This window comes from Corvus cornix, chromosome 3, assembly GCF_000738735.6.
Source record: "Corvus cornix cornix isolate S_Up_H32 chromosome 3, ASM73873v5, whole genome shotgun sequence".
NCBI classification, from domain to species: Eukaryota; Metazoa; Chordata; class Aves; order Passeriformes; family Corvidae; genus Corvus; species Corvus cornix.
The window spans coordinates 42726192-42787139 of record NC_047056.1 but is presented as its reverse complement, the minus strand read 5'-3'; the positions used below and the strand labels follow the sequence as shown (position 1 = coordinate 42787139).

The 60948-nt window shown below is 46.7% G+C and overlaps 3 protein-coding genes and 1 long non-coding RNA gene across 5 annotated transcripts; 2 read left to right on the top strand and 2 right to left on the bottom strand.

Moving 5' to 3' along the window:
• Positions 1-3927: 3927 nt before the first annotated feature.
• On the bottom strand, positions 3928-9333 carry SPRTN (SprT-like N-terminal domain). The gene is made up of 5 exons (XM_039568976.1): positions 8964-9333; positions 7637-7736; positions 6733-6861; positions 5711-5978; positions 3928-5407 (listed from the first exon to the last, which is right to left on the bottom strand). The coding sequence occupies exons 1-5, from the start codon at positions 9230-9232 to the stop codon at positions 4686-4688; spliced, it is 1488 nt and encodes a 495-aa protein (XP_039424910.1). The 5' UTR covers positions 9233-9333; the 3' UTR covers positions 3928-4685.
• A 151-nt stretch (positions 9334-9484) lies between these two features.
• EXOC8 (exocyst complex component 8) lies at positions 9485-15337 on the top strand. Its single transcript, XM_020583994.2, has 2 exons — positions 9485-11052; positions 11705-15337. Exons 1-2 carry the CDS (start codon positions 9529-9531, stop codon positions 12311-12313), a joined length of 2133 nt encoding a protein of 710 aa, XP_020439583.2. The 5' UTR covers positions 9485-9528; the 3' UTR covers positions 12314-15337.
• Positions 15338-28667: 13330 nt separating this feature from the next.
• Positions 28668-30573, bottom strand: LOC109143549. Of its 2 annotated transcripts, XR_002043796.3 has the most exons (3): positions 29939-30573; positions 29407-29486; positions 28668-28815 (listed from the first exon to the last, which is right to left on the bottom strand). It is a non-coding gene; the product is annotated as an uncharacterized LOC109143549 (long non-coding RNA). The 2 variants fall into 2 exon arrangements; XR_005604014.1 differs by lacking the exon at positions 29939-30573 and having other exon boundaries at positions 29407-29723.
• Positions 30574-39187: 8614 nt separating this feature from the next.
• RHOU (ras homolog family member U) lies at positions 39188-45548 on the top strand. The gene is made up of 3 exons (XM_019281178.2): positions 39188-39527; positions 40310-40368; positions 43391-45548. Exons 1-3 carry the CDS (start codon positions 39203-39205, stop codon positions 43844-43846), a joined length of 840 nt encoding a protein of 279 aa, XP_019136723.2. The 5' UTR covers positions 39188-39202; the 3' UTR covers positions 43847-45548.
• Positions 45549-60948: the final 15400 nt, after the last annotated feature.

Here is a 60948-nt window from a genome sequence, read left to right as displayed (position 1 = left end):
TGTCAGTGGGAAGACAAAGGCAGGGGAGCAAAGCAGTGGGGAGAAAGTGGGGTAAGAGCAGAGAGGCCCTATGGCCATTCCTGCCATTGTAAATTGCTTGACGAAGCCACGAGAAGAATCAAAGCCCCCAACTAAACCATATTCCTATAGCTCATATCCTGTACCAGGCCTTCACTGAGCTCAAGCCCACATCTTGCCCCAGACTTTTTATGCCACTAGTGACAGATCTCTGAAGAGAAGGTACTTGCAGTAAACACAAAAACTATGATCCAGAGATTGACACCAGTTAAAATAATCTCTGCTTTTAAATTAAGCAATGGTGAAGCCAAATACTTGACTTGTTGGGTTTTGCCCCTTCAAACATTCTTTGTTATGCACCTTAGGAAATGTCACGTCTAAGACATGCTAAGGCAAAAAAACTGTTGAAATTATGTGAATGATGGGGGATGGATGGAACAGAGACAGGGTGAGCTATTCAGGCCCAGCTGCTGCACCTGCTTAGAAATTTAATCTAGTCTTAAAGCAGCCTGGCCTGGCAGAAGCTAAAAGGAAACAGAATAATTAAGGCCACGGCCACATCCCATTTTAAGTTTTCACACCTGTGGTACACTACCCTTCACTGGGCCTGTTACACCCCTCTGGCTCCCTGGCTTAGCTGAGGCACAGGAGTTTTGTATTTTATAACCCCTCTGACTTCCTAAAACTCTGTCCTGCATCTCTTGTAGAGCTCTGTTGATGCCAAATGGTGACAGAAAATTAACTTTGTCACTGCAATGGATGCAAGCAGTGCAGTATCTGTAACCCACAAAAGGGTGCTTTGGGGTTACTCCTGAGCCTTGAACTAGAAGAAGGAGCTACTCTCTCATCTTCCAAGTGTTTCTCACAGCAAAGTTAAAGAATCACTCACAGAATCTAGTTAGTTGTAAATTTACTTCTCATCCCCAGCTAGTTGCAGATTTCCCCCCCACCACCACCACTGCTCCTCCTCCTTTAACTTGTTTGTGGTCCAGCCAGGGTTGCTGCTCGTCCACGTTCAGCCTGGAGTGCAGTGTAGGTGAAATACGAGCCTGCCAATGCTGCACCCTTTGTTCTCTCCCCGCACAGGTTAGAGAGGAAGAAGTAAGAACTCCTTACGTGCAAGGAGTGCCACCTAACGGCATGGTGAGGAGTCCCAGAGCTCCACACAGCCTGCGGTCTTGGCTTTTTTTTTCGCTACACACGAGTATATGAAATCACACACGCGTGTTTTCACACACAGTGAAATGCAAGCCTCTTTCATGGCCTGTCTGCCCACAAACGACACTTCAAGGATAATTTTATGCAGAGTCTTTATATTCCTATTTTAAAAAATAGTTTCTTTAAGCCCAAGACCTCAAGACAGCTGTAGTAATGCAGATGCAAGTAAGAATTTGGGTATTCAGTTTGGAGTGTAGAATTGCTGAATGCTGGCTATCTGTTAAGGAGCAGCTGCTGGAGACCAGCGGTTTCAGGGCTGCCTTCACCATGTCAGGCAGCAACAATCATGCTTGTAGGGGGATGTAGGTCAGGTGTAACCTCATGAGGACCCCTGCTCCAACTTCTTAGTGGCCTTTCAATTTAAGGTGACAAAAGGCACAGACATGGTGCTCTAGGATGACCAGACCCAGCAGTGGTGGAGCAAACTGCTGTGGTGGCAGTTTCTTAACATTCTCCAGCCAGAGTAGTCTGCATCATCCCACCATCACCTTGAATTGCTCCAACCATTTAGAAGAGATGTCCATCTGGCTTTTTCCTCAGAAACTTCCTGTTGATTCCTTCTGGTTGTTACCCTTCAGTAAAGTGTATCTTGCTTTACTTGAAGAGATGCTGTGTGCATGGAAAATGCAAGAGAATTGAGGGGCACCAGAAGAACACATGAGGAAGAAAGCCCTCACAAGCCATTTAGTCTACTGCACGTCCTCCTGCTGCACCAAGGGAAGTTGGAAGTTTGAATAGCTACTTTGCACCTCCGGAATTCACTCCTTGTCCAGTCATGACTAAGCCCTCTCTAGCCTTTGGTTTGGTACTAGATTATTACCCGGTGCCCTTCATTGCACTGGTCCAGAGGCAGGTAGCACAGCCTGTTCCAAATGAACAATATTTCTCTCGTGGTTCTCTTGGAAAATGCTCCTAGAAAGGGGGCTCAGGTAACAGGTTCCTGATGCCACACTCTGAGCAGCAGGGCCTGCCCTGCCTGAGGGGGCTGCTTCCACCCAGACATAAATAGCCTCCACATCAGCTTATGCCCAGGCATCAGGGTTGAACTTGCTGTGAGAATACACTTCTCCCATGTGACCCAGATATGCCAGGTGAAAACAAAGAGTCGTTGGACTACTGGAGATGCTGAAGGAGAGATGAATGCACATTATTGCTTTTAAAATACCTTATAAAGCAGACTATTTCTATTGCATCTCTTCTTGCAATATATGAATGTATTTTAGTAGTCCTGAGAAAAATTCTTCCCACTGCTTCATCAGAACTCAAGTATTATGAAAACTTCCTAGATAACATTTCCATAACATAAAAAATACTTGCTAACATTCAACCTTAAAGATTTCTAGCCTGATGACCAGTTTCAAGGCATCTGAAGAGCAGTCTCCTATTATAATAATGAAAGAGCCAAGTAACCCCACTTACGTAGTTTTAATCATTCAGAGTCTGAATCATTCAGAGCAATTCTAGTAGGTCACCAGAAAATGAGATGGCTTTTTCCTTTAGTTTGCAGAACCTTCTGTTGACAAAATGCACGCACACGCTCGACCCTCTTTCATAGCTGCTTTGCCTCAGAAATCGAGTCTATTAACTTGTTTCTCAGATTTCCATTCAGGCAACTGACGCTGCACTTCAATGAAGCGTGTTTGTTCAAGGCTCACTGACAGCTTGTGTTGTTCCAGGCAGTATTTAAACTCACTCAAGGACATGGACAACTGATAGAGAAGATGAAATTTCTCACCTTTGACCCAAATTGAGCAGCGTATTTTATACTGGCAGTCATTGTTATCCTTGTGGGTAGGACACTGTATTCAAGCACAACATTTTACAGAAACAGCATTCACAGTAACATACCCAGAATGAAGGTGGCCGTGACCCATTAATAACAGGCTGCAATAAGTAGCAACTGCAAAGCCTTCCTCTCTGGATAAAAGAGATCCTGGTATTAGAATACTTCCTTGTAAAAACACATATGACAGAGGTGCTCTTTTTCCATAGCTAATCCAGAATTGCTCAATTGTTTGGACAAAGATCTATTTTAGGACATGTGTATGTGAGGGACAGACTTGCCTACAGCTTAAGTTCCCTGTCCCTCCACAGGCTACACCAAATTCCTCATTTGTTTTCTGTTTGGCCTTCAGATGAACAGTTTAGAAGTAAAAGAAGACATTAGGAAAAAAATCCCCACATTTAACAATACCCACAGTCCTTCTCCTTTACTCCCATCTGTCACAGTAGGAAAGACAAATGAGGAAACTGCAGAGAACAATTGTAAAGGAAATACCTCTCACAAGTGCTTCATGATGTGAGAGATCCTTTGTGGCGCAATTCTCATCCTCATCTTAAAAACATAAGATAATACAAATATTTCTTGGTAGTCCTGCCCTTGAAAATGTCAAGTATCACTGGAAACACTGATAGATGTTGCAGCTTTAAGAAGGAAGTATGGAAAATTAACATGGGAAAGCAAGTTTTACTATCAGTATTTGTAAAATTTTTCACAGAAGTGCAACAATAATGAAACTGTTTTAAAAACAGGATGGTGAAAGCAGAAGTTGATGCAATCTGTATTCACCAGCACCCGTTTTACAGGGAAATTTAAGAAGGAAAAGTGTTAATACAGAAAGGCTCTAATAAACAAGACTGTTATTAAATATACAGGTAAAACCACTGGTAAGTAACACAGAATGGCCAGGCTTAGTGGAAATTTAAACTTCAGTAACAATTTATTTAAAGTATGCAAGAACAAAGTAATTTACATTAATCTTCTGTAGTGTCAATATTTTAAAACATATGAAGCATTTAAAAGGAGTTAAGAGAGCAGCAGTAATACAGTACACATGTACGAACCAGGCTGATACAGCCATTTGAAACTACGCTAACAAGACATAAAACGATTTTGTTTAAAAACTATTTATATAAAACAATTTTTGTATTTAAGCAAACATATTTACAATCAGTTTTACTGATTGTAAGGAATCAAACCGTTTAATGTTTAACCCGTTAAATACCTTAGCGCAGCAGGAGAACATTTCAGGAAGCTCATATAGAAAACACATGTGCCTGGCACTCAAAACTTTTCATGGCACAGTGGCTTTAGTACTCAACTGACTGGCCTGCTAACCACCAAGCTGGCTGGCTTCCAGAAGTAAATTGAAGACTGTCAGGTAATGTCACTTTAATCCTAATTTGTCCTGTATAGCACTGGAAGTTTAAATGGGAAATCATGAAAGCTTTTATGACATGTCCAGGAGCAGTCTTTACCAGTATTTCTAGCAGCATTCCACACAATTTTTACTTACTAGTGTGGGGATATGGAGGTCAGCTACATTTTAAATTCCATTTCAGAACAAGCACACAGGAGTGTAACCACAGCTAAGCAAACCCTGAGAAAATTACCTTTCAAGCAACGTTTCCAACCCGGATTCATCTTTTTGAGACAGCTTTCTGCTGTTTTATGCAAGACAAGAATCAAGATGTTCATTTATTTTAGATTCCAAAACTTCAGTCTCGCAGACAGGACAACTGACTTTTCTATCCTGCCTCACAGGATTGCTAGGACTTGCAGAGGACTGTGTAAATTCAGCTCTGTTTTTTGTAGTTGTAGTGACATCAGTACCCCCCTTTTTGATGAAATACTTTTCAAAGGCAGTTTTGTCTTCCTTTTTTGGCCATCGCTGCAGGGTACTAACACATTCTAAGCTTTTTTTCTCAGATGCATCCTGAACTGTTGGGGTCTGCTCCAAACAAATTTGTTTTGGTGACCAGTTAGAAGATGGCATAGCCCTCTTGTCAACTGGTGAGCCTTGGCCTGATGTTCCTTCAGTAACACAAGCCATCCTAGCAGGCAATCCACAGTTGTTCTCGTCATCTTCTGTACAGGCAGCAGAGGGTTTTGGAAATTCACGCTTTACAGCTAAGTTGGTCTTTTCACTGGCACCATTGGTACGAAGCGGAAAGATGCCACTACGGGGTAATTTTTCCCATTTTATCTCATTTTTAGGGATTGGTATTGTCCTCACTGCTGAATGATGCAGTGAGCCGTGTGCTTCACTGTTTCCAATGGAGCTGCTGGTATTTGTGTTTTTTTCTGAAAGGACACCGTCTCCTCCTCCAAGCCGATATCCTGTTCCACTAAAAGGCATCAGGTCTTGCATACCATGCATTTGTGTCTTGCCTGCAAAATCAGATTAAAAAATAAGTTAATGACGTTTTCATTAAAAAACCATGGCTCAGTATTTGAGGTGCTTCACACAAAAAAATCTGCTGTTTGAAAATAGTGCATAAAACAGAACTTTTTGTAGACAATTCAGTTGAGGGATTTGTGCCTAGAAGTGCACAAACAAACAGGCCCTGTTCTTTGGCTGTGTAACAGTAACATGTAAACCAAGCTTACGTAGTGTTCCGTCCATATTTGTTCAAGAAAACATTTGGACAAAAATCAGTCTGGCAAAGAAAAAAAAAAAAAAACATAAAATACCTTTGTTAGTTGATTTGAAGTGTGGAAGTTTTGTTGTCTGAGTTTTCTGCTTGGACTTCTCTGAGAATTTCTCTGGCTCCTTCACTTTGGTGAACGTGCCCCCACATGTCCTTTGATGTTCATCCCACCAGAAGTCATGTGGATTGGGTGCTCTGTTCATTGAGCGCTTCACATACCCAAAGTAAGGCGCTCTGTTCTGGCAGGGGCCATTGCATCGCCACCAGTGCTGGCGGTACACATCAATCTCATCATAAAAATCGTGATAGATCTAATTTAAAAAAAAAAAACCACAAAAAACAAACAGTCATTCAGGAAGTTACAAATTTGATATCACTAGCTCTATAGTATTTTTTTAAAAAAATCTATTTCCATTCAATTCTTTCCACTACTGCTGTGATTTTTATATTAGCAGTTAAAAGAGCTGGACCTGAATAAAATTTGGTCAACATTTAGCTACCATTAAAACAAAGCTTTAAAAAGATAGGATACATAGGACTATGTCCTCATTATTTTGTTTAAACTGCAATAAAATAACTTTGGAAATCTATCTACAATTTCACCTAGAAGATGAATTGTTTAGAATGCACTGCAAACAATACCAGTATTGTATTCTCCTTTCAGCTGTTACCTTAACTGATCTTATTAGACACATTATTTTTAAATATTGACATAAGTATCATTACCCTCTATTGACATAAATCTTGACTGCTCTTCACATGGAGCTCTTCTGTCCCTGCTACCATTAAGCTGTTTCTAGTTTACCACAAAAGCTTAAAGAAAAGTTCTTACAGAGAATATAGCTGAAAATTATATGACTAACAACTCACCACGTCTTCCTCAACCTGTTCTCACCACAGTCCCCAACAAAGTAACTATGGAACTGGCACACACTTGGATGCAAATTTGTGTTGGTACCAACTGTGGAGTGTCTAACAAGAAGATCACTCATACCACACTGGGCAACTAAAGCACCAGATCAGGAAGAAAGCTCTGTTAAATCAGGAGACGAGGATTATTCTTACTGTGACATTGGCTCCAGTCAAGAGATTAATGCGACGCATGTGCTTGCAGAACTCCGGTCCATGAGACTCACGATCTTTGTAGTTATGAGTAACAAAGAGCAGGGCATGGATCATTTCGTGCAACAGTGTCTGAAATGATGCAACCATTAGATATTTACTGAAAAGCATTGCGTTTTCAATTTCAAAATTAAGCTGCAGCTATTTTAGTCCTCTACATTGATTATGGTACTGATCTTATCTTTGATTATTCGTATATTCAGTGAATAAAAACATAATGCTTAGATCTATCAAACCAAATTAGCACTATTCCCACACCACCAAAACATGCTGGAGAATATCACTTCAATAAGCAGCATTCCAAAAAGAAGAAATAATCTTCAAACTTAAGTCACATCTTTAAAGAGCTCATCCCCTACACTCAAAAAAAGAGCCACTTTTGAACAAGTTGAAACTCTACAGCATTTCTGTCCTTAGGCAAACCTGAATGTTCAGCCAGCTGATAGCAGCAGCTCTGGCAGAGGCCCACGAAGCAACACAAAGTCATGTTAAGTTATATCCTACAGCCTTATTTTCTGTCGTTGGCCCTTTCAAAACTACAGTCCATATTCGAATATTAAAGGATAATTTAGGAGTTAAAAACTTGGGCTGTTTTTTTTCTCTTTATAAAGTCAATAAAACAAACAAGTGACTTTAGCCTCCTACTTTGAGTTGCCCACTTAGAAACATAAAACTAAAGATTACCATGATACTGCAACACAAGCCACACTAGCATAACAGTATTTTATGATCCATAAGTTACTGCACATAAGAATCCCACTACAAAATCCAGAATGTTTGTATGGAGCAGCGGAGGGGGCAGGCACAATGCACTTTACGTGTAGATTCATAAGCCATGTTCAAATACCTCCACAAGATCCTTCCTTGGCCTTAACTTTAGAAGCGGCTCACTGAGACGAATGGAACACAACCCACTTCTTTCATGATATGAACAGATACCAGCAGAGCTGAAAGAAAAAGCAGAAAGAAAATGTGAAAATCTGTTCTTTCTGTAGCACATGAAGAAAATGGAGAATTTAGGCTAAAATACCACCCCCTGTAAACACATGCTAGGTCACTCAGAACAAGGAAAAAAAAATCACTTTGAGTAGTTACTTGAAAAACTCAGCACCATTAAGCTGAGAAGAAAAAAATCCACAAGTTCCTTAGAGTAGAAAAGCCTGTTTTGAAGGCAGAAGAATGTTTCCTTTAGAACTCGTGATGGAGTGAAATAACACTATACGGATGCTGGCGAGTCACGGCAGCAAACACTGACTTAATTGCTGATTGCTTCAATTTCACTTCCCACCCTCCCTCAACTTTAGACTCATACCAAACCTTCATATACCTTCACTTCTGTGTGCTAATCCAGCAAACACCACTATTTTTGTGTGTTACTGAGTTAGTCCTCTACCAGTGCAATATTCAACTATTTCCAAATGTCTAAAGAATACTGCAACAGCAGAGGATAAGAGGGGGGCAGGACTCCAGCCGCCAGCAACTGCATCTGCTGCGGAACTGCAGACTGCACTTCTAAGATTCCTGGTTTTGTTTAACCTCAGATTTCTTCTATATTCCCCTTCCTAGTCTGTTCTAGGTTTTTGTAATATACTATTATTGGTTCTTAATTGCCTTTCGGACGTGCGGTAGAACTATCATGAAGACTGAGTACGTGTACAACTATCATGAACACGAGTACGTGAGGTTTCCACACGCACCGTCTAAGACCAAGTAATTTCTTCCATCTTAACATCCCTCCGGGGAAAGCCATAGGTGGCTGCCAGGGACGACAGATGCAAAGCAAAGGAGACAAGGACAGCGACCACCTCATGTCCCGCCCTACGGGATATGCCAGAGATGCGGGACATTCAAGCGGCCGGGAAGAGAAGCCTTGGCACCAGCACGGCGCTAGCGGGGCACAGCGAGGAGCAGCACAGAGTGACAAGTGCGGCAGCTCTTCCCCGCCTCCCCGACACTCGCAGCCACACGCCAAGGCGGGCTGCGGCTCCATGGGTGCCAGCCCTTTCCCACCGCCCCGACACCGCGCACGCTGCCGGGGCCCCGAATCACAGGGACCAGCCTCCCCGCCGCCTCCCCGCCCCTGGCGACCACCCCCGCACACCCCCCGGCCCCCGGGACAGGGCAACCCCGGAAGCCGGGCCGGCGCTCCGCCCCATACCCCGCCGGTGCCGCACCTGGTCATGCGGGGGCTCCAGGACACAGTGACCGCCTCCAGCTTCCCCCAGAAGAGCGTCTGGTTGAAGTGCACGAACAGGGCGTGCACGTCGGGGCTGGGGTCCAGCAGCTCCCACGCCTCATCCACAACCGACAGCGGGCGGAGGGACGAGCGGTGCGGCGAGAGATCAGGGCATTTTGCTGCTGCTACTGCCGCCGCCGCTGCCTTGTCCTGCTCTTCCCACTCCTTCTGCAACTTGAGCGCCAACAAGAAATCCTCGTCCTCCATCCCGAGCTCAGCTCCCGTCGGGCGGCAGTGCCGCAGCCGGCATCCGCTGGCGCCGCGGCGCACGCGCAGCAGCAGTGCCCGGGCTGCGGCCGCGTCCTTCCGGAATGCGCGCGCCGGCAGAGTCCCCTCCGCCCCTTCCCTTTCCTTCCCTTCCCTTTCCTTCCCTCCGCTCCCGCCCCGCCCGCCGCGTCCCCGCGCGTCACTGCGGGCAGCCGCTCCCGCCGACCGAGCCGCGGGGCGCAGGCGCGGCGTTCTCGGCGGCGGCGGGGCGGATACCGGGCGGCGGCGGCGCGGCCATGGCGCTGTCGCTGGGCGAAGGCGGCGGCGGAAGCCGGCTGCGGCGGCAGCTGGAATCGGGCGGCTTCGCGGCGGGGGAGTACGTGAAGCAGCTGTCGCAGCAGTCGGACGGGGACCGGGACCTGCAGGAGCACCGGCAGCGCATCCAGGCGCTAAGCGAGGAGACCGCGCAGAGCCTGAAGCGCAACGTCTACCAAAACTACCGGCAGTTCATCGAGACGGCGCGGGAGATCAGCTACCTGGAGAGCGAGATGTACCAGCTCAGCCACATCCTCACCGAGCAGAAGGGCATCATGGAGGCCGTCACCCAGGCCCTGCTCCTCCAGGCCGACCGCGACGACCCCGCGCTGGGCGCCCGCCGCGCCGCCGCCGCCGACCCCTTCCTGCCTCTGTCGGCCAAGGATGCGGCGGCCAACGAGGAGGGGCGGCAGCGTACTCTCACCACCCTCCTGGAGAAGGTGGAGGGCTGCCGCGACCTCCTGCCCGAGAGCCCTGGCAAGTACCTGGTCTACAACGGCGACCTGGTGGAGTACGATGCCGACCACATGGCGCAGATCCAGCGGGTTCATGCCTTCCTCATGAACGACTGCCTGCTCGTGGCCACCGCCCTGCCCAACCGCCGCGGGGCCTACCGCTACGATGCCCTGTATCCCCTCGACGGGCTGGCTGTGGTCAACGTCAAGGACAACCCGCCCATGAAGGACATGTTCAAGCTGCTCATGTTCCCCGAGAGCCGCATCTTCCAGGCTGAGAACGCCAAGATCAAGAAGGAGTGGCTGGAGGTGCTGGAGGAGACCAAGCGCAACCGTGCCCTCAGCGAGAAGCGGCGCCTGGAGCAGGAGGCCCTGCCCCGGCCCGCCCCAACGCCCCCCGAATCCACCAACCCCTTCGACGAGGATGAGGACGAGGAGGAGGAGGATGAGCCCTCCGCTGAGGACGAGGTTGTTGACCTCTCACTTGAGTGGATCCAGGAGCTGCCTGAGGACCTGGACGTCTGCATTGCTCAGCGGGACTTCGAGGGGGCGGTGGACCTCTTGGATAAACTCAACGAGTACCTGGCGGACAAGCCTGTGAGCCAGCCCGTGAAGGAACTGCGGGCCAAGGTGGACGAGCGGGTCCGGCAGCTTACAGATGTTCTGGTGTTCGAGCTGTCCCCAGACCGCTCGCTGCGAGGAGGGCCGCGGGCCACCCGCCGAGCCGTGTCTCAGCTCATTCGCCTGGGCCAGTCCACCAAGGCGTGCGAGCTGTTCCTGAAGAACCGGGCAGCCGCGGTGCAGACGGCCATCCGGCAGCTGCGCATCGAGGGCGCCACGCTGCTCTACATCCACAAGCTCTGCCATGTCTTCTTCACCAGCCTCCTGGAGACGGCCAGGGAGTTTGAGACGGACTTCGCCGGCAACAACGGGTGCTACTCGGCCTTTGTTGTCTGGGCCCGCTCGTCCATGAGGATGTTTGTAGATGCCTTCAGTAAGCAAGTATTTGATAGCAAAGAGAGTTTGTCAACTGCGGCAGAGTGTGTCAAGGTAAGAGGGGGTTGGTGGGACACAATAGCTGAAACAAAGGCTTCAAAGCTTTAAATTCTCTTTTCTAATCCTAGTTTAGTTATTGACTCTTGTGTGGGTCTCCAGAGAGGTTTCCTGCGTTGGAAGGTTAATATTCATTCGAGGTTTGTTTGGTTTTATTCAATTTAACAGAGGAAAGCCTAAAGATTATAATACATGTCAAGAAAAACCCTGCCTTTGTCAGAAAGCAAAATGGGTTTATTCTTAATTTGCCTTTAACTGGTAGGAGATCCTGAAATTTACATAAGTTACATCTGAATTATAAGTACTTCAAAACTTTCTCTTTGTTTTCCAAGGCTGTCCTGAACTACATTTTCATATTTTTTTGCAAGACTAACTTCCTCAGGCTATGCTTTCTTTCAGCTGCTAATTGGGAGGGGGGAAAAAAAAGCTTATGTGTGAGTTATATTGTATTTGTCCAGGGTATTTTTGACAGCCAAGGTTTATCTTTCAGTTATTAATTTCTCATTAATGAAGTTCTTAAATCATGAGAAGTAAGTGAAGTAAGAGTAACACTTCTCAGTTTTCTGACAGTGATAAATTTGGTAAACATGTAAGATGTAAAGGGTACTTGCACACTAATAACATCCTTTGCTTTTCTTTGTTATCCCAGGTAGCTAAAGAGCACTGCAAGCAGCTGAGCGAGATTGGACTGGATCTCACCTTCATCATTCATGCCCTCCTGGTGAAGGATATCAAAGGTGCTTTACAGAGCTACAAGGATATCATCATCGAGGCCACCAAGCACCGCAACTCTGAGGAGATGTGGAGAAAGATGAACCTGATGACTCCAGAGGCGCTAGGGAAGCTCAGGGAGGAGATGAGGAGCTGTGGGGTGGGCAATTTTGACCAATACACGGGTGATGACTGCTGGGTCAACCTTAGTTACACTGTAGTAGCTTTCACCAAGCAGACGATGGCCTTCTTGGAGGAAGCGTTAAAGCTTTACTTTCCAGAGCTGCATATGGTTCTTCTGGAGAGTCTTGTGGAAATCATCCTGGTAGCTGTCCAGCATGTTGATTACAGTTTACGGTGTGAACAGGACCCTGAGAAAAAGGCATTCATTAGGCAAAACGCCTCTTTCCTGTATGAAACTGTCCTTCCTGTTGTGGAAAAAAGATTTGAGGAAGGAGTTGGAAAGCCAGCCAAGCAGCTACAGGATCTGAGAAATGCCTCAAGATTGATGCGTGTGAATCCAGAAAGTACCACCTCTGTGGTGTGAAATGAACCTAACTGTTCTGTGAGCAGGGTGGCAGCACTTACTGAAAATGTTGTACACTGAATAGGTGAACTAAACGGGGGTTTTTTTGAGTCCCTGAAAGATGCAGAACTCTTAACTGCTGCATTCCAGAAGCTGAAGACTTTGAATCAATGCCTGCAAGCATGCAGTGCTTTACTTGGTGGATGGGGTGTAGGGAAGTGAGAAGGTGGAGGTCACATGTCCTTGGGCAGCATATCCTGTACAAAGGGCTTGTATAGTATTTGTGACTTGGGAAATAACAGTAATACAAGTTTTGGCCAATTGTTTGTGAAAGTCTTACATATATACAGCATATGGCAGGAAAAGATCAATTCTCATCATGTCACTGTAGCAATTCTTTTTTAAGGCAGTGTTCTGGTAGGAGGGGAAGTGCTTGAAGCATTCCCAGGGTGTGGTATTCAGTGAGGCACATCCACCATCCAGATGTGACTCAGCACTGCAGAGAAATGATGTGGATTTGCACAATGTGATTTGTGTGCTAGCAATGCAGACTTTTCATTTTCTTTAACCTTGAGATTATCTTCATTAGTTTCAGAGGCAGATTGAAATAAAAAATGGTTTTTTAGTATAGGATCTTGTGTTTGCATGAAGGGACTTCTTCTGTTTAATAAGCTGGCCTGTCAGCCTAAATTATAGCTGTCTGAACCATTTGTTCCCTTCAAGAGAAGTGAGAACAAGTTGCTTCCCTTTCTCTTTTTGTTCCTCTTCCGTGTTTTCTTATGGATCTAACTGGGGTCATGTCCAGTGCGAAGTGTGCGCTGTTGCTTGAGGTGCTGTCACAAATGTGTTATGGGCCGTTGTCTGCTGGTAGGAACCATGGTGAAGAGGCATAAATGCTCTTGAGACATGCAGGGCAAGGAGAGGGTCTGAAGGGACTGTTTCATTTGGAAGAAATGGAATGCTAGTTTTGCTGTACAGAAGCAGAACCTGGTGAAGAGACTGTGAGGCTTTTTGTAAGAGACGTGAACTTTGAAATATTCATTGTCTCCCGCAAGAACTAGCATAATTTCCTGTAATACAGCAATAAGCAAGAAGAACTATCTTTTTTGCAGAAATCACAAGGATTGGGTTGGCAATTCTAATGTTGATGGGGAAAGTTTATACAAATGCACTTATGTTTGGATTGAACGGTGTTGGCTGTCTTGTGCAGTATATGTCTGTGAAAATAAAATAAGCCAAGTATTGTGTCAAGGCTGGTTTGGAAAGCTGTCAGCATCAACTTCTAAGCTGTGCAAACTTCTTCCCCTTTGGTGCAAACTTTCTTAGTTGTGAGAAAATCGTGTTACGGCTAAGGAGCCTTGTATTAATCCCTCAAAAAGTGTCCTTAACTGGAATAATTAGGTATTCTATTCTTGTAGCGCTTTCAAAATAAAGCTTTTGCAGTTTGTATCATGGTAATGAATGCCTTGTGACTGCCTGAGCAAACAAAAGGTATCACCAGTGAAACATTCTGCATAACTGTTACACTGAAACTTCTTAATTTCTCCCTGTTTTCACAGTGCTAGTTCAATGCAGTTTTCACTTCAGTGGCTGGGTTTTGTTCTCCTGCTCTTTGGATGCCTTTTAGACTGTCAGATTTTGCAAAGCATCCTATTGTTTCTGCTCACTTGCTTTTCGGTGTTTGGGCCTTTTGCTAGCAATTCACAAAAAAAAGTAATACAAAATATTTTTAAAGGGTAACTTCGCTCGTTGCTCCCAACTTAAATTGATGGAAAACCAGTGAAGTAGCCCTTTTTTTATTTTAAGGGACAGGGACAGTGAGAGTTAGAACTTGTGTAACATGTTATGTCCAAGAGAGAGAGGCCTATTGGTGTTATTTCGGTACTGAACTGTTTTTGATATCAGAACCTAGTGAAGTATAGCAAAGTAATATAATCTCTGTCATCTGTTTAAATTGGGCAAAGGTAGCATCCTAATCTGAGAAATACTTTCAAGTGTATTATAAATGAGAGCTCTCTGTGGTGATGGGTATTTTGGAGGAGAGGGAGAAGAGATGGCTTTTTTTTCTGTGAACACAGGTATATTTCTTTTTTTTTTTTAACAGCAGAAGAAAGCAGAATAAATATAGATGAGCCTTATCTTTGTGTGTGTGTGTCTTTGCAAGAGGAGGGTTAGATCTGGAACTCTAGACTGATTATTGTGATGCTTGAGGATTTTTTGCAAGAAGCTGAATTGTAGTTTCCCAAATTCCCAAGCATTAACATAAGGCTGAAAAGGAGGAGAGCCCTGTTCATGCTTCTATTGTGAGCTGGTGTAGCACAGCTTACCCTCATCAGAGGATGAAATGTAGAATGTAATTCTGCCACATGCTCTGTTATGCCTCTGTCACTGAGCCCTCATCAATCTATTTATGGCACGCTGAGCCTACTGATTTTGTCTCTACTGCATCCATGGAGCAGTGGGCTTGTGTTGATGTTGGTTTTAATGAATGAGGGAATCTGGCTTTTCATTTGGGTCATCAAACATCATGTTCATGTGCCTGTCACAATTCAAACAGGTGTGGATTTGTATAAACTGCTGTAAGTGGCATTGATATTTTGTAACTTGTGAATCTGTTAAAGTCATAATAAAAGAAAAACAATAACCTAAAGAAAATGGTGTGGAATTAAATTAAGCTAAACACCCTTTTTTGTTAATTTAGTTAACAGAGAAAAATCAATGTATGGTGAGTCATGGTTTAATAAATTTCAGTTTTGGAATGGCACTTTCCTTTTCCTGAGCTGTGCACTTGTGGGGACAGTGATGTTCACACTGGGATTTGCAGTAACTACTGAATAATACGATAACAGTTCTCCTGATCTGAGAAAGAACTAATATTGGTTTTTTTGAGACAACTGCATATAAAATATGGTTTCCTTTAGCTGCTGTGGCAAAATGGTGCAAAATGACTTTTTTTTTAAATTCAGATAAATTTATGTATTAGAATTTAATGCAATAATTTTTCTGAACAGTGAAGACCATGTATTAAAACTTTTGGACATACAACACTAGTGGTGTATTTATTTTGATCGTCAGAAAGGAGATGTTGGTTTGAAGTTGGACTTCCAGCGAAGTTGGAGAGCTTCAAGTCAGTCCCTTGTGAAAGAGGTGAGCAGCAGCCAGCTGATGAAAGCCAAGTGATGTCACTTCAGGTACATTCTTACAAAGTCATTTCAGTGAGGTCATGCTGGAAGAAAATGTTTCTGGACACAGGGGAGAGGCTGTACTCTGGCCTTCTGGGACCTTGGGTGGGGGTATGATGGATTATCAACACCCAGGCAGCGTAACGCTAAAGGGTTTGTTAGCTTCCAGACTTTTTTGTGTCTGGAGTCCATCCGTGCTTAACTTGGATGCTGAATGTGTAGCACAGCCTGTCCCCTCACTAGGTGGAGCTTTGAGCACTTAAACCTCCATAGGCGGGCGCGGGCACGGGCATGGGAGCTGTGCTGCCCGGCAGCGGGGCTTGGCAGGTTATGGGTAGCATGCTGAGGGGGGCCGAGATGCTGCAGAGAATGATCCAGATGTTAGGGTCAACTCTTTTTCATTGCTTGGTAGTGCTTGTGTTCTGCATTTTCTAATTCTTGTACTGTTTGCTTTTAGTTCTTCACATTTTCCTGAGGTGTTTCTGTCCCGTTGGCACGTGTCCTGCAGAGTATCTCACCTTTCTGCCTTTCCTTAAGGTGGGTACCAGCATGTGACTTTTGTTCTGCCTGAAAAACACTGCTACACTTCAAGCCCCTGCAGAGATGTGAAAAGTCGCTTGTCCCAGCTCAGTTGTCTGTCTCATGTGGGATGTTCAGATTAGTGACTTCTCAAAGTCAAGTCTGTGGGACCTCTGGTCATTTCACTTCCATATTGGACTGAAATTCCTGTGAAACTTCGTGCTTACAGTGCAGCTTTGCACTCCAGCACAGTAACACACAAGGTCCCCACCACCTATCGTTATAACTTACACACTCTTTATATTCCCTTTGCTGCACAACTGTTACCATTTAATTGGGTTACCTTTTACTTAAAAATGTTAGTGGTTTTGTCAACTCTTCAGTGTGTTTTCTCTGAAGAAAATCAAATCTGGGATGGGGCTTATCTGTCAAGCAGCTCAGTGAGCACAGACATCTTTTTTCTCACGGGTTCAGGAGCTGTGATACACCTTCAATCCCTGCAAAGTCTGAGGGATAGTGGAGAGAGAAACACTGCAACCTGTGTGGAAAATAGATTTATGTCATTTATCATTTCAAGGGATGTTGACTGGAGTAATAGATCAGAATTTGATTGAGCCACCTTGGACACAGAGCTGTTACCTCTCATGTATTTAGGAAATGTTGCTTATACAGCTCCAGCAGCCTCAACATGCCCTGTAATACAGTTCTCAATTTCAGGGTTACAAGCTGAACTAGATTCTCTGCTACAGATGTGCTCAGTTTGACACAACAGAGAGAAAGTACTGGCAAGGGACCTGGCCTGTGCTGACCACTGAGCAGTAGTACCCTTCCCAGGGGTTTATGTGGCTAATCAGGGCAGTTTTAAGGCAATTTTAGATCACCCTTTTGTAGCCCTGTGGTATTTATTCTCTTTCCCTCTCCATGCAGTAGCCACATTCCTTTCGATGGGCAGAGCGTCCACTTTCCACCCAAGCGGAAGATACTGTGGGAGGATGGAGAGAAGCTGCTCCCCAACTTTCTTGAAGCGAGCTGCGATGGCGCAGGGCCACCAGCGGGGGTCCCACGGGAGCTGTGCCTTGGCGAGCATCCGCTCGGCGCAGGGAACGCGGGCACCACCCGCGAGCAGACACGATTGCGCTCCATCTGTTCTCACCATGCAGGAGCTAAAAGCAGGTACGAAAGCTGAGAGATGGATCTCTTCGTGTCAAGGCAGGAGCTGGGCTCTGAGGCACCGTCTTAGATTGCCCAAAATGTAATGTGGACCTCCCACTAGGAAGGTGGGCCAGGGAGAAGAGCAGGTAGTGTTAACTTCACTGCCGCTTAGGAACACCTTGGAGATGTTTGGATTGATGATGTTTTCAAGTTAATGAAAAAAAAATAAATTGCAAACATACAGCTCTTCATCTAATTGCACCAAGAACACAGAGTTCTTCCTCTGTCCTCCCAGAAACAGATCCAAACAAAATCAAAATTCTCATGAAGGTGAGAGTTAGCCAAATCCATCATGGTGCAAATCTAAACACCTGCAAACTTGCACAAAACTAAGATCTGCATTTCAGACATTCCCCAGACTGACTGGGATGAGGGAAAACTTTGCCTCAGACTCCTCCAGACTTCTGGACTTTGAGTTCTCTGGGCTTTGAGTTGTTCCTACTGTTGCTAAAAATCACAACTCACAGACGACAGTCTGTGCCAGTGAGACTAATGTGTTTTGCTTTGTTTTGTTTTGTTTTAATTATAGCTTTACAGCACTGCTGCAGTCTGGGGATTCCTGTTATGTTAATTTTTCAAACCCAGTATTCACAATAGGAAGCAGCCCAGCTCCTGCAGGAAGGGGTTGTCAGGAGAGTACTTGAAGCTCTGCAGAGAATCCTTCCTTCCTCAGGATTCAGTGAATTTTCTCTCAAAATGCAGATCTCTGATAAGCAGCTTCTGCTCTGCTTTCCCCCCTCCTTCACTAACAATTGGTAGGATTGTTTTCCCACTCCACAATATAACTTCTCCAGCAGAGGTGCCAGACTGGCTTTGTGGAGGAAGGATGTCAAACTGAATGTTGAGTTACAGTCTGTACATCTGTCTTAGCACAATTCAGGCGATATAACTCCCTGCCTGCGCTTGCCATTGACAAAGTTGGCGGGGAGGAGGGGGACTGGGAGGCTTGCAAAGAAAGACCTGTAATCTTTGTCCCTCTGACTTCCACCCAGCAAGGTGCTTAAACACATGCTGAAAATGCCCCCCTGAATCTGGGAAGCCCACTCCTACAGTCAGAGGCAATTAGATCCTAAAGTGCTTTTCACGAGTGGAGGATCAGTAAATTTCTTTTGAAATTTGCAAAAACAACTGGCAAAGAAGGGATGGGAGGGTAGCACTAGAGCAACAGCAGCACATGGGCAAACAAAATGTGTGTTTCTGGGACACCTCAGCTCTAGTGTGACAAATGGTGATCCCAAACAAAGCCTGCCCCTTCTTCGGTGGGAGCAGTAGGCTCCATAAATCATCAGTGCTGCAACTTTCCAGGAGGCAGCAATAACAGCATTGGACACACTAAAATAAAGTCACTTCCTCTGACTGGCTGTAATATGTGACACCATGTTAGGGTGGAGGAAATGCCCTCGGGAAAACTATGACGCTTCAGGAAGGGTGCACATGGAGGCTGGATCACCTGCTGTTCTGAGATGTGGCTCCACCTGAGCCTGACACCAGTGTTGGCTGGTATTGTCCCAGCCTCCTGACACACACCATCCTCCCTCATGTTACCCAGCTCCAGAACCTCCCGTGGTGAGCATTTTCCTCCTGCTGTCCACTGGCCTGAAATAGGCCTCCTCCCTCCCGGCGGGATTAAGCCCCGTCTTGTTTGCTTGGTGACAAGAGCTGTGTGCAGGGAACAGAAGGCCCCGGTGCCGCCGCTGCCCGGCAGCTTCACACCAGATAGCCTCTCTCCTGGTGTGCCTCTAATCAGCCACTATTTTTTGTCATCCACTGAACTTTATTACCATTTAAATAGCCTTTCAGACGTCCTGTGGGGTTTCTGCCTCTGCTGCCTCATGCCCTGTGAAATTAATTCTTGTAAGAGCATGTCCTCACAGGAAAATGGTGAACTCAACTGAGCTGGTTTAGAAACTGTTTTAAACCACATGAATCTTTCTATGACCCTTTCGTTTGGACTGGGGCACTTTCTAAGTGCTTGGCTTGGGGTAAAATATGCTTAGACAGGAAAGTGTTTATTTCCAACCAAAATTACTGCACTGAATCCTGGTGTCTGGGGCAATGTTTTTGAGTACTGTGAGCAAATTCCATATTTAACTCAGCATGTGTTTTTAGGCCTTGAAGATTTAAGGGCCAGACTGAAAATGCCTTTAATCAGGAAGCAATTAATTGCACAGATTTCCTCCTTGCAGCCAGTGTAGCACTCAGCCAGGTAATACTCCCTGTGAGGCAGTGGCTCATGCCTGCACACTGCTTTTATTACTGTGTATCTCTGCTAATTAGTGCCTGTTGGATGTTAGGCCAGGTTGCTACAGGGGGCTCAGGTAAAAGGTATGATCAGTTAAGAAAATCTAAAGGTAGCTTTAAGAAGAAAATCAAATGTTTTGCATTCCTGAGGAGCTTTAAAAAAAATTATTATTACTACTATTATTATTTTTCCAGAAGAAAACTTGCAAGAAGGATTGATGCTTTTGTTGGAAATAAGGACCTGGTTTTGACTTCAAGAGTTGTTCCAACCAACTTGAAGTCAAGCACACTCAACTGGAGCTTTTTCCAGAGCACCGTGATGCTCACCCAAGACCAACCCCAAGTAGGAAACACCTAGTTTGTCTCTCTTGCACTCACCTTCATGCAAAGGATCACAGTCCTGGTTCTCCCTCAAAAATGATGCTCAGCTTCACTTGGAGAGAAGTGTGTAGGGAGCTGGGGGACATGTTTAGCCCTCACTGGCAGTCCCTGGGGCAGGACACACACAATATCTCACAAAACAGGACAGTAAGGCTTAGTTGCCCCTCTGCCCTATGTTCAGGCCAGGGCCATTGCTCCACGTGCTAATGCTGACACCAACCTTGTTCACTCTCTCAAACACAAGCCTCACATCCTTCCTGTCCTACATGCTAGCTATAAGGAACAAATTCCCTCATTATGCTATTATTATAATTTACTAGCAGAAGCCTTCCTCTCTGCACACACAACTCTTCATGTTTGACTATCATAATTGCATTTTCAAAGTTATAAATAGCATGTTAGCCTGGTTTATGTGTTCATGCAAGTCAGGCTATAAACTGGCAGATGAATGAAATTAACTGTCTCCAGAATTCACATTCCTGTCACTTATTCAATTATTTGTTCAACGTAATTGCTCAGAGCAAGAGCTAATTGGAAAATGACATGCATTTACCCTCTCTATGGAGGAGGAGAGGCTTATCAGGTATTTTACTGCAGGCACTTCCATTACTTCCAATATTCCAGAAGAAACAAGGGTTTTAAATGAGCCAGGCCCAAACACACAAGGCTTGTTTTTTAGCCAGATGCTTCCCCATCCTTAAAATAGCTCCAGTATTTTCCAGTGCAAGGGTTTGAACATGCCTGTAGTGCAGCACACACAGGTAACTTGGCACGCATGTATGTGAGCAGCAAGCCAAGCTTGCCTCCAGGGGTCTGCAGCACAAAATGTGTTCCTGCTCTGTGTATCTGTATTCATGCTGGTGCTGCAGCTATACATGTTTGGTTCTTTCTGTGACAGACTCCCACCCCTGGGTGCTGATGCGGAGAATATCGGTTGCCTGAGGCTTGGCTGTCAGGAGTAGGAAAGGCAGAAGATGATTTTTTTGGTGTTGCTGGTGTAGAAAAGATTGTAAATCCCCACCTTGCCAGCTCAAACCCTACATCGAGGTTACAGCTTGAAACACCAATATCTTTCAAATGATTTTTCTGTCCCTCACCTCGCCCAGATATATCCTGGTTAACATTCTGTGTTTGTGCACTTTCTTACTAAATTAAAATCTAAGAAGGGGGTGCTAGAACAGAGTGGGTAGGGATAGAATGAATCAGGAGGCAGGACACTCAAGTCCTAAACTGTCCCTCTTTCCATTTTTAGCTTTAGCATTGTCTGGAGTTGGAACATTTCGTTTGTTTAAATAAGAGACAGGCAAGCAATTTTCCAAGCTGTATGGAAGGGGAGGAAGCTCATCTATCAATGCCAACAGTTTGCAGCCCGTTGTCTGCAGGCCCTGAGGGTTATCTGTAGGGGAAAGGGAGCTAAGAAAATCAACCCTGTTACCAGTTGCCTGAAATTTGTGACAGATGGTCTGCACCTCTGTTGGAAAATATGGGGGTCTGCAAATTAAAAATTGGGTAAACATCAGTGTGTTTTCCTCCTGCTGTTCATGAGCAGTTCAAGCATCAGGTTTTGTGTGCTCGAACAAAGCTCCAGAAGTGGTCCATGGAGCATGTGAGTGCTGAGAATCACTGTGCCAGGTCTCACTCCCTGAGGTGCAGGAGTGCTGCTAACACTGCACAAGTGGTGTGGGACAGCTCTGGGAAACTCGCTGTACTGCGTGCCGTGTCCGAGGGGCTGGCACTGCCTATATTTGATGAGTAGTTAACCAGGTGAGCAATTATTTAGTTCATCCAAGAGGAGATGAAGAAACGAGTGCAGCACAGCCTATTTGTACTTACACCAGGACATGCCTGATAGTGGAGGTTTTTTAGGGCAGGAAGCAAAAGTATCCAATAGGGAAATAAAAATACCCCCACCATGCAGTGCTTGTGTATGTGTCCCAGCTGTCCCCGGGAGAAGGAGAGTTAGATTCATTAAGTGCCTATAAGCAGAATTTTGTTGTGGTGCTTAGTGAGGTTGCTGTGCAGTTTGGACAAGAGGGATGCTGAGGGCATCAGGTGCCATTCCTGCTCACAGCTCTGCGACGCACACTGCCACAGCAAGCTGAAAACAAGGATAATGCCAAGGTTTGGTTCCTGTGAGTGACGCCAACCAGTGGAAAACTGGCCTCAGAGTGCAAAGCTGTGGTATCTAAGCTGTGGATAATGGAATAAATCAGTAACCTGATGGTTCCACAGCACACCGCACATGGGGCATGCAGGTTCCTGTTGCCAGTTCTAGGCACAAAGGGAAAAAAGACCCACCAAGATACTGCGCATATCTCTGTGAATTCAGGCTGCTGCTGCGGCTAAAGTAGGGCTGAGGCGCGCAGGGAAGTGGCCGCTCCAGGGCCAGCAGAGGGAGCCCGCCGCCGCCGCATCCCGGGATCGCCGCTGCCGCCCGCGCCCAGCCCAGCCCAGCAGCCCCTCAACGCCCCCCACCCCGCACCTTTCACAGCCCAGAATCGCCGCTCCGCAGTCCTGCAGCCCCTCCACTCAGCACCCCTGCGCCCTTGGGTCCCACAGACCTCCAGTCCAACATTTCCCTGCGCCCAGCACCCAGAAACCTCATACTTCCCCAGCTCGGTGTCCCAGCAGTCCCACAACCAAGCACACCGGCAGACCTGCATCCCAGTGTCCATTTCTGCAGCCGTGCAGACCCGCAGCCTTAGTACCAAGCCCCAAATTCCCAAATGCCTGAATTTCAGCATCCCCACATCCCAGCAGCCCTGCAGCCCTACAGCCCAGGAGTCCTGCAGTGCCTACCACTACCACCCGTGCCCACAGCCATCATCCAGCACAACACCCAAGCTGTACAGCAGCCCCAGAGCTGCACAGCTCTGCAGCTCCATGTGCCGACAGCCCCAGAGCCGGCAGCTCGGCCCCATCAGCTCAGCTCCCAGCCCAGGGCACACAGCAAGCGCAGCTGGCACAGAGCGGCTGCTCCTGGGTCTAGGCTTTATTGCGGCTTCTGCCCTCAGGGGCAGTGACAACTGAGGCTGTGGTTATACTGGGGCTTTTTGCCTGAGGCCCTGCTATGAGCTGTATTCACAGAGGTGCTACTTCATTCCTGGGAGCTGGAAAAATCTTTCTTATGTGATCTTGCCACAGCCTGAGCCTGAGGAGGCAGCTTTACATGTGTGCTGGGCACAGCCAGCGCTACTGATGCGCTCCCGGTCCCACCGTTCCGCAGGGCTGGAGGCAGGAGTGCAACATGGGAAAGGCAGACAGCAGCTGCCTCTGCAACTTCTTGGCTCCAATATTACAGCTGGTACTTCACTGTGAGCTTTGCCTACATCAGCAATAAACCCTCCCTATGCACAGGAACAGATTTTTCTGCGGGATTTTAGCCCTGGAAATGAATACTCAAAAACCTGGTGCTTTTGTTACACTGGGACATTCATCCTGCCAACTGTGAATCAGCATGACTGTACTTCTGCAATGGAAAAATTCAATAAATGTACACAGAAAAATTATTCTCCCCCAGTTTTTGTCTAGTCCTGTCCACTTTGTTGTCCTGCTGAACCTCATGGTAGCAGCTCCTTACAGGAGGGTGGTAGCATGTTCAGTCTGGTGGAGCACTCCTCACCTGGCTGACTTACAGCAAAGCCTTGCTATTATATCCGAAGCCATAGCACAGGTGTGCTGCTCCTCTGTGAACATATTCCAAAGTCACATGTGGGCTGTCTTAGCTGGAATTTCATCCCATTTTTTATTGAGGCACAAAATATCTGGTTACTATTTTCAGCTGAGAGAAGGTGCTTGAAATGGAAAAAGTCAAGTCACAAAATGGGATAGAAGATGAAGCCATGGAAAATATTTGCAGGCAAACAATAAAAATGCAGTTTGAGTCAATGGTAATGTTAAATTTCAGTGCTTTCAAGGTTTTTTATTATTTTTAAAAGTAAAATTATTTAAATTGTAGAAGACATTTGAATAAAGAAAACATTATTCTAAATGTCAACAATGGAAAAAGTAATGCTTTGATATTCATAATTTTTTCCTTATTACTTTTTTTTTGAGAGATGTATTGGTCACGTTTTCTTTTGTAGCTGTCATAAGAAAAACAACAGTTTTAAGGAATCAGAATTTTTCAATTAGAAAACATTTTGCTGAAAACTCCTATCTGGAAGAAAGCTGGAAATAGTTAGTGTGAAAAGTCTAGCAGGAACCTCTTAGTTCCAGATGTGTTGTTCTGCTTCCCCTGGTATGACAGAGGTACTTAAAATTAAAGTTCAAAGATGCAGCGCCGGTGGAACTAACTACATATTTCCTGACATTTGTGCCTGTCAGCACAGGGGTGCTTAGGCTGCTATTTATAAATCCGAGCTTAATTCATTCTCATACCAAAGGGAGCAATCAAAACCCCAGTGATTCCCAGGGAGAAATCAGGGCCGGTATACAAGAGGCTTTTTCCTAATTTATTTCTGTCTTTGTTGTGTTTGGAAGAAAGATATACATAGCAAACACAGTCCAATCCCAGCCCTTCTCTGCTGAGTCAGAGTCAGCTTCCTAGGTCTTATGGATCTCAAGTCAGGAAGGCAGGATGGTCTTGTGGCTTAGGATAAGGACTGTGAGTCAGAATAGTTTATTAATGAAAAAAAAATTGTTCCTTTCATTTATTAGCAGGTCATTCTCTAACCAGCAAAATTGCCATTAGAAAATTTCAACTGTAGGCATTTTAAAGATAGAAGGGGTAAAAAAAAAAAAAAAAAAAGGTCCAATTGACATTTGATCATTTCTGCATCAACATTACATTTATCCTTAACTAGCTGTCCTGGAAGGAAAAGGACAAGCACCAGGGTAAATACCAGAAATATCCTGATTTGCGTTTTAGGCTTGCTAAACTCCCGTTGATTAAGCTGGGAATGTTGATTAAGGACCTCAAGCTGTGACCCTCAACAATTCAGTCAGGTTACTCCTGCTGCTTAGCAAGACTTGAGTTAAATTGGAAAGCAGGATAGAGTGTCAGTGAGTTTATCAGCTCTGAGCAGTGTGTTTCTATGCAGATAACCTGCAAGTACCTCCCTGCTCAGCCCCAGAGTCTTACAGGGGATTCAATAGGTTTTCTGTCTGCTGGTAGGAGATATTAAAGTCCTTCAGAAAAAAAAAACCTAAAAACCAATCCTGCTTTGGACCGATCCTCTGGAAATTAGTCATTCAGTCAGTAGAGTTAATGATCAGTTGGTGGGTTAATAGCCAAACCTTAAGTCAAGGATGATTAAAGCTTAAAAAAAAATTAACCACTCGGTGACTGTAGTCAAAGACAGCATTCAGTTATTTTTTGATGGTTCCTTCTCTGTCTAGGCTCCCACAGAGGCTGACAAGGGATACTTTAACTTGTCAAGGCAATAACACCATAGCGACAAAACCCTAAGAAGCCCATCAGTTTGCTGCACAGGACTGTTTTGCATACCAGGCCTTTGATCTTTTAGTGTATTTAGCATTGCCATTTTTTAATGAGTGCTGTGAGGAGGTGAAATAGGTCCCTTGCTTAAGTAGGACAATTTATTATTGTCACTTAGCTTGTGAAGGACAAGCCATGCAGAAGAGCTCCAGTCAGGGGAGAGAGGCCTTGAGTGCGAGAACTGTCACGCTTCAGTTAACAGGGAGGCAAGCTGCATGGGGGTTTGCAGAACCCAGTTCTCACTGCATTGGGAAAAAAAAACCTTTTTATTTCTTCACCTTCAATTCATGCTTCCTCAGTTTACTGACAAAGAAATTTTAATTATTTACTAACAAAGATAGGGCTTTCCCCTTCTGCTTCATGCTATAGCAATAAGATTGTTGGGGAAGTGTTGACTGAATAACCCATGGTGCCACTAGCTGCTGTGCAAAGCTGAAGGAATTTACAACAATTTCGAGGGTACCAGCTGAGCCTGTCAACCCAGAAAGGAAGGAAAGAGGAATCACTGCAAACCAAATGGAGATTTTTCCAGTTAGACCATACAGAAATGGTGTGATATAGGTAAATTATATAATAAAGCTAAGAACAACTTCTACTTTCAAACACAAAACTGTAAGAAACAAGTGTCATTTCTTGTTTCTGCGATCTTTCTCTGATGGAGAGCAATCTAAAATCCAGGACAGACAGCACTTAACAGCACCTAGCTGTACATCTGACAGGTCTTGACTATGTCTTCTCGCAGGCAGTGGCAGCAGCACGAGACAGGAAGGGCTTTGCTCAGAACCCAACACCCAATTGGGTGTTTGCTCAACACCCAATGTGTGCCTCACCCACAGAGACAAGTGGTTCCCTGGGCAGTGCCTGGCACTGGTCAGCTGGGCACACACAAGGAAGGGACCCAAAAGGGCTCCCATGAGGATATGTGGTCCTGTGGTTTTCAGGCTGCCCTTCAGGGACACACTGGTGATCCACAGGACAAGAGGAGCTGGTCAGTGAAGTGAATGGAGAAAAAGTGAATGGAACAGGTGCATCCACTTCCACACACACAAACAATTATTACAGTGAGGGAGCTGCAGCACTGAAATGTACCCTAGGCTTTGTCTGGTTTCCTTTCTGTTGTCAGTGAAAATCACCATGGAACCACAGCACTTGATAGTTTCTGGATTGTTTTACAAAAGTATGGTTGGAAGAGTGATTGTCAGGAAACACCACTGCATCCCAGCTACCTAGAAACAAAATCAGCAGTCCCTAAACATTCCTGACAGCCCTGGGTGTCTCACCTTGCTGGAGATGCCTCAGTCCCTGGAGGCAACTGCAATTAGCAATTGTCCACACCTCTGGAAAGTGTGTTCTGCCATCTGTATTGAGCTTTCCATGCTGCAGTTTGAGCTCATTACTTGCTTCCTTATTTACATCCACATGCTGTGGAGAATGGATTATTTCCATTGCAGCAAAATATTGCAGCAAAAGTGAAGAGTGTTCAGGTCCCCATTGCTCATGAGGCCCTTTTGCAGGGACAGCCCATGCTTCCCTCACCTCAAAGGTGGCCAGCGAGCCAGCAACAACCAGTGTACCCCAGAGCAGCCCAGGAGCAGCACTCTCCACAGCTGTCCTTTTCTGTTGTATTGATTCTATTCAGCGCTGTCTTCCCAACCCTAAACACCTGCTGGATTTGCCTCTAGTTTTGAGTGGTTTTCCGGTGCTAATTCCTAGCCCTAGCTGTATTTCCTTAGGAGCAGCCAAAGCACATTCCTATATCCTCTGAGCCCATTTTGCTCCTTCGCTGCCCTTCAGGAGGGCCTCCCTTCCTTTGGAAAAGGCAGCTTTCAAACCCGCGGGGACTGCACCACACACACACATACCCACATGCAACCAGCTCTACATTAACCAAGACCCAAGACAACCCAAAGCATGGGAACAACAAAAAAAGAGAGCCTGTGTGGTAGTCAGTACCTGGAGCTAAACAGAGATATTCTACCCCTCATATTTTTTTTGTTAATTGTTGCTCTGGACATTTTTGTTTTATCAGATGGGGAAGGACACTTGAGACCTAGCTAATTTGTTTCTCTTGTCAATGGCTCTTTGTTTCCTTTTAGCTTTTTTCCCCTCTTATTTTTCCCTATAATAATTTCTTTGTTCTCTTTGGTAAGCTGGCCACTCAGAGCATTATATCCCTGTCTTAAACCTGGATGCAGTACTGTTCATAATAGCAGCAGCAGCATCTGCTGGGGTGGCAATGATGCGTGGCCACCAAGGCTCCCTCTGCCAGGCACTGCACAAAAAATCACACTACCTGCATCGACCAAACCCAGCTCTGCAGTGACCAGAGAGACTGAACTGCAGAGGAGAATGCATCTTTTTCTCATAAAACAAATAAAATGCTTTGAACTTTCCTCTCACAGGCCCTTTATTGCCGTTGCTCATGGCAAGCTCTCTGTCTGTACAAGTGTAGGCTAGCAGCAAGGTACTAATAAATTAATAAAGTGGAGGCAGGGCACAGGCCCAGGCAGTTGCCCATTCAGTTAAATTGTTGGCATTGTCCTTGCATGAGTTTGTCCCAGACCAAGCAAATACTCCTGCAGCCAATGCCCAGGCATGTTTCAGGAACCAGGGTGGTTCTCAGCAGGTGGTTTGGGCACAGCTCTCCCGCTCTGGGGGACAGGAGCTTGTCTCCCTGGGGATGGCTGGGCATGCCAATGGGTCTTGGGGGTGGAAAACATTCCCTAGCCTGTCTTATTATTTTATGTGGCTGCAGACTTGGTGTCTCAGCAGTGCACAGCTCTTAAAGGATTGACTCACCGCAGCATCCCTGTGGAGCAGGGAAGTACTGTTAAGCCCCTGGGTCCAAGGGGAGAAGCAGACTCACAGAAACACTAACAGGGGTACATGGCTCCAAAGAAGCCTTCAAGTCCCACAGCCCTCTTTTTTCTTAACCTCCTGCCCCAGCTCCAGGGCTTGAAGCCCCTTGGGCTGGTGAGGATGAGCCAGCCATGGAGATGTGCCCCTGGTCTGGTGGGGACGTTGAGCTGCCCAGGACCACCATGGGGCAAGACAGGGGCCACCTCCTTAGAGCCCTACAGCTGAGATGAAACCCAGCCTGGTGAGGTTGGGCAGCTTAAAGCACGCACCAGGCAAGCCTGGTTCAGAGAACAGGATCAGGCTTGCACTTAACTTGACACTGAGGGACTTGCAGAAACTTAGGCAGGGACATGGCTTCTCTACCCCATACATTTTGACTTACTGAGACATATGAGGCCTCAGGGCCTCTCAGAGGCCACACGTCAAATCCATATGGATAGTTTGTGCAGAGGAAATTGGTGGGGTCAGGAAGAGTGGAAGCAGCTCAGTGCTTTACAGACACATTGCCTGAAGTCCCTCTCCTGAGAAAAACAGAAAGCAGTTCAGCACCATGGATTTTCCATTTTCCCCATTCCAATTTTTCCACTCATTTTCCCCATGCATGTGTTAAGAGGGAGATGATCAGTCACGCAGCTACTGGGTCATCTGTCTCTGTTCTTGAATCATGTCCATCACTATGGTCTCAGGGGCTGAAAATACAGAGAATCTGGGTTCATTAATTATGGCATTATATGAAAATGCACTATTTTATCAACAATCCTATTTTGAGATTATTTTTATGAGTGATGTCATTACTTTGATGTCTGAACAACTGGACATTTTGACAGAGCGCCTTCAGGTTTCCAGGGCCAGCTCCCAGGCACATGGCTAAAGTCCCTGCAGAGCCCTGTTCACCTGGTGTGGGGATTTGCAGCTTCCCACCAGAGTTCAGTGGGTGGCCCTGCCCTAAGACACCCAGCTGCAGTGAGCCCAGCCCTGCACATAACCCGGTGATGAGCTTTGCTCCGGCCAGCGGCCAGCCCGAGGCTCCACAGGGCAGGGATCGATCCAGAAGCCATACAGATCCAGGCTGTGAGGCTTCAGCTGTCTTTATCCCAGCCTGGTTTTTTCTCCCAGCTCACCTCCCACTGACACCTGCACACCTGCATGGAGGGAATATTTGTGCCTTTCCCTGCTCCAGGGCACTGACAGCAGACTTGCAGTCAGGGCCCATTACCCACTCAGGGTGGGGCTGCAAAACCGAGGGAGGAGGAGGAGGCAAAACCTGCTCATGGCCTTACCTTAATTGCTATTCTCCTTGCTGAGTCTTCTTCCTCGGTATTGCCTCTGGTAGGAAAGATGATTTTCTTGCATACAATTGCTTAAAAGCAAAAGGAAAACTCAGAAAAATGAGAAGTACCACCACCACCACCAAAAAAAAGAAAAAAAAACCCCACACAAGAAATGTGGGACTCATCCGCTCTTCTGTTAATTAGCCTTAAAACAATAAAACCAGAAAGCAAAGAAAAAGCCGATGAAGGTAATTGGGCTGGGCTGCTGTAAAAGCAGGAGCTGTGGGAAACAGGGACATGGTGCAGACAACATTACCTTGTAGAAAGCCCAGATTTCTGAGGTCTGCCTCTCCCCTGAGTCCTATTTTGTGGCAAATCATAGTAGATGGCGTAATTATCACAGCTGTGCTTTAGACTGTTTTAAGAGGTTGTGCTTTCCCAACCACCTTTGGAGCACAACAGCAGTGGCAGGCAGATTCCTGCTAGCATAGCTGGGCTAAATCCACCAAAACAAGCAAATAAGCCTTCTGGAAGAACTTACTGGGTGGTTTTTGCTGGATGCTTGTTTTCAGTGACAAGTTTCTGAGGAAAACAGTAGCATTTTAAAACCTACATGTACAGCCAAGAAAGCGTGTGGACTTTTCCCTCCTCCCCTCCAGCAAATACTTTGCTGCCTCTTTTACAATGCTATTTCTATTGACGTAAAGCAAAGATAAGGAATGTTTGCCCGTGCTGCCTTGCTCAGTTTTCCATGTGTGGCTTCTGGCTGATTTGCCATGTGTCCCTGCTGAGGTCTCAATCCATTTTTGACTGAAAGCGTCTGGGTTCTTGCTTGGCTTATCACGCCGACACAGCTGGCAACCCATTAATCTCCTGTTCCCAATGCCTTTACTTCAGTGGGAAAGCTCTGGTGCTTTTCAGTGGTTTGTACTTACAGCTAACAGAGGCTGGTGCTCAAAGCCCCTACATCACTTCTCCACAAAACCCCCTCTCCTCAACTACCAGAGCTGGGAGAGGTTCAGCATTTTCATCCTTCTTGCTCTAACGCTCTCTGTCAAAGACATGGAGATCTGTAAAGCAGCAGGAGAAGCAGGTTTGAAGACAGGATCACATTATCTACCAGTAATGTTCTGTCCTCATTTACATCTTGAAGTCTTTTGGGGACTTCAAGATATCTACAAAGTACCTTCTCAAACAGTGACAAACTGAGGCTCAGTTTTCACTCAACAGAAGTTTTCCTGTAGAGTTTTCATTTTTGGCACATGAATTCTGTCTGCCCTAGCTAAGAAAGGACACCAGTCTGTCAAGGTTATTCAGCAAAGAAGCCCTTGAAATTTCATTCTGTTCAGAAAACTGTTTCAAACCAGACTGGTGAAAACACTATTGTGTTAAAGTAAACCATTCTGGAAGGGTTTGCCTTGTAGAGCCATGCTGGTAGGACTGTTTTGGCAACTCTTTGTTTCAAAATCCAGCTCTAATGGACTAGAATTGCAATTTCTTGGGCCCAGCTTTGCATGCTAGTGAGGGAGTCCCAGGAAGAGATGGGGTGCTTGAAAGGGAAAGAAAACCTTATACTGTGGCTGGCTTCTATGTCTGATTTTGTATACCTATTATGGCTGAAAAGTGCTGTCCCGAAACCTTGGGAATCAAAGGTATTCATTCTGTCCCTGAAAAGAGAAATAGAATGCCTGCAGAACTGCTTTCCAGTATCCCAAACCTGCTCACAGTTCTGTCCCAAAGCAGATTTCTGGTGGGGTGGAGCATGGTGTGCTGACAAGTGCCTGCTCCTCCCTAGCTGTGGCTGCCAGCACCAGGAATGTGGGATGGATATAGCTGGCTCAGCTAAGATGGAGATCAGGGAGGTACCTGGGAGTCTCCATGTACAACCACTCGAGCCAGGACAGTGCTGATTTGGATGGCAGGGTTTGCTCTGCACCAAGTGAATCCTGTTCTTTGGTTTCCTGCCTTTGCGTTACCATGCAGCACAGAAAAAGCCATGACTTTCCTCCTCTGCTAAGCTGCCCTGGAGTCAGCTGTGGATGCTTTCCTGCAATCCCTGCCCTCAAAGTCAGGCAGCTATCAGGAAAGAACAGCCTGCTCACTCTCAATAAAACTAACAGTTGCACTGGCTTGTTCCAAGCCTTTTAATCCCCACCAAGGAGATCCTAGCAACCACTTTTGGAAAAGATCTTTAAATGTGGAAAGGGAAAAGGCCTTTCAGCAGTGGCTATGGGGTTCTTCCAAGTTTGATACCAAGAGGAAGCAGCTGGCTCCAAAAGAGATAACACTAGGACCAATTGTTGTTTTTCAGACTTTCAGAGTAACCAACTAAAAATGCATGGGAGAAACTGTCTGCAGAGGCAGATCAGCACAGATGTATCGGCTGGGCCAAGCTTCCAGGGGTGGGAGGGTGCAGAAGCAGGCACAGGAGCATCCCTGAGGAGCAGACAGATCTCTCTGCTCTCCTCATATCCCAGCACTGTCAACAAAAGTGAAGGGTCCCATTAGGAAGCTGGTTTGACCCCTCATACAAGGATGTGTATGGCCCAGTGAGAGGTGCCCCTGGGGACACCCCACAGTGGAGGGGAGGTGGGAGATCTCCTCTGGGAGTACTGATGTACTGAGCTCTGTTCACTCTGGCTGGTGACCATTTCAGCCCAATCTGAGCATAGTTTACAAGTACCATATCACTCAGCATTATAAGACTGTTTAGTGTCCTGGTTCTCTATGCCTAGGTGACACATGGACTGATCACTCTCTTACATTCCCTTTCCTCTCACAGTGTTTGTATTTGGGTTTAAGATGTCAAAAACCTCCCTCCTGCCTCACTGCTGACTCCCTCCCTCTGCACTCACTGCTCTACATCATCAGCCTGGGTTGTAGCTGCCTCTTCCCAGTTCTCCAGCCAGGTCTGATCACATCATCCTCTGTCACAACTCATTTGCACACAGGGTTCTTATTCTTACACACAGCCCTGCACCTGAAATGCAAAGAGATATCCCTGCACTCACTTTATCAATGCAAAAGTGTCAGCATTTCTAGGCCTGGCCACTGAAGACTCCCTGGTCCAGAGACAAGCTCTGCGTCTCCTATTGTGGAGCTGGAGTCCCCCTGGCACCTCCCAGCTCTTTCTCTGCAGGGCTGGGAGATCACATCCCTTATATCTGTTGTGCCATAAGGGGGGATGTTTCGGGAAAGAAACCCCAGGTCTGACAGGCTGCTCTGGATCTTGACTCGCCTTTGAAGCAGCCCTGAGGCCTGAAACTCTGGCAAAATGAGGGGTTTGGGTATGGCATGGAGGTGGGCTGCACAGAGTGGGCTGATGAACTTTGGTGCACACGGACTGCTGGGGCTCATCCCCATTCAAGGGGACCTTGGATATTTAACTAGTGTGAAAACAAAACAGATGCCTCGCATAACCCTGAGAAGAAAACTGATAAAGGCTTTCTAGCCTGTCTAAAAAAGAAAATGTCTGCTGTACAGAAAATACCTCTGAGATAGACAGCTTCAGGAACACAGATTACATCACTGAAGATTGGGGTAGGAGTGTACATAGGAGATGTTGGACTGCAGTCCACTTGGGCACGAAGGCCATGGAGATCTGTCTGCCTGTGGAGATGCCCATAAATGCAGGTCACCTCAGTTTCAGCATGGATTGAAGAGAGTGGTCACATCAGGTATGAGAGCAGGGCTGGAGCAGAAAAGTTACTCACTGGTCTCCTCTAACAGGGAAGGGAATGCATAGGAAAAAGGAAAGTTTTCTCAGCTGCTGGAAAGAACCCCTAAAGAACAGAAGCATGGCAGACTAGGATTTTGACAGCTGTTTTGGGAGTCCACCTGGAGAACTAGTGGGGTTGTGCCAGACAAGGAAAACTAGTAAGGGGATTCACCCGTGGGCTGACAAGCAGTCTGGCAAAGACCACCTGTGCTGCAGATACCACGCCTGTTTCGAGTGCAGGCAGCTCTGCTCTGGCTCCACAGAGATGTGTCCAAACTGAGCTGTCGTTTCTCTCCTGAGCTCTCTCCTCTGTCACTCTCACCAGTCCCACTGGTGTGCAGCACATTATCCAAACATGTTTTCTTCTCTTCCAGCTTAGTCCTTGGATTTCCTGACTCTCTCGAGGTGGTTGTCTCTGTAAACGGGGCTCCTGTGGCAGAAATAGAAGAAGAGTTATAAATCCCAGTGAGCAGAAGGGCAGTGAAATGCAATATACTACAGGGCAGGGGCGGTTCCTTCATTCAGATGTTTGGCAAAACTGATATCTTTGTTATTTCTCTTACCAAGATATTTATCTGCCACCACCTAGGTCTTATCCCGTGTGTCCCCAGCAGTGCCCAGGTAACCTGCTGGGTCCACTGCTTGATCCCTGCTCTGAGCTGGCAGAGAGAGCCCTGTGAAGAGCTCCCACCTCTGGTGCACCCAGAGGGGTGTGGGGCAGCCCTAAGGCAGTGAGGGGCTTACACAAGAAGCTGGCAAATTGGTGACTGTCACACAGAATCAGGACATGCAGTGCTTTTCAGCATCTGTGACCCCAGATCAGCTGAAAAGGATTTTGAAAGTGCGATAAAGGGCTCACCTCCCACCGTGGTTCTCCTGCAGAGGGACTGCAGATAGGAGGCTAGGGTTAATTTGTTTTCTGAATTAACTAGGAATTTGGAAGCCTTGAAGCAATTGTGCTTTGTTTTGGTTTTGTGAGGTTTTTTTCCAGGTTTATCTCAACAACTGGTTTTGTCTGTGAGTTTTTGGTACTCTGTCCTAAATTCAATCAGAACTTAGCTGGCGGGGTCATTAGAGTTTTTTGTGTTAATAATATGTGCTACTTACTGATATTGTTCCCCAGGTAGTGAAAACTTCCCTGAAATCCATACACAGGGCATGAAAATGTTACTAAAAAAAAAGCTCTGGCAAATATATATTTTTTTAAAACTACAAATCAAATATATAAGTAGCAATATCTTGTACTTTTCTAGCTCTTTCCCCTCACAGTTCTCATAGAACAGCCTCAAAGGCACTCCTCTAGAGTCAGAGCAGTCCTTTATATAAGCTGCCTTTTCTTTCCCGAGTTGCTGTCCTCTCCTTGCTCTCTCCCTCCCTTCCTTTTCTTCCCCTCTTTTCTCACCAATTCGCCTGCCAATGACCAGCTCGGTTGAGTCACTGGGATCCAACTCTTTGAAAAATGGATGGAGGCATCAAAGATGGGTTTTTTCCCAGATCTTGGAGTTGCTATTCTTGACAAAGACCAGTATCTTGGTGACAGTCCTGCAGAGCAGGCCATACCCTTCCCCTGAACAAGCAGCAGTCCATCACATCATGTTCAGAGCATGCTGCCTCACTCCCTCACCTCTCTCCCTGTCAAGCTTTTCAAGTTTCTGCAAAAAAAGAAAAAAAGAAAGCTTTCATTCTCCAAGGCCAGCATCCAGTTCATATTTTTTGAATAGTAGGCAAAATGATAAGCCAGGGTATAACAATGACCTACTTCACGTCTTGATAAAATAATTTCCTCTCTCTGTCATTTTTCTCAAAGAATAATATTTGACTAACATGAGCATGTAGGATAGAGCAAGAGCTTTTCTGTGAACTGGCTGATAATGTGTCAAATTCAGCCCTGGACAGACAACTGCCACCCTGTTGACCTGTGTGGAGTTAAGCCTGTTTATCCCCCAGCTTAGAGCTCTGAAAACAATTGGGTTCAAACCTGTAAGATGTGTGCATGTGATAGGATTGAGGCCAAAAGCTCGGAAATGGGGGCTATCTGTTACAGCAGCCTTCCATCAATGCCCCCTCAGCCCACAGCCACCACGGCTGCCCGGGAGCTGCTCTGACTTGCTGCTGTGGTGCAAACAGGCCCCCCCTCTGCAAAACAACTGGTTAGCTCATCCTCTTACACAAAAGGCTACTGTACTGGGCAGGGTACATTACAGTATAGGGCAACCATGCAGCTCTGAATCCACTCACGCCCCCCTCCCCGAGCACAGAAACAATGCAGACTGTTATGGCTATCCCACTGCAGCCTACTTAGCTCAATGCATCAGCTGTACTTGCCTGCTGAAGGTGTTTAAAAATGTACACGTGGCATTTTTTGCTTGCAGCACTGCATGAGGAGATTTCTCACATCATCTTTCAGTGCCATTCAGATGAGTTGTCACCCAGTGCATATTGCCCGCCCTCTCATCTCCCACCTACAGGAGTTTTCCTTGTGGTTGTGCATCTTTTCTCCTAATGAGTTCTCATCATGGCATTGATCCAGGACATGAATTTGCCATTTGCCACTGCAGGTAAGGGCACATCCTTGTGCCCTCAGTTGGGCCACATCCTGGCTTGGCATCAGAGACTGCGGTACATCTGCTCACCTTCTCTTTGCCAAAACCAGACAAAACAGACAGAAATTCGTCTGCTGTCATGACTTCATCATGCCAGGACACACTGCCCAAGATGGCCAAAGCCAACCAGCTTACAGTCTTTACTGTATTTACTGTCAGGATACTTACTGTATGCTGACTTCCAGCATCATATGCCATTCCACAGTACTAACAAGGTACATGATTTATAGGATGCTGATTAGAGTAAAAGGTAGTTAAAATATAATTATAGTGCTCCTTTTATTTCTTTCCTTGCAAAAATGTGGCATGAACCTAGTCCAGTCTATTGACTTTTCTCCAATTTCTTGTTCCCTGAGGTGGAAAGTTCCTCTGGATTTCAGGAGACGGAAAACTGCTGGGCTCTGGCAGAAGGGTAACACAAATCTTGGCATGGAGATGGAGACTCCTCTTGACAGCTCTGCACCTCAGGCACAACAGGGCTTTCTATCAAAGCTCATGCGTGTGGGAGACAACTTTTTGGGTGCTGCTCAGAGCCTGAAGAATAAACTCTGAAGGAACTAGATCCCAAAAAGCTGTACTTCTTCCCATTGTACGTGCCTCTCACCAGCAATGCCTTTTCTTGTGCAGAGATGCAGCTACGCATACACTTGGAACCGCACGGAAGAAAAATGAGACACTGGGCTGCAAATGCGGCTCTGCCCCCTGCACAGAGCAGTAGGGAGGAAATGCACCAGAAGTATCAGTATCCAGGGTCCATATGCCATGCAGTTAATCAGAAATGACTGGAGATATTCCTTGTTTTATGCAGATCCTGCCTACCTTCGGAGTTTCACTGAAAAGCGACTTGTTTTCAATTCAGAAGAAGGGACACAAGCCTCCATGCAATTAATCCATTTTTGTTTTGCCTCACTTTAAGGAAAAGGAGGACCTATAACAATTTTTGGTACTGGGGTTGGTACCTGACTTTGATCAGGGATGTGATTTGTCACCTGTATCACTCTACTAAACTGAAACAGCATCACTACTCACTACTCAAGATGTTACCACACCACAGATAGCTCTGAGCTCCCTCACATCACAGCACAGCAGCCACACCATAATCTCAGGCCTTTCTGTGGAACAGCTGCTGAGCTGAAGGTGCCTAATAGTGAATTAAACACTGTGATTTTGCAGCCAGGTGGCTGTGGAGCACGCTTGCTGTAAGGCTCTGCTACGAAGGCAGCAGGCCCAAGAACAAGTGTGGCAACAAGCTGCCATGGAGGTAACCTTTCAAATAGCTGCAGTTGTTCGCAAAGCGAGCCTGCAATGCACACATAATGTTCTTCCCTTTCCCGACAAGAATTAGCCATATTAGCATTATCCTGGCACAACTGCATCCATACTCTAGGGAATTAGCTGCAGTAGTATTGTTAAAGCAATTCAGCTTTTCTAGGTAGACAGGCTATAATTACACTAAATTAAAATAGAATGCTTTTGTTCTAACTTCAGCTTCCTCATGAGGACTTGTACCAAAATAACCAAAAGTATGAATTAAGCCATTTCTGTTATTTTAGTATAAGCCTCAGTGCAGGCAGGCTCCCACTCCAGTCCTTCTACCTGTCAATCTTGGCAGAGCTCAGCTATCTGGGTGATTTCTCACAGGCTTAATCACAGACGGTTAAATGTATGAAAGCACTCAATGGGAAAACGCTTCTTGGCTGTAGCCGGGTGCCCTGTGATGGCTCTGTCTGGGGCTAATGTCATATGTGACAGCACTATCTTTGTTAATTTAAGGGAAGGTAATTCTGCAGGACTGGGATGTCCCACAGGAGGGTCAATGACCCCTATGAGTCTTGAGCATGATGGTCACATTGAGCCTGTATGCTCTGCTGGTTGCTGTGCTCCATCCCTGCCTGGCTGTGCTCCCTGCAGGGGGTGGGTGCTGCTGCCCTGGCATGGGGCTCCGGGGAGATGTTTCTTCCCTCCACCTTCAGCTGCATGCACAGGGTATCCAACCTGGGGTTTTTGCAGCTGCCTTCAGCCAGAGAGGACCTTGGCTTTGGCACTGCTTTGGAATGTCCAAAATGTCTAAGTGCCCAGGAGCCACGGCCCTATGGAGAGCCACAGTGACTCTTCCCATGGAAGAGGCCAGGGCACTTAGGAAAAGATCAGCTGTACAGAGTGCTTTTTTCCATGAGACACGAGGCTTTGCAGAGCCTTTGGTGGTTAGACCACACTGCTCCAGGGTTAAAAGGAGCGGGAAGATGTCAGCTCCAGTGACCATGGGACGTACAGATGGGGCATGGTGGGCAGCTGTAGCACGTGCTGCCTCACATGGGTTTCCATTTCACTGAGGGAAATGGGAAAACAGCACTTCAGGTCTCACTGGCAACTCAGTGATGCTAAAAATGATAAGCTGAAATCTCAACTCTGCCATAGACTTATCAGCACTGATTTGGGTAAGTTCTTTAAGATACAGGCACTTGCTGCCTGCCAAATGAGGTATCCCAGACTCTGCAGGTGGCGTGCTTCCTATTTGTATGGCGCTTTTAAGGTTTCCATGAGAAACGTGTTAAAAATGTTCCCAATTGAGAGCAGAGCCAAGCTATTCATCAGCCTTTTATTTTGAGTGTTTACCTGCAAAACTTTCCATAGCCAACTTATTTCAAAGGTGCTGAAAATGAGATGCCCCCTTTCCCACGGCACATGGCCCAGTTTACCCCTCCCCAAGCGTGCAGATGGGAGCTCACTCAGCGGCTTCGAGGGCAAACATAACGAGAGCACCCGCCGCAACTGCAGGGCTCTCCTGTCCTGCTGAGCGCGACGCTCTCCGCGGCTCCGCGGCGCCCGCCAGCCCCGCTCGCGCCGGCCGGGCCCTCACGGCGGCTCCGCGGGCAGGGGCGGGCGCGAGCCCCGACGGGCCGGGCGGCACCGTCCCCCCCCGGGCCCAGCGCCGCGCGCCGGGGCGAGCGGGCCAATGAGAGGCGCGCCCGCGCGCCGGGGCCCGCCCCCTCTGCCCGCCCCTCTGCCCGCCCCCTCTGCCCGCCCCTCTGCCCGCCCCCTCTGCCCGCCCCCTCTGCCCGCCCCTCTGCCCGCCCCTCTGCCCGCCCCTCTGCCCGCCCGCGGCTGTCGGTGCGTGCGGCCGGGGCGCTGCGGCGCCGCCTGGCGGCCGTGCCGGGCCGGGCCGTGCGGCGCCGGCTCCTCCCCGCGCCGCGCTATGTCACGCGGCGGCGCGGGGCCGGCGGCCGGGACTCTGGCGCGCGGGGCGCGGCGGTAGCAGAGCCGCCGGGAGCCGCCGCCACCGCCGGGAGCCGCCGCCACCGCCCGCGCCCGGGAACCGCCAGCGGCGCCGGGGCTGGCTTCGCGGCGGTCGCGTCGCTCCTGCCGGCCCGCCGGGGCCCCGCACCGCCCGTCCGCCACCGCCGCTGCGCCCCGCCGCCCCCCGGCCGCCGGCCCCGGGCAGCGCGCCGCCCCCCGGGCCGCGGGGCTCTGCGTGGCCGCGCGGATGCCGCCGCAGCAGGAGGGCGAGGCGGGATACATCAGCAAGCCCGTGCCGCCGGGCGGCTGTGAAGTGCCGCCGGTGCCCCCGCGCAGGGTACGCAGCGGGCGGGCGGCGGCGGCGCTGGGAGCTGCCCTGGGCGGCCGCTGCCGGGCGGCGGGGTCCGGGGCCGTGGCCGGAGCCGGGGCCGGAGCAGGGTCCGAGCCGCGGCGTAGCATCAAGTGCGTTCTGGTGGGGGACGGCGCGGTGGGGAAGACCAGCCTGGTGGTGAGCTACACCACGAATGGGTACCCCACCGAATACATCCCCACCGCCTTCGACAACTTCTCCGGTAAGTGACTGGGGTGGCCGCGGGCACCGAGAGGGGGTTCTGCCGCCCTGGGGAGCGGCGCGTTCCGCCCGTGCCGGTCCCGGGGCCGTGGCTGGGCTGCGCGGGGAGGGGCGCGATGTCCAGGTTCGGTGATTTCATTAAGTATTTATGGGGAACAGGACTCTACGAAGCAGGACCGAGCTTGTCAGGCTGCCATGGCAGCCAGCAGCACCGGCTGGTCTCCGGTGTAACGGAGCCAGGCAGGCAGCGGGCGTCATGCCCGGCCGTGCAGCCAGAGCCGGGCTTTAACTGGGAACTCTCCGCTGTAAATCTTAGCGCTCTCGGGGACATCGGAAGCGCCTAAAGGGCAGGTTAAATACTCGCCTTGTCTCGCCCTTACAAAGGGGGAAGTCCAGTGGTTTCCTTGCGGTTCAGCGGGGGCTTTTCGTGTCCCGGGCGTGCTGAATGTGTACGAAGGAATAAAACGAAACCTTGGTAGCAGAAGAATATCCCGGACTGCCGGGCTCGCTCTCCACGCTGCCTGCAGAGGACCTGTGCCGTCACTGCCTAACTCGTATCTTGTAGTAAAATTAATCGGAAAGCCCTGAAGGGCTTGTGTGTGCCCAAGTGTTAGCGACGGACTCCCTTCCAGCTCTGCTAAGTTGTTTAATGTAATTGAAGAAAAAGCTATAAGAGCTGAGGGATGGTAAATCTTCATTTTTTAAAAAAAATTTCTTTAATGGAAAACATGTAAAGTTGAACTCACCACAGCTTCCCCCCCCCCCCCTCCTTTCTCTCCAAAGCTGTTGTGTCTGTCGATGGCAAGCCGGTGAGACTTCAGCTCTGTGACACAGCTGGTCAGGTCAGTGGAGCCACTTACTTGATTTAAATGACAGCGGGAGGGGAGAAGTTGTTGGTGTTGTGCAAGGTAGTCCTGCAAATGACTTCATGGATTTGAAAGTATTCCCAGTGTTTGATTGTGTTATTATCCACTGTCGTTTTCAATGGTGCTTAACTCGCTGCTTTGCCTGTCTGGTGAAGGGTGGGGGATGTACTGTGCCTCCATATAGGGGCTGGGCACAGGCTGCTGCTCTGCTGGCTCAAGCTGCTGCTCTGTTTAGCCTGACTAGAAAGGCTGAACATATTGGAGGTTCAGTGGCCACCTGGTTTTCTCTTTGAGAGGTTGTCACTGTCTTTATTTTTGTTAAATAACTGCAGGTTTAAGAATTAGTGTTTGGGATGTACTCATGCAAAGCATCCACAGCTGTAGGTGTTTGGAGATAGAGACGGGTTTTGAAGGGACAGAGGCTGGAGGGAGAAAAAAGTCCTGTTGGGTGTTGTCCGTGGAGGCTTCATATTCGCCATTCCCACCCGTTTAGAAAGCGCTGCCACCGCAAAGCTGAGGTTTGCTGTAATCTAAGGCCTGAAGAGATGAAGAGTGCCTGATGCCTCTCATCTCCTACTTTGTCTGATACATAAAAAGAGCCCGTTTCTTACTGCCTTAGATTTTCTGGAAGACCCAGGCTTGTACCATCCTGAGCAGTGTGCAACACTGCTTGCCAGGGGTCGAGGCTGGATAACCAAAAGTAGCCAAAAATATTTTGCTACCTCACTGCATTTGAAGGCAGTGGGAGTTAGGATCCTATGCAGCTTTGTGGATCTAGGTCTATGCCTTCACCAAACCATGCTGAAAAATCTCAGTGGTCTTAACATACAAACCTATTTAGATGAGTAGTAACTGGGTGCCCTACTTAGGAATGAGGTTTTAAGGGCTATGCAGTATTAGACAGCAGTGTAGGACTCCCATGTGCCCTGCAAACCAAAGCTAAAATCCTACAAACAGCCTTCTGCAGGTAGTGATATGAAGTGAAACAGGAGAACTGTCCCATGATTTTGTGTCCTACTGACGAGATGGGGTGGTGCTGCAAAGTCTTGGCTGTGCATGTTCATAGGCAGAGCAGGGCAGGTAAAATTGCCATCAGGTGACAGCCTGTGGACATGCAGTGCCTGTGGAAATGCAACCACAAGCTGCAGGAGGGATGGACAGGCCCTGTAACCCCTTGCCTTCCCTGCCGTTAATGGTTAAGGTGTTTGCTCTGCCTGCCCAAGTGCAGCTGGAATGGGTAAAGTTACTGCCTTTAAAATGAAGGGGTTATCTAAACTGACAGAAATTGTCCTGAGTAAAAGATTCCTGGGTGGATACTTTGGTAAAACTGCTGCTGGGAGATGGCTGCTGAAATCTGCAGCTAAAAAAAGCATTCCAGGCAGTGGGAAATTCTATTTCAGCATCACTAGCCCAAAGAGGGGTAGAGTCCCTGCACGCCATGTGCCTACCATTGAAATGGCAGGAGTGTACTTGTGACATAAAGGGCACTATTTCATCTTGGTAGAAACCCTTCAGATCTGGGGTTTGCTTCCAAACCCATTGAATCAAGCCCTTTTGAGGTTTCTCATGTAGCAAGGAGAGGCAATTACATGGCAAGGTGCCTTTCTGCAAACAGCCCTCTTGTTCAGAGCAGCATCTCTTAGTAAATGTGGGGTTTTTCTTGACCCAAGTGGTGAGAGCCTGGTTTCCTCTGAGGCTTAATCTGAGAATCAAGAGAGCTAATGAATCTTACTTTCTTGACTGGTATTTTATAAATTGCTGTCTCTCTCAGAGATATTGCTGCAAGAAATTCATTTGAGCAGAACAAGATTTCTGAGGCTTCCAGGGGGCTTTAAACTGCATATCCTGGGCCTCCAGAGGCTTTAAAGCAAAATTTCACATATCGAAAATTAACATGCAACTTGCAATTCATCAGTAAACTGGTGCCAGAGAGATATATTCAGCTTTGTATTTCTGTGCACTTTCAATTCTAAGCTTTTGAGAACACGGTCCATTTTATTTAAAATCTCACTGCCACTGAGGCAGATCCTACCTGTTCAGGCTGCTAGTGGTTTTATCCTGCTGTCAGTATAAAAGCAGCATGCCTGGAGTAACCCTTGCTTCTAGCTGCATTCTTCCCTGAGGATCAGCACACCTTTGTTACCTGAGGTGTTTGACTTTCTTGTAGCTTCGTCTTGAAGCTGAAAAAGGGCCTTGCTTTGCTGGAGTTTGCCCTAAAAAGAAAAAAAAAAGCCAGAAGGGTAGTGCTGGGAGGCAGTTTGTTTGATGTGGCATGGGTGGGAGGGAAAGGTAAAGCTTACTCTATGCCATTGGCATGTTAAGCCTGCACATTGTAAGTCATTATTGCTCCCATCAGATTTAAATCCCTGGGCACAATGGCAGGGAAATTATTCCCATATCATGTAGGATGTTGCTAAGTAGTTACCAGTTTGAAAGCCGACTCCAGGAAAGGTACCCAGAAAGGTACACCTGCTGCCGCGTGCCTGCTTTGCCCTTGCCCGTGTCTGTTGGCAGAACAGCTTTGAGGTACGGGGCGCTCCTTGTCCGAGCTGCTCACTGACACCCTGGAAGAGGTGGGCCTGTAGGAAGCGCTCTCTCCCTCTTCAGTTTGTGGCTTTGTGTGTCATAACCTGCTTCCCGCAGCTTTGCTGCTTTGCTGAAGGTAGGGCAGAGGGCCTGTGTACAAAGAACAAAGGAAATATTTAAGCACTTGAAATAACCTGCAGCATTAGCTGGAAAATCTCAGGTACGCAGGGAAGCCACCACCTTTGTCCTGTGTGCCCAACGGTGGCAGGGTGCCTGCTGGCTGGCAGCCATGAGACCTCAGGCTGGGTACAGGCGGCATCTGCTTGTATCACACCTTGCTGGCTGGTCCGGATGCTCATTTTGGGGTGCCTGTCAAGATGGCAGTGGCTGGTGATCCTCAGCTTCACCAAGGGTCAGGGCAGGCTAGAGCTGCTCTTTCTGTGGAGTGCTAACACAGTTTTGTTCTGTGCAGGATGAATTCGACAAGCTCAGGCCTCTGTGCTACACCAACACGGACATCTTCTTGCTGTGCTTCAGCGTGGTGAGCCCTTCGTCCTTCCAGAATGTGAGTGAGAAGTGGGTTCCCGAAATTCGCTGCCATTGCCCCAAGGCGCCCATTATCCTGGTTGGGACACAGTCAGACCTCCGGGAGGATGTCAAAGTCCTCATCGAGCTGGACAAGTGCAAAGAAAAGCCTGTCTCGGAGGAGGCTGCAAAGCTCTGTGCTGAGGAAATAAAAGCCACGTCCTACATCGAGTGCTCCGCTTTGACTCAGAAAAACCTCAAGGAGGTCTTTGATGCAGCCATCGTGGCTGGTATTCAGTACTCGGATACCCAGCAGCAACCAAAGAAATCCAAATGTAGGACTCCAGACAAGATGAAAAACCTCTCCAAATCCTGGTGGAAAAAATACTGCTGTTTTGTATAGGGGTCGCAAGGACCTGAGTGCTGCTCTGAGGAAATCAATAGAGGCTATATTAGCTGAAATCTCAATTTGTGTTGTCTTGAGTGTATAGTGTAGATCTGTATGTATGTGTATATGTTGCTACTGGATAACTCGGTTGCCCTTTCGAGGGTTGCAGAAGGATTCTTAGTTAAATAATTGCTATATATCAGGTCTGGCACGCAGTTTTGTGACCAGAACTTCTCAGTAAGGAAAAAAAAGCACCATGTGTCTGTGAACGTAGAAGGATTTGTCCAAAGGATTCAACTTCTTCTGTTGTAAGGTGTATGTGATGGGGAGGAGCACAACAGAGGCCTTCACTGCCAGGACTTTGCAGGAGGAATGCACAAGCAATGGTGGAAATGTAGAGCTCTGTACATGGACGATCAAAGGGAAAAATAACACTGTGCCTCCTAACTGACATTTGTAGCTTTAAAACCCCACTCCTGCTCTCTTTGTGTCTTCCCAAGCCAATGCTCTTAGGGATCACTTTAAAAAGGGTATGCAAGAGGTGTAATCTATCCGCAAATGCCATGGTTAAAAAGGTCATGAATATACCTTCAGCTTGTGGTGAGGGAACCTAATCCCTTACGGAGCTGACATCTCATTTGTCACCTCCTGACTTTCTGAAAGTCCTTTCTGTCCTCCTTCCCCTGCCTTTCCCAGGAAGCCGAGTGGAAGCCTGAGAACATGACCAAGCTTTAACTCGTTACCTCGAGCAGTGGCGATTTCCTCTGTGTTTTTGCAGACATGATGACAGTTCGTCTATTTCAGCTCAAAGGAATGTAAATACTGTTGTGTTGGGGTTTTTGGATTTTTTTTCCTAAGCGATGTAACAAATATCTGTGCAGCACCATATAAACCGCATCTGGTTTTAAGTCTACAGCCAAGAATTTCAGGATGCCCCACTTTACCTTATAAGGCTGCTAAAAAAATAACAAATCAGGCAGATTGAGATTTATAACAAACTGGACTCTAGAAACTGAGGCTGCTGCATCCTCTTCATGATGCTGTTTCCAACCAAGTTAATGTTTCCCTTCTAAAGGCAACAGTCTCTTGTGGTTGAATCTTGTCCAAGCTCATAGTTGTGAAATTGTCTGAGGCCACCCCAGAAATGTAACTGATAATTATTTTTTTTCCTCCAGATCAGTCCAACAGATTAACTGAAATGTGCCTAAAATGTAGCTGAGGGATCAACATAGAGCTGAGTGTGACCTGTTCTCTGACTGAATCTGGTTCTTACTGAACTCTAAGCCTAATTGCAGTTCTAGTGAGTTTGAGAGACCTGAATGATAATGTGACTCTCTGCAAGAATCAGTATTTAAACCTATTCTGCAGAGGACATTTAGTTTGTGCTGGCTGTCTGCCTTTTAATGGCCACAACTACTTTTTTTTTTCCCCCTAGATAGTTCAAGATCAAATTATATTTCTTTTTTTTTTTTTTTTTTCCCTCTGGCCCTAGCCTTGAAACGACCTTTTCCTTATTCTTAAACTAAACTGTAATGACAGAAGGCCAGAACCTTTTTTCATCCGAAAAGAATCAACGCCTGATATAAAGAACTATGGAGGCCATTTGAGTCGATAAAGGTGACCACAGGACCTCCTGGCCCATTAAGGAAAATGACACTATATAAATGGATTCTGGGCTATTGGCACAGGCTCCACAGACAGTATTTTTTCCTTCTTTACAGAAGAATGAGTCCAGAATGGGTAATGTTCCATCACTGAAAACTTGAAAATGGGATGGAAATCTTTACCTAGGGCCCAATTCAATAAAAAGATGTTGGCTTCTGCACTGGAAGAGCCTGGAAAAACAGTTTCCATAGCACAGAAGCTGGATGCATTTGACTTGGTTGCATCTGGTTGGTTGGTAATGGTTTAATGTTTACTGGTCCTGAAGTTAACATCTGAGCCTTTATATTTCTTACTCAAATGCTTTGACAGGATTTCAGATATGCAGTCATACTAACATCTTGGAGAAAAACAGAAAGCTAGATTTCTCTTGGGTGCTTTGATTCTCTGTAAAAAACAGTCTTGGTTGATCAAAAATATGGGTTTGAGGAGGAGACAGGCTTGAATTGGAGCAGCTTCCATTTACAAAAATAACAAAATTTCCTCTGCAAGATCATACTTGCTTGATATCATGCTGTACTGGAAGCAGTAGGTTATACTTTATTAGCAGCCTGTTTCATAGTCTGGAGTAGTATTACTTTTAAATGTAGCCAGCTGTGACTGTTTCTGAAGATGTGATTTATATACAACTTGTTATAGCCCTTTACTAGGTGTGTGTAAACTGAGGTCTAATAACTCTATGGATACTGCTCTACATGGGGCTACACAGGGTCTAGGTTTTAGAAATATTACTTTTAAAATTACCGATATTTTATGAGCGCAGATGAGGGGGAGATGTCTCTATGTAGTCTATAATCTGATGTGCCTTATGAAAAAACTCTCTTCTGTTTTCTAAGTGTAGGCTATATTCCAAAAGAAATATTTCATGTGAGAATGATATAAATGAAGTATTTGGAAATAAATTCTGACCTGTGTATGTGTCTGCCTCTGCTGCCTGCTCAAGGAAGCTGGAGGGCAGTCCCTGGCCACGCACTGTGCCAATATCCGTCAGGGAGGGACTGCTCTCCCAGTGCCCCAGCAAAAGGCCTCTGCCCAGAAAATACAGCATTTTCCCTGCACTGCCCCATCCCCAGGGGGCCGGGCTGGGTGGGAAGGCTATGATGGCCAGCTTTCTGTCTCCCTGCCAGCACAGCAGCGTCTTGCTGTGGCCCTGTGAGGCATGGACAGGCTCATTGTGCCTGGCCCTGAAAGCGGGTGAGCAGCAGGGAGCACAGCACAACTGGGGTGTTTTGCCTGCTGCATGTTGTTGCCACATGTGTCCTTGGGGAGCCAGAGCCCATTCCCTTTTGGCATTGTGGGTCTTGTCACTCCTTTCTGGGTCCTGTCCCTCATGCCAGGGCCAAGGCGTTTGAGGTTGTTCGTGCCCAGGAGCTCAATGGCTGTGGCACAGAAGGCTGAGTTAGCCAAGTGGGGAGCAGCATCTAGACCTCCAGGCATTCCCATGGATCCAGTGTCCTGCTCCAAAACTGCTCCAGAGAAGGACCTCTGCGCTGGACCAAGGTTGGTAAACTGTCCCCATTGTGTTTGTTTTTCTGGGAGCTGAGAGGAGTAGGCATGCAGGAGTGGCATACCAGGTTGCCCTCCCATGCCACCTGTCTCTTGGGTTATAAGGCCAAGCCATTTTCAGCCATGGGAATGCACACAACCTGCACAACGTAGAGGAAGGAGATCAATGCACTGTTCCTCTTTCTCAGGGTTGGTTCCTCACTGGAACAAAGCCTTGGCTTCTTCTCCACTTTGTTAAGTGCCATGCCGGGCTGTGAGGCTGGTTCACCTGGTCATCCTGCAGCACAGCGACTGTGCCCGAGAGCCCAGCTTGCCAGCGGGCTCCTTTCTGGTGAGTACCTGGGATTGAGTCACTACTGCCCATGCTGGTGCCTTCAGAGAATCACTTCCATGGGGTTTCTGTGCTGTGGGGGGCAGAGTCGGGGTGCACTGGCTGGAGACCAAGTCACCCCACCTTTGCATGCTGACTTTGCAGGAAAAGGGGATGTGCTAGCTTAGAGTCCAGAACCTGCTCTTGCCGAATCCTGGCACAAAAATCCCTCTGTTACCTGTGGGGTATTGCTTTTCTGCTGAGGTGGGCTGCTGTCTTATGCATCTCAGCATCTGGACAGGGCTAAGGCAGTTCAGGTTATCCTTTACCCCAGGGTGACTTTCGTGCCTGGGTGTGCTGTTGTGATCAAAAGGCTCCCTCAGCTGCCCTGCTTCACTTACTGGATGGGCTGGCAGCTGAGGCTGGTAAGAGCATACTGAAGTAAGCCTACCGTACATAAGGTTTCTCAGGAATCCTGAAATAGCTGATGGTTTGTGATGGATGGAAGTTCCCAAGACAGGACTTGGTTTTCTTTCGTACGCAATTAAAGTCCTCTAGGAAAGTTTGTTTGGTTGTTTTTTGTTTTTTTTTTTAATGGAGAAAAGTCCCCTTTACCATTTTTCCCCCTGTGTTTTGTGGATTGGACATACTTCTAGGGTATGATTGAAGGTTGACTAGAGCTGAGACACTGACGAATGTGAGAGTTTGTCCTTACCGGGTGTCTGTAAGGACACTTCACCACACTCTTACTTTGCTTTTGATTTTCTTTCTAGACACCAGTTACTGACCACAGAGAGGGGGGGCACAGCTGCAGGAGATGGGGTTTTTGTATGACCACGTGGAGCTGACCTAATGTTGTCATACGTATTATGCTTAAACGCTGAACCTTGCTGAAGCATGTGAGTGCCCCTACAGTTGAGAAACCTTTCTGAGCTCTAGTAATTGAGGTGTTCAGGGGTTTGTACAGAAGAGATCTCTGTCATCTTCTGCCTTTAGTGTTGCCCTGGCATGCAGCAATGTGAGGAGAGAGGAAAAACAACTGCTCAGGAAAGAGTGAGACACTATAAACCTCGGGAGAACTGGCAAATGGACTCCGGGGCAATGGGGAGTGATAGACACTACTTTTACCTACTTTAGTCATAAGCAGATTAAAAACCCAATTAGAGTAATGCCTGAGGAAATGAACAGCCCCAAGGAGGGCTGTTAGGTATTAAAATACAGCCTTTTCTTTAGGAAGTCTCAAAGCTATGGATAGCTGGAAGCTGGGAGGAAAAATCACTGCACACAATAGGGAAAAATCACTCAGCATTTACTTGGTTCTACGTTCTCTCCTTAAGCATCTGTGCTGACTAGAGACAGGATGTGGGATGAGGTGGACTTTTGGCACCAATCAGCCTGACTATCCCAGTCTACTTAATGTTTCTGAAAGAGCAGGATGTGTTTCAGGCCGACAGCAGGGCCCCAAGATCCAACAAGACCTTCTGAAGCCTTAGCTTCCCGCATTGCTGGCAGCCAGCAGGAAGATATAATGGTGAGGGCTGTTCATTACCCCGTTAGTGCAGCCCTCTATGTATAACCTGGGGAGCAAGCAGCTGTGTAATCCAATGAATTTTACTGTCTGAGGCAGAGTATTCTTCAGCATGGCCAATTTATTTCTCCACAGTTTAAACAGGATGAATTGATCAGAGATGTGTATGAAAAAGGCCCAAAACCTCAGCTTGGAGCAGCTTTTTATTCAGCAAGGGAAATGTGTCTAGAGAAGGAAGCATGAGGAGCAGCCCTGCTGATCTGCAAGGGACTGTACCAATCTGAAGAGCTCTCCTGGCTGAAGGAGACCTGGGTTAGACACTGATTCAGACTCTAGTGCTGAGAGTGTCCCCAGACATCCCTTCTTCCCTAGCTTTGTGCATTTAGGTTGGATCCCGATCTTATTATTTGGAGACAAAGGAGGAATCATTTCACCCAGGTCAGCACAGTTGCAGACCTGTAAAACTTTACGTAGCCTGAAAAAGATGCAGACAGGGATCCCTGGTGATCTTCTGGCACTGCAGGTACACTTATAATGACATTGCCTCTCTGTGGCACTTTCCCTCTGGCTTCGCTGGGAGGGAGGAATATTGATCCTCTCCTGCTGCTCAGACTTTTCTGCTCTCTGTGCTATCCTGGGACGAATCTCCCATGTACCTATCTGATGTTTCTGACTCCTGGTCCACAACTCATTCAGTTAACTCCAAACATTTATCTAAAGGCCTTCTCTCTGGGAGGGTAATTTTAGCAGCAGTGAACGATTTGGGTTAATATAGATGGAATAAATATGACATGGGATACAGCATGTTCCTTGTCCAGACAGCTGCTACTTTTCCTATCATGGTGGAACATCCTTGGCCGTGCGTGTGCCATGGGTTCTCTGTGGCCACCTGACCTGTGTCCCTGGTCAGAGAATCACTTAGATTGGAAAAGACCTTTAAGATCAAGTCTAACCATTAACCCAGCATTTCCACATCCACCAATAAACCATATCCCTAAGTGCCACGTCTACACGTCTTTTACATACCTCCAGGGATGGTGACTCCCCCACTCCCCTGGGCAGCCTGTTCCAGTGATGCTAGCCCCTGAGATGATGTTAACAGTAGCAGAAAACAAGTTCCAAGCAAAAATGTGACTTTTATGTTTGGTGTTTCCATTTTCAAGTTGCTGATGGAGTGAGAACTGCACACATGGTGTCCTGCCTTTTCTCCTGGCAGGCACTTGTTCTTCCGTGGTTCAGCAGGGATAATAACACCATAAAACAGCTGCACAGTTTTCCTCTGCCTCACTGCACCTCATAGTCTTTCAGTAGAGAAACTCTGAACAAGATTTATCTGAGGGCAGTGCTTGGACAATAGCCCCTGCTCCGTCACCCTCTCTTTCCACAGCTGCCCCTCCCCTGCATTCCCCTCTCTATAGGCAATTTTCTCATTTATTTTTAATTCAAAATGGCATGTTGCCCAAAGCCTGGTGCTCAGCATTTTTCTGCTGCCTGTATCCCATTCTTCCACCTTTTGAGCTCTGTCATGGCCTTTCCACATTTTAATTACAAGCTCAGCAGGCTTCAGGCTTCCCTGTTCCTCAGGGCTGAGCAAACCCACTCCTTTTATTTTCTGCTTGTTTTCATGTAATCTTCTACAACCCACCTGGGTGAATGTGGGGAGATGATGAGCAGCGTGTTGCAGAGCAAAGACTGAAGATTGGGTTGTGATAGCGAGGGGTAAAGTCTCTCCTGCTGCTCGATGTTGTGGTGGTGATAAGTTGGCTCGAATGCAGGGGTGGCTGTTGACTTCTTGGGATGAGGGCGCCTGTATCTGCTGGGCTACAGGCAGAGCCCTGGCCATTTTCAAAGGGCTTTGAAGTACCCTCTGACAATCTCCTCTGGGAGATAAGAGATTGCAGGGAGAGGAAGGCGTTCCTGGAAACGGCTTTAACAGCACGTATGCTTATCTAGGCTGGGGAACCCAGAAGGAGGCCAAAACCTGGGCTACTGACACCTGAGAAGATATGCAGGGATCTAAGCAGAAAATGCAAAGTAATGCCAAACTTCAGGGTTCTGAAGTTTAACTCAATCAATTTTCTAGCATCTGACTCAAACCTGCAATTGAACGAGGCATTCATGTGTACATCCCTCCCTCACCCTTTCAGTATCTGCATGGAGTTGTTATTCATGAATTTGCCTTCTCCCTCACAAATGTGACTGTTGCTGCTCATGTGGGTGCCCAGGACAGCGAGCCCCAGAGGTCCCACACCTCTGGGTGTAGAGAAGTATTATCTAAAAAATAATTTGCTTGTATTTGTTTTAAACTGAGCTCCCATTCATTCCATCATATCATCCCTGGCTCCAGCATTGTAGGAGGTGGTGAAGAGCAGTTTACAGGTAAATAGCTGGCCAGGTGACAAGAAAAATGTCACAGTGACTCGACTGACTGCCTTCTCTGTTTTGTAAACCACCACTGTGTTTGCTTTTTTCCTCCTTAGCTGAAGAGTCCCAGCTTTTATATAACAACTTCTCGTAGAAGGGTTTCTCCATCCTCTCAATCTGCTGTCTGCTGTCCCTTTGGGTCTACCTTTGCCCCACCATCCTACTCCTGAAGAGAGCAGAGCTTAGAACTGCAGCATCTTTCCAGAAGCATTTCCCTTCAGAGAAGACAGACCAGCACTTTCCCAGCAGACCATATTGTCCATGTGGTCCATTATGTTACTCTTTCTTGTAGCATCTACCCTCCATGTGAATACAGGAAATAGTCCATTGTGAGAGTGGTACCGGGAAGGAGAAACTGCCCAGGGGCTCTTCTGATCCAAAATTTTCAGTGGATCTATGATCTTGACAAGTGTGAAAGTAAAGTGACTGCTTTCTGCATCATCCCCTCCACTGGGACGATGCAGGTAGTGAAAATTTCCTACTGCACCACAGTGCTATAAGGCTCCAGTACCCTCGGCTGAGATTTTCAGGTGTGATACAAGTCTTTGCCACTTTGGTGGATAGCTCACCAGGGACTGTTCAGTAGTTTTGTTGATCACTAACTCTGTGGAAATCAAGTCCCTTTATCATTTTTCTAGTCTGATTGCATTAATCTCCAGTTGCATTTTGCCTTTAGGAAGCCACAAATTTTTTGTGGTGCCTGAGGAGGGAGGCAGAGCAGCAGTACAAAATAATGTTCTCCTGCTGAAGTTCTTTGAGAAAGAGGTCTTCATGTCCTTCTTCAAAGTATAACTTAAACTGATTTTGACTCATTGGACAAATATTTTATGCAGGATGTGCAATTTGCCCAGTTAGAATTTAGACTCATTACATTTTACGAAAATTACATTGAGAATGTTCCTGTCATAGATTTGGTTGTTAGAGGCACTTGTGCAAATATGTTTATGGTGACAACCCGGAGAGCAGATTTGGCCTAGTAGTTTCAAAATACTCTTAATTTTCTGGGTGATTGTGATCGCAGATTTTCAGCAATGTACAACTGCTCTAACTTGACTTCAGGCAATGGGGACACTTGATATACTGTTGCTCTAGGCAAGGAAAAAATGGAGAATGATATTACCATAGCTGTTGTCTTTAGCAGAAAAATGCAAAAGAAACAAGCAGGTTGGACTCTAACCTTATTTTTAAAGGGGTGAAACTTCCCCTTTTTGCGTCAGGAGCTTACTGTCAGGATGCAGACAGCAGCCTGTGGATGTGATCAGGTATTTCACCTCTGTGAATCCAGAGAAGCAACGGTTACATTCAACACTTTTGGGAGCAAGAAAATCAAAATTATGAGAAATGGATATGAGGCACTTGGCAAGCCTGATGATGGAAGAATGCCTTGATAAGCACCATTATTTTTAGGGATCCAGGCCAGATTTTTGGAGTTCTTCATGTGAAGTGTCAGCTAAAGCAGTCACTAAACCCTTTTAAAGTGCCACAAATCCATCCTAATTGAGACCAGGTGGTTCTGACTGGAGGCTGCATTTGCTGGTAAAGTTTTGTGGCGTGAGCCAGGACTGGCTGACCAGGAAGCAGCCCCAGATCCTCATCGATCTGCAACAGTTCAAAGTGAATCCACATGTCCCAGCAGCTTTATTAAGGGTCCTTTGTGTCACTTTTCTGTACAGCAGAGGTCTTAACATTTATGAGGCTTGAAATGTTGACCTGTGCTTTGGATGCAGAACACCACAGAGGAGAGAGTGGCACAGCGGGAGAAATGGAAGTGGCACTGGGCAGGGTCTGGGCTGCAACCAAATAGAGCCCTGGAACTGCTGGGGCTCTTCGTAGTCCTGATGTTGTCATTTCCATAATGAACAGGATAAAAAAGTGTTTGGGGCTGGGGAATGCTAGATCCTAGGGTCCTGGTTTAACACAAGCCCTCATTTGCTCTGTAGTCCAGCCTATTGCCGTCAGAGGCATGTTTCCACTGGAGGACAGCAGTTACTGCACAGGTTGCTATTCATTTTCCCCTAACACTGTATTTCTCATCCAGGCACTTCTGTTTCTGATTATTAGGAATAAAGGTGGCAGAAAGATAGCACACTCTGGTGTTTACAAATAGCTTTGTCTCCCTGGGTTGACCAGAGTGGAGGTTCTCAGGACATATTGCCCATAAAATCTCCATAATGGAAGGGCTTGACACTGCTCCTTTTTTCCCCATTTATCTTTTCCTATTCTGTTTGGTGGTTTTATTCCCAAGAGCAATATTCCAGACCGATAATTTTACCGGATTCTGCAACCAGGCTGGAACTTATGCTTCAAAGACTATTCCATTTCCTCCCACAGGTCTCCACAGCCAAAACACATAGCCTCTCAAAAGCGAACACTTGAGTGGGAAAATGTGTAATAAATGGAATGGCAACACTGATGGTGCTCATTTGGAAAAGGAGATAATCTCCTTTGTTTGCACTACCATATGTTAACAGGTGAAGCATCTGCGACACTTGCTCAATAAAGCTGGTGCTGGATTTGTCTCCATTGCCTAGAAAATCCTCTTTAATCTTGTGAAATGCTATCTCTGTAATAAGAGGTATATCATGACTTGCATCACTTTGCTTTTCCCCCTCTATTGTCTCAATCCAACATGGTGCCAATTTGCAAATATTTAGCAGGATTAAAGCATTAGGCCTTTGTGAGGGGGAGAAGCATCATGTAATGTGAAGAGAAAAAGAAGAGACAGAATTTATTGTATAAATGTGTTTCTAGACACTTTTTACTCAACACTCAAAGTCTTTTTGTTTTACTTCTCCTCCAGCAAGCTTTGCATCCAAGCAATTCATGTCCCCACCTTTTATAGCTGCTGATAAAAATTAGGTGTTGTTTGGTCCTTTTGGGCTGCATTTTGACGCATTAATTAAATAAAAACCTGATTTATCTGTGATACATTTGGCAGTGCTTAGAGGTGGGATTGCTCTTTCTGGGTAGCTTAGGAAGGCCTTAGCTTTGTGCGCTTTTCTAAGCAGGCAGATGGGGCTGCTTATGTGAAGAGAAGGAGAGTTTAGGTGAAACAAAGAGGGAGAGAGGTGGGGTTTTCCCTTTGCAGTCTGGTGCTTTGGCCTGCAGACTTGGGTCCCAAATCTGCTCCCGGTTACATTGTGTAACTCTAAAATAACTTGATTTACAGCAGCCCACTCTGGATTTAACTCAGCGTAATTGATGACAGAGTCTGGTCCTTATTATTCGTTCTGCACCCAGCCAGTTTAAAGGATCAGGGAAAATACCTGAGGAACAGAACTGCCTTTGATCTTTGGTTTAATATTTCTGCTACATTTTATGTACACAAAGAGCTATCATGGCCTTTCACTAAGAATTGTTTGGCTAGGAGAGACATGTGGAGTGGTCCCTGTGATAGTGAGGAAGCTTCTGGGGTGAGTGAAGTGTAAAGTAGAAATGGGTGAAAGAAGAAGATGGATTTCTCCTGCTGTTATTCCCGCTAATAAGACTGTATACAGGTAAAGGAAAGAAAAATGGTTAGTAAGTACACAGACTCTTTCTTAGATCTTTTCATTTGAAATTGTTGGTTTGCCGTGACACAGAAAATGACATTGTGAACACCAACACTGTCACTGTAATACCTAGTGGGGTGGTTGCACCCAAAAATTCACATTTGCCAACATATACCCTACACCTGCACTACCCAGTCATTATTCTAAGTAGTGGCAAAAAGAAAAAAAGAAAAAAAAGAGAAAGATAAGACATTTCAGTTTACTGTTTGCACATGCTAACTTTTGTGACATCAGTGGTGATATTTAATTTCCCCACTGTCCCAGAATGTAACAGGAAGTGTCAAGAGGGTTACGGAGAGATGATACATGTATCTGCAATATCTGTTCCAGATATTCACCAGGGCCCAGCTAATAAGTTGTATTTGACACTGAGCATAACTTGCTTCTCTTCTTTGCTTTGCAATTCACCTGTAGCAAAACAACGGATGGAGACTTGAGAGGTGTTTTTCAACACCTTAGGAGAAACTATGCAGTGTGGCTTCCCTGGCATGCCAGCAGCTCAGGTTTTCATTTGGAGACCCATCCTCTTCAAATCAAGTTATCAGCCATGTAGAGCAACCAGTGGTCAGAGGGTCAATATTAACCCTCAGGGACTGTTTTAACAGGCTCCCAGATATTCCTGCTATCCAAGCCAGACAGCCTGTGGTGGCCACTATGCGTTTTGAGGCATCAAAAAGGAAAGAAGACCTCTGTTAGGATTGTCAGAGTTTAAGCTGGATACAGATTGTGCAAATAACTTTGTCATGGTCTGGGGGCCCAGGTCTTGACCAGCAAGGTGGGAGCAAACATGAGGTGGGAAGGAAAACTGCACATAAGCACAGAGTCTGCTATAGGGAGAGAAAACCTCAGGCAGTGAAAGGGATGGGCTTGGGCTTCAGAAATGTTTTACTTTTAAATCCCTATCCTTTGTTAGAGAAAAATCATTACGATTCTATGTTGAGATACCTGCGGTGGACTTGCCTGCAAAATGACACTGTCTAGGAAAAAAAATCACATGAGCATACATTTTCAACAAATTCCTTATATTGATCAGAAAAGGAGGCTGTCTTTAAAGGCTGTTCCAATCTTTCAGCTGAATAATCTTTCAGCTGACTACATACCAGGTATGAAGAGCTCTTCAGGTCTGTATTGACATTTTTATCCAGCAGCACATAAAGCACTGCTGCCCCATAAAAAAATCAGTGTATCTGGTGTTTGTGTGCAAATTTTGTCTGTTTCTTTTGCACATTATTTCCATGACTTGTTGATATTCAATCTGACGCTGTGGAAAATCGGCTGTTTTCACTTCACACAGGGAATTAATTATACTTTTGCCATTCTGACTTGGAGAATTCATGCCAGATAATTTTCACCTAAGATTAGGGGACTAAGCAAACTTATGAAAAGCCAAACAGCCCCACTCCCCCCACCATATTGAGGGACAGGCAATCAGAGGCCAGTTAATGTCCCCAGGAAGGTTTATGCATTTTGGCTTGCATCCAAGCACAAACATGATAATGGCTGGAAAAAACACGTTTGTCCACAGCCTGTGCCAACTTTTAGCTTGAAGTCCATGGATTCTTCCATATGTGATAGACTGATAGGACAACCCCATGGACAGTCCTGTGGGTCTCTGCTCACAGAGTGCTGGGTGAGCAGCAGCAGCCCCTCTGGGTGAGTGAGATGCCTGCAGCCCTGCTTGCTCACGTGTCCTGCAAAAAGACCCCATCCTGCTCCGTCCTGCTCCAGGGAGGCTATCAGCAGGATGTGCCAAGCCCAAATTGCCTGGATCCCTGGGTTACAGCTGCACAGAGGACACGTACCAGTTCCAAGCTCCCTGCTCTGGGTGCTGCCCCAGCTATACCCAGTCCCTGCAGCACTAAGCAGTCCAGGAATCCCCAGGGTGTGCTGCACACACCCTGCCCACACAGGCCAGGAGAACAGGAGGGCATTGCCTCACCTGGAAATACCTGAAATGCCTGTAGACCACATGGTGCTCCCTCACTACGGGCTTACCCAGCACCCCGAGGGACCTTCCTTCCCTACGCTCCAGCTTTTCCTCTCTGTCGCCTCACTCCTACTCCTGCCTAACCTTGGCAGGGTAAGGGTTCACCCTGTCCTTCCCTCCCAGGGAACGCACGTCCTCTCTTGGATCGTGCAAGGGTTTGGGTTTGGATTGAAACTTTGCCTTGTGGGGCCATTCCTACGGTTTTGGAGTGGATTTTCCTTTCCAAGAATCTGCTCTCCAGTACAAGCAGAGCGAAGAAATTTCCTCTTGTAACTAGTCCTTGAGCTTTAGAAAAAATACAGCTTTTCTTTGAAAAAGGTTGATTTCGTTTGATACGTTTTTAGTTTTAAACACAAAGACCAATGTGGGTTTTATGTCAGCTCTAAGAAACCTTCATTTACCCTTTAAAGAACTTTCATTTACCTTCTAAAAACCTGCGCTATGGTTGAGCCTGGAGGGCTGAGCAGGATTCCTCTCTCAGAGTTCCAAAAAACATTCTTCCATGTTTCTCATAAGGACTTTGAACACTCCCAAAAGAAGGATTCCAGTTTCCAATAAATTCATTATCTAGGATATTGTGCTCTGAGACTGCCCACAATGCAGACCTGGCCTATAATCCCAAAGTTTCCATTTCCCTTTGTGTAATCTCAATGTCTGCCTGCTTGGGGCACACAAGTTTCCTGGCTAGCAGTGCCACTTGGCCAGAACATGAGCTCACAGATTTTACAGCAATCTTTTCTTTGCAGCTGAATGTCTGTGTGATCATCCATTCCCTCTATCACCTGGATAGTGTCCACAGCCCTTGCAGAGCCAAGCACTCAAACAACAAGCAGACATCCCCAGGCATTTTGGTCTTTACTTCACCCAGCCTGAGCACACATGAGTGAACACAAACAAGTCACAAGTGAGTGACCTGTGCAGGAAAGTCTCTTCCAGGCCTCACAGACAGAAGTGGCTGTCAGTGATTTAAAGCTTCTGTCTGCAGAAAACAAGGGGACGATGGCTCCATTGCTCTGCACACAGCAGGGAGCAAGGGAGCAGATATCAGGCTCAAGCAGGCCTTGCTTTGTGTCAGCAATAACTGCAGGGTCACAGGAGGATTCTGTTATTAAAGAAAATAAATTTGGGTAAGTTGGGCACTTATTCTCCAGCGAGCTGTTTGAGACTGATTGATTGGCCCACAACTGGTACCAGGAACACAAGGGCTCTCTGACCCACTCTGCTTTTACAGCCGTACCTCTCCTTGTCTCTCATCTCCACTTTGTTTTCTTTAATAGATGAGCAGAATAAAATGCAGGTGAACTCTGTGAACTGCAAACAATGGGAGCTCAAAGCTGCTTGAGCAGTATATACTTTGTGCTGGGCTGGGGGCTTTGGTGCCTCTGGAGGAAAGTAAATCACTTGTTTGGAGCATGCACAGCACTAAAGAGAGTAAAATAACTGCATTTGAGAGAAGGAAGGGAAAAAGGAAAGGAAAAAGGGAAGGGAAGGGAAGGGAAGGAAGGGAAGGGAAGGGAAGGGAAGGGAAGGGAAGGGAAGGGAAGGGAAGGGAAGGGAAGGGAAGGGAAGGGAAGGGAAGGGAAGGGAAGGGAAGGGAAGGGAAGGGAAGGGAAGGGAAGGGAAGGGAAGGGAAGGGAAGGGAAGGGAAGGGAAGGGAAGGGAAGGGAAAAGCCAAAGTGTGAGCCCATGATCATGGAAGGGAAATCAGGCCCTCCAGACTCTGCTCAGTGACAGCACAGCTTGGAAGGAGATAGCAGCTGAGGACTTGAGAGGAGGTAGGCATGAGAGTGTTGAGAAGAGAATTAGTATGTGAATGCACAAAAAGGAAAAACCGAGGTGATAGGGGAGGTTTCTTCAAGAACTTGTGTACAACAAGGGATGTGATTAAGAGGACAAAAGAGAGGAAGACCTCTAGAGGAAGTAAGCACAAATTTTCTAGACCTCTCAGTGTAAACAAGAGCAAAAACCATGCCAGTGCTAAACTGGGTAACTGGGAACTGATGCTTTTCTGGATATAGACCACAGCCTAATATAACTTTAAAAGAAACTCAGTAGTGTATGTAAATGGGGAGGTAGACTATATTGCCCATGAAATAGCTTGGAGAGTCTGGAGAGACCAAGAGATGTAGCAGCAAAGTTCTGCATCAGGAAAAAAACCCAGTAAAACAAGGGACTGTACCTACAAATTTGTGTCCTATCTGACTGAGAGAGCAAGAGGGATGCAAAACAACGAAGGACAAATGCAGGTGGGAGAGAGGAGATAAAAGGCACTGCTGTCACACAGGACACCTCCTCCTGCTCAGTGTGAGCCTGGCCTGGGGCATAAGGGTGAATATTCGACAGGATAGAGCCTCTATTAACAGCAGGGACTGTTTGGACTCCAGTGTCTGGGCACAACCCACAGCAACCCAGTGTGAAGAGCAGCCTGCATGCCACCTGCTGAGGACTGAGAAGAGCATCCCTATGACAAAACATCAAGCAGAGAAAGGAAATATCCATTGTTTTCTTGACGTAGGAATGACATTTTAATGGATCTGGAGGTTGCCTGGAGTCTGTGGAAACTTTGGGAAAGGCACTATCACTTCCATCTCCTCTGGACAAGGGGGGCATTTGTTGCTGGGAAGGGTCTGCCCTCCCCAGACATGTGGCTGCAGAGGGAATTGATCCCCGCACCACTGGTCCCTTAACATCAGCAGTGACAAGGCACAATGTGTGATCTCTGAGTTGGTAAAAGCCTATTTCATCACTGCATTCCCCAGAATGTATTTCAGGGAAAGATGATTTGTAGTCATGCTGCCTTGGGTATCACCACAAGATGGGTCATTTTGCTGATGTGCAGGGAGTATTTCTTCATGTTGGGACAGTGGGCTGCTCTCCACACAACAGGGAGGCCGCCTGGGATGTGTTTAGCAAGCAATGTTTGTCATCTTCTATAGGAATGGGGTGTGTGGTGAACAACTAGTGTCCAGCAGAAATATGATAGTGAGGTGGAAGAAAAAAAGTCCTCAGTCACACAGCAGATGTGGTAGACAGCTGTCACAGCAAAGTCACACTATTTATGACTTGAGTGAAAGACAAAATTGGAAAGTAAGAGAACAACAATTTGTTTTAGGTAAACAAGGTGGAACTGATACAGGTAAAATCTAGCCATGTTCATCACCTAGGAAAGAGTTAATTCCTATAAGAGCTTCTCCTAGCACAGAAGCTGGGAAGACTGACATCTCCCTCAGGCAATGATCAGCCATTGAGATTTTTTCCTGCTGATGTAACAGTTGTAACGTGACATCTTGCACACCTTTCCTGGTTGGGGTGGTTATCTGCAGAACAGGAATGATACCCCGACACATTGCTCTGGCAGTTGCCATGGTGCCATGAAACCCAGATGATTTATTTTCTTTATAATAAAGCCAATTTTTCCTTTTAATAAAGTCCATTATTATTTTATTAATCATTGCTTTGTTGTGTAGTGCTGTGGGTCACATCCTTCGGTTTCAGCTATTCCAGCATGAACCCTTTATATTAACATTTAGGATATAAATGAGGGGGTGCAATGGAGGGAAATTAATCCAGTACTCCAAAAGTAGTGACTCTCATTGTGCTGGTAACAGGACAGTGAATCCTTTCCCTGGTGTTCAGGAGACATGCTGGAAGGGCATTTTTCTCCTGCAGGCTCCTGTACATATATGTATATGCTTGCCTGCCTGTGTAAATGTCTAAAATAAGGTGGAGCAGCTCCAAAAGCACCAGGCAACTGAATCCTCCAACACAAGTCAAGGGCTGGGCTGCTTTTCCAGAAAAAATTTATAGTTTGTGGAGGGAAGCAATCATTTTGTGATTGCTGTGGGCTATTTTAGGTATCTACCACAGGAGAAGATGAATTGTTTCCTGTAAATGCCTGTTTATCTCTTTTAACTGAACCCAGGGTGTCTGGCTCACGTGTAGATGTCACTCACATGTAAAGACATTTCAGACAGTTCTACTGCAAAGTCTGGGAAGAGACCGCAGGAAAATTTCCCAAGAGAGCTCAAGCCCCATTTAACAGAGCGAAATGAACAGGTTCTTAGATTCCAAGGAAACAACTGAAAACATGGCTCCTACAGCTCCTGAAATGCTTCTTCTGTGTTAACTACACGGTCATGGAAGTCTTTG

Bases quoted from the DNA above. Each gene is read 5' to 3' on its own strand.
- SPRTN (XM_039568976.1), bottom strand. From the start codon at position 9,232: ATGGAGGACGAGGATTTCTTGTTGGCGCTCAAGTTGCAGAAGGAGTGG. The intron at 7,737-8,963 runs GTGCGGCACCGG...TTTTTCTTTCAG, and splicing joins TGGAGCCCCCGCATGACCAG to CTCTGCTGGTATCTGTTCAT. The intron at 5,979-6,732 runs GTAAGAATAATC...TTTTTAAATTAG, and splicing joins TGACTGGAGCCAATGTCACA to ATCTATCACGATTTTTATGA.
- RHOU (XM_019281178.2), top strand. From the start codon at position 39,203: ATGCCGCCGCAGCAGGAGGGCGAGGCGGGATACATCAGCAAGCCCGTG. The intron at 39,528-40,309 runs GTAAGTGACTGG...TTCTCTCCAAAG, and splicing joins CGCCTTCGACAACTTCTCCG to CTGTTGTGTCTGTCGATGGC. The intron at 40,369-43,390 runs GTCAGTGGAGCC...TGTTCTGTGCAG, and splicing joins TCTGTGACACAGCTGGTCAG to GATGAATTCGACAAGCTCAG.
- EXOC8 (XM_020583994.2), top strand. From the start codon at position 9,529: ATGGCGCTGTCGCTGGGCGAAGGCGGCGGCGGAAGCCGGCTGCGGCGG. The intron at 11,053-11,704 runs GTAAGAGGGGGT...TTGTTATCCCAG, and splicing joins CTGCGGCAGAGTGTGTCAAG to GTAGCTAAAGAGCACTGCAA.